Consider the following 72,089-nt stretch of genomic DNA (forward strand, 5'->3'; position numbering starts at 1 on the left):
TTACCTCTGAGACTGTGGACAGATTCTCTGACAGGAGATGGTGAGCTCCTGTGACTGACATTACTGACATTTCTGCTGGCGGTTGGGTGCAAGTTCTGCATGTGAGTGATTCCATACATTAGATTATCCACAAGCATTTGAGTCCCAGCCTTGTTCGGGTTAAGCTGATTAGGTTTAAAAAGCTCAGGACGCCTAAAAGATGTTGAAATTGTCAATGAAGTTTACCTTCTGATGTGCACAGGCTGTAGTGAGCCAGCTGTTTAGAGCCAGTTGCTTACTGAGAGGCTCTAACATTATTAACTGTGAGGAACGTAGAGAGGAAAGACACATGACTGAAAAACATTTAATTAAAGATCCTTTAAAACAGTGAAATACACTGTATGACGATAATCAATAATTGTACAGTTTTGACAAGCCCTGCCTAGAATACAATACCTAAGATTAAGGTTTGAATAGCCAGTATGACTAGATTATTTTGAATTAGTTTAAAACAGTTTACATTTTTGGAATTCAATTTATTTTCTTAAATATTGAACAGTAGTCATTAAGGCCATATTTATAATGATGTAAATAGTTAGCTTACTTAGTCTGTATTTTTCCCAGAAGTTGTTTTTTTGTGTTTTTCTCTGGTTTCAGAATAATTATGTAACACTTTGGAATGAATATACAAAATAACAAACCAAAGCTGGAGGCCAAAATGGCAAAAATCTCCACAGCTACTGTGAATTTTCCAGGAGAGCTGACATAAGCTGGAATAAAGGTGATCCAAACTGCACAGAATATGAGCATGCTGAATGTGATGAATTTGGCTTCATTAAAGTTATCAGGCAGTTTCCGTGCTAGAAATGCTAAAATAAAACACAAAAAAGCCAGGAGTCCTATATAACCCAAAACAGCCCAGAAACCTAAAGCAGAACCTAAACCACATTCTAGAATAACCTTTTCTTTGTAGAGGTTCAGATTTTTAAAGGGAAATGGAGGGGAAATTATCAGCCAAAGCATACATATAAGAACCTGTATGAGAGTGAAAGCAAGAACACTGAGTCTCTGCTGTGGGGGCCCAAACCATTTCATAACATTGCTGCCTGGAAGTGTAGCCCTGAATGCCATTAACACCACTATTGTTTTCCCCAGAACACAGGAGATGCAGAGGACGAAGGTGATCCCAAACGCTGTGTGGCGCAGCATACAGGACCACTCAGAGGGCCGACCAATGAAAGTAAGTGAACAGAGGAAACACAGAGTCAGAGAGATGAGCAGCAGGAAGCTCAGCTCTGAATTGTTGGCTCTGACGATGGGAGTATATTTGTACCTAAAGAATATGACTCCTATTATCACTGTCATTATTGCACCTAGAACAGATAAAGCTGTTAGCAAAGATCCCATTGTTTCCTCACAGGACAGATATTCAGTTTGTTTTCTTACACATTTATCCCTTTGTGGGTTTGACCAGTAGTCTTGATAGCATTGTTCACATTTGATAGAATCTGTCATGAACAAACAGAACAAATATACAGCACAAAAATACATTAGATACACTTAGATATGTAGTTGCGTAGAGAACATTTTTTGGCAGTATAAGTAAAGATTTAGCAGCATGAGAAAAGTACTTCATTGCTTTTACAAATCTCCAAAATGTCTGTACTTTGATAATCACAAGACTACTAGTAGATTTATTTTAGCAGTACTAGAAATATTTTATGTTTGGTTACCCTATTCACAGCATTTATTTTACTGTTTACCTATGTACCTGTTAAATTACTGATCTCTCCTTCAGCACATGGTATACAGTCAAAGCAGCACACAGGCTTTCCTTTCTGCACAGCCTTCCTGGTTCCTGGAGGGCAGCTCTCACTGCACACAGACACTGGCACCTATAATCAAGGGAAATATTGAATTGTCTAAACACTATTTAAAACATTCTCTACTAGCAACAAGTACACATTGTTAAAAGCAACCCCTAATGGGGAAGGCAATCACCTGATTGGTATTTTGTGCCCATAGAACAGAGGCCAAATTTACAGCTAATCGATTACGAGCAGAGAAAGTGGAGTCATAAAGTCCAACAGTGACAAATACATGTTCTTCTTTTCTCGTTTGCCAATTTATTATCTCATATCTTGCTGCAGGGTCACCATTTTCATCAAAATAAATGTCTTCACCCATTTTGGTTCTGAAATGCACCTTTTTGATGTGTTCTAGAAACTAACAGAATGTATACACTTTATAGGTTAATGAAAGAAATATTGAAAATCTGCTTTTATATTAAGGTAAAGTACATCATTTTGTCTCATGTAAATTAGTACTTGAATTGAAGAGTTATTACTAAGAAGTGCCAAAACTAGTGTTCAGTCAGTGCTTTAACAGACTATTAACTTACTGTTAGAGGATCAGGCTGCTTCTTTGTTGGACATGTGTCTTTACAGCCCAGAAGGTCGTGCAGGGTGTGGGCAATAGCATAAACTCCTTTATACACATTATTAAAAATTGGCATTAGGTTCATGTCAGTGAAGGTGTTTTCAATATCAGAAAGTTTCTCCTCTCCAGTGCACACTGGTAAATCATCTGAATAATTCTGCTTTGTATATCCACAATTAAACAAAGCTTCCCAGAATTGAGTAAAAATGGCCTCACCCGCAGTTTTCAGTGAATTTATATTCAGAATGAAGTCCTTCAGACCTGTCACCTTTGTTTTAGGGATAGCCAGTCCTATGGCTCCTTGTAGTATCTTGTGATTATCCATTGTGGCTAGTTGTGTATCAAATATCCAGGCCTCTGTTCCCACCCACTGCAATCCAGTTATATTGTGCTCAAGAAATACGCTTATCAAAATCTGTAAATCAAAGTTGTCAAGAAATCCCACTATTACTCGAGAAGTGGAGCTTTTGATCTGCTCAATGATTCTCAAAACATTTTCCCGAGAGTATGTTTTAAAAAATGGAAGGGAATATTCTAAACATATGCCCAACTGTTGTGCGACTTCCGTAAATGCAGCCATTCCACTGTTTCCATAGTCATCATCAGTTCTTAATGCTCCCACCCAGGTCCAGCCAAAGTGCCTGACCATTTCTGCCAGTGCTCTGCTCTGGTGATAATCACTGGGAATAGTGCGCAGAAATGAGGGATATTTCCTTTTGTCACTGAGACATTCACAGGTTGCATAATGACTGATCTAAAATCATATTCACAGTTATATTCAGTCATGATTCTTTGTGCACCAGTATTCTTAATAGAACATACAATTATAATTCACTTAACAAAATACTGCATTTTACAGCTACATCTATCCTTGGAAATGAAATATTTATAGTCATAATGTTGACTAAGATAATATTGCCTGAGATCTTACTAATGGAATGCTGAAAGGTCCAATTGTCGTCGTAACAGCCATAGACACTGATGAGTATGACTCTCCTATTATGGCTTGTACTTGTGCAGGTTTTGCACAGGGCTCCTCCAAGGCTGAGTTTTCGTTTCCATTCATAAGTGCCATGGCCATTCTGACCCCCAATGCTGTGGTACCACAGGTGTCATAGATCTTGTAGCCCAGAGAGACACCAGGAAGTAAAGAGGAACTGTTGTTGATTTCCTCTATTGCAAAAATCAATGACTGTGAATACTGGAAGGCTCTGAAATTAAGGCTGGTTAGACAACAAAACAAAAATATGAAAATATGATGAAATCTTATAAATTATACCTCTGCTAAGTATGTTTGGCTTGTAGTAATATTTAATCAAAAGTGTTGCTTACCTCTTGCATTGTATTGGAGATGGTTTAACTGAATAGGACAAGTTTGTGTTCTCCCATTTACTGTGGAAGGGGAAAATCCCTCCAACAATGATATCACCATCCTTTGATAGTTGTGGGTATGTAGATTCTCCTTGCAAGGCACAATCTGTTGCATTAGACTTGGAGAATCTGATGATGGTCATTACCAGAGGTAAGACAGCAAGAATAGGTTCCATCCACCTATCCATATACACTTTAGACATAAAGGCTTAAGAGTGTTTTGCAGGTCTGATATTTGAAATGGCTGAACAGGAAGGATATGTGGTATTTATACTGGTTGAAAGGCATATTCTCTATGGTAAACTGTTACTGGTTCTCTGCAGTTAGAGGAGGGAAGATTTTTAAATGCAAGGAATGCCTACCTAACAGAGTGGGTTGTGGGTTTGGGTTTCTCACTGATAGTTTTCCTTGGTTTCATGTTTGTTTTTACAATATTTGTTTAATAAAACAGTGTGTAAATTTGTATTTAAACCAAATTTAAATAGGTTCCCTGCCATGCCAAGAGATAAATAATAATCACCGGATCAGCAAAGCAGTAGTTATCTATTTTATTATAGAGAATATCTCAGCAAAAATAAATGTAATGGGGGGGGGGGGGGGGCAGTAGTGAGCACTCAATGGAGTAGACGTCTCTTCCGTAAGCTCCCCTCCAGTGTTTAAAAGTTTGGTTAAAAATAGAGTTTTTAGGTGCGGTTTGCTATTATACATTTGGGTGGTCACTTTTTAAGGCATTTGTTGACAAAATGACCAAGCCGAAGGTGCCGAAAAAGTTGGAGAAACCAACTAACGAGACTGATGGAGCACGTGGGGTCGAGCAGGAGGCTAAAGATGGCGATGCTTGCTCGCTAACATCAGTGGCTAATCCTGGAATATCAGACATTCTCTCAGCAATCCACGAAATGAGCAGCAAGATGAATGAGCGCTTTAACAACTTGGAGTCTACTTTACAAGCTACACAGACTACTCTCAATGACCATGGCAGTCGGATTGACGAAATGGAATTAGCCAAATTAGACCATGAAAACCGCCTAGTCGGGTTGGAGCAGGCCTTGCTGCGAATGGACGCCGAGAATAAGGAGCTCCGCGGGAAAGTGATTGATCTGGAGGGGCGTTCGAGACATCAAATTATCAAAATCTTAGGGTTACCTGAAAATATTGAAAAAGGCCGACCAGCGGAGTTCCTTTCCAGATTTATCTCCACTCTGCTGGGCGCCGAGAACTTTGACAGGCCTCTGCAGATCGATCGCGCTCACCGGCTGGGCGGACAAGCAACCGCAAACTCGGGCCATCCACGGCTGATGATTGCTAGGATTCATCACTGTCCCATGAGAGAGAAGATCTTGCAGCTCGCGCAGCAAAAGCATCATCTGACATTCAAAGGGAAAAGGATCCTTTTCTTCCCAGATCTCCCGACGGAGGTGGTGAGGCAGCGTCAGCTGTTTGACGGTGTTCAGAGGAGGCTGAGGGATGCTGGTGTGACGTGCGGCTTTCTGTACCCTGCGCGTCTTCGTGTTGCCCACAACAATGCCAAAAAGCTGTGCACCAACCCACAGGAGGCTGAAGAGTTCCTGAGTGATTTGTTACTATAAAAATCTGAGGCAGAACCTTAACCCTAACCCTTGAGTTGATACGGTGACGCAAAGGTGATATTACAAAACGATGGACCGATGCGTGTATGGAACTCTTTTTGTCGGTAGTCCGGACACCGGTGGACACTCCGTACCGCTGTTCATTTAGTTAATTCAGTTCCTGACATTCTATACTTGAATATGGAGGGGAAGTTGAGTTGCTTCAGTTAAGTTACTGCAGATAGGGCTGGCACGACGTAGTTTAGTCAGTGTCTTAGATGTAGTTTCCCCAGTGTTTATGTGGGAGTATCTTTACCTACTTTGTTTGGGAAAGTGGGTCAGTGGGAGGGGTGGGGAGGATTTATCGTTTATATACTCAAGTGTTGTATTGTTTTTTTTTCTTTTCTTTTTTTTGGAATATTTGGGCACTAGGTACGACATCGTGTGTTTTCATTGTTACTCTTGATCATCACTGGCGCAAACAGCTAGGCTACCACAATCCAGCAGCTGTGAGGTTAATTTTTGTGAGTTGGAACGTACGCGGCTTGGGCCACTCAATTAAATGTGCTAAGGTGTTCTCTCATCTTAAATCCCTTTCTGCAGACATTGTGCAGACATTTACAGGAGACTCATATTAGGCCATCTGAATGTAACAGGCTGCGTTGCAGCTGGGTGGGTCATATTTTCCAATCTACATTTTCAAGTAAAGCGTGTGGAGTTGCTGTCATAGTTAAAAATAGTTTGCAGTTTGAACACATCTCCACTATATTGGATCCAAACAGACGCTATATAGTAGTAACTGGACGTATCTGTAAGACCCATGTGACCCTGTTAAATATCTATGGACCTAATTTTGATGATGCAGCGTTTTTTCATAAGGTTTTTGATTCTCTACCGGACCTTACCAACACGCATTTGATTGTAGGGGGAGACTTTAATACTATTTTAGATAAGCATCTGGATAGATCCTCACCAAAAATGTGCAATTTATCGAATTCCTCCAGTGTCTTAAATAACTTGATTACCTCTAACAACCTAGTGGATATTTGGAGAATTCAGCATCCATCTGACAGGGATTACTCATTACTCAACCTATTCTCGTATAGATTTTTTTCCTGTTAGATGCAAGATTATTACCACATGTTATTAATAGCAAATACAATAACTATTTTGATTTCTGATCACTCCCCAGTCTTATTAACGCTAGATTTTGAAATTCCGAAACGGAATAATGCTTGGCGATTCCATCAGAGCCTTCATTCAGACAATGCATTCTGCCAGTTTATATCTAATAAAATATCTGAATTTCTGAAGTTCAATGATACCTCGAATGTCTCAGACACTACTCTGTGGGAATCATTCAATATAGTTCTGCGGGGCCATATTATTTCATATAAGGCATCTTTCAAAAAGCGGCAGCAATGTCGGCTGCAAGAAATTGAATCTGAGATATCAAAATTGAACACTTCGTATAGAGAAACAATGAGTACTCAAACTCTACAAAGAATACTTAATTTAAAATATGAATATAATATGATTACTTCAAGATACGCATGTGACCAGATCCTAAAAGTTAGATAAAGATGCTTTGAATTTGGAGATAAACCTCAGAGGCTGTTAGCTAGACAGTTAAGAGGTTTGCATGCAAGCAGAGCCATTCACCATATAAATTCACCCTGGGTTACAGACCCAAGTTACAGACCTTAGAGCAATAGATGACTGTTTCAGAGAATATTATGAAAAACTATACCAATCAAAAGTAAAAGGAGATATTGAGGCTTGGCTCAGAAATATTGAATTGCTTAAATTAGATGATATAGCACAGGAAGACTTGGACTCTGAACTGACCTCTGAAGAGGTGTTCGAATCAATAAATATTTTGCTAGTGATAAAGCTCCTGGCCCAGATGGTTTCGGAATTGAATTTTATAAGAAATTTGCCAGACAGATTACCCCACTTTTATTGAGAATGTTTTCTCACTCTACCAAAACTGGGATGTTTTTCAGTAAAGTATTAGCAAACAGATTAACCCTGATGAGATCCGGGCGTGGTCTGCCTTCTTGGGGTCCAGCTGGGCGTGGGGGACCCATTGCATTTTTTGTTAAAATAATCAGCAGATTTAGCCCAATTGCAAGTAAAATAAACAATACATATGTTAAATTAGTTTGCTCTCATTTATTTATTAGTTACTTTTTTATTAAAATGTAACACAATAAGGAAATGAATCATAAATCATGCTGGCTGACAGGCTGGTCCTATGGCTAGCTGCTGACGGGCTGGTGCTAACGGAGCTGGCTGCTGCTCATCCTCCTTTTCATTATCACTATCAGACTCTGATATTTCAGAAATGTGATCCTGAAATTTCTTCTTCTGAATCACCATCAAAATCCTCTGTCTCTTCCAATAGCAGCTGTAAGGCAGTCTGAACTGAGAATCGCTTTGCCATCTTTTATAGCATTTTTAGCATTTTTAGCATTTATAGCATCATGTCCCCATGATTGGATGAAACACACACTCACACACACACACACACACACACACACACACACACACACACACACACACAGGTCCAGAGAGGAGGGAGGGATAATGAGGGCTGAGAGAAAAGATGCTTCTTTCAGATCTCACCCCTTTGTCTCTATAGAGATTCTTCGTCTGCTGTCTGACAATATGCAATCAACCCCTGATGTGACAACCATCAAAAGTGTTGATGGTTGCTCACCTTTGCATGCCAAACTCCTCTGTCCTTTGTTTGTATATCCTTTAAAGTCATACAGACGACTATCAACTACCCAACCCAATGTTGATTGCCCACTTTGACTAGCCCAGGGCCCAGTGGACCCTGGACCCTGTATGTAATACAAATGTGAAGGGGGGGGTACGGGGGGGTGGTCATTGAAAATATTTTCTGATTTATGTTGCTCACAGAAAATGAGCCAAGGACCAATGAATCTCAGTTTGAAAAAAAAAAAATTGTAGAATTTTTTTAAGCTGATTTTTTAAAAATGGGTCCCACAGACCCTTGGACCATATAAGGGTTAAAGCAGCATATTACTTCTATTATACACCCCGATCAATCAATCAATCAATCAATCAATCAATCAAACTTGATTTATATAGCGCTTTTTACAACAGTTGTTGTCACAAAGCAGCTTTACAAGTGCCGAGTCCTAGCCCCCAGTGAGCAAGCCAAGGGCGACAGTGGCAAGGAAAAACTCCCTAGTTTTTTTTGCATGAGGAAGAAACCTTGAGAGGAACCAAGACTCAGGGGAGGAACCCATCCTCCTCTGGCAGACACCGGTCACCATGACAAGAACAATTTAGACAGAAAGAAATAAAGAAAAGAAAAAGATGTAGTAATGTCCATCATGGTGTAGGCTTATCCGGTCAGGCAGTAGGTGGCTGGCACTGGATGAATCGCTTGTCCCTCCTCATCTCATTTTTCCTCGAGCAGGCGGGCAGCCATGTGGAAAAAAATATAACAGGGAAAATTAGCTCTGTATGAGGACATATACAGGACAGATGAAATTAAACACATTTCTGGAGTATGGCAGCAACTCCGGCATTAAGTTAAACTATTACAGACTAGCTAAAAAGGCAGAAGCAGAAGGTAACATAGGCTTGGGGGCATTCTGAGACAATGGCATCCATCCACTGCACTGTCAACAAACTTGAGTGACCACGAGCAGTGACAGGATGACAGCACCAGCACCCCAGTCTACCATAAAACCCTTCATCTATGAACCCCTGGATCTGTACCTTTTATCTAAGGGGGGATGTTAATTATCAAACGCTAAACCAAATAGGTGGGTTTTCAACCTAGACTTAAAGATTGTGACTGTGTCAGAGTCCCGTATGCATTTTGGGAGGTTGTTCCAAAGCTGGGGGGCCTTATAAGAAAAGGCTCTTCCCCCTGTTGTTACCTTAATAATTTGTGGAACTAATAAAAGACCAGCACCCTGTGATCTTAGTTGACGTGGGGGTTCATAGTAGGAAATAAGTTCCTGGAGGTATTCAGGACTATTTTTGAACTATTTGAAGTTTATTTAGATTCCTATTTGAACATCCTGACAGTATTGCATTGCAGTAGTCTAATCTAGAGCTAACAAAGACGTGCACCAATTTTTCTGCATCATCCTGTGATAATGCATTTCTTAATTTGGCAATGTTGCGGAGATGTAGAAAAGCTATCCTAGTAGTATTATCTATGTATTTATCAAATGATAGGTCGGAGTCGAGTATGGCGCCTAGGTTTTTGGCTACTGTGCCAGGTGTAATGGGATAGTCTGCAAGATTAAGCATTAGATCTGGAATTTTTTGTCTTGCGGCCTTAGGGCCCACAAGGAGAACTTCTGTTTTGTCCTCATTTAGTTGGAGGAAGTTTAGAGACATCCAGTATTTAATATCTCTTACACAGGCCTCAATTTTTCCTAAACTGAGTTTGTCATCAGGTTTGGCTGATATGTAAAGTTGAGTGTCATCTGCATAGCAGTGAAAATTGACACCATGTTTGTTTATAAGTGTGCCCAATGGTAGCATATATAATGTAAATAATAGTGGTCCTAAGATGGAGCCTTGCAGGACCCCATATTTAACTATTGTACATTTGGATGGAATATTGAGCTCTACAAACTGATGGCGATTTGTCAAGTAAGAGTAAAACCATGAAAGGGCTGTGCCTGAGACTCCAACCCAGCATTCTAACCGCTTTAGCAAGATCCTATGATCAATTGTGTCAAAAGCTGCACTAAGATCGAGAAGCACTAACAGTGATACATAGCCTTGATCTGAAGTAAGGAGGAGATCATTTGTTAACTAATGCTGACTAATGCTGTTTCAGTACTATGATGGGGCCTAAAGCCAGATTGGAACTTTTCAAATATGTGATTCCTATGCAGATATAGGCATAATTGCTGGGCAACAGCTTTTTCTATGATCTTAGATATAAATGATGTGTTTGAAATGGGTCTATAATTAGATAGCACAGTCGGATCAAGATTTGGTTTCTTGATCAGATGTTTAATAACTGCTAATTTACATGATTTGGGCATGTGACCTATTGTAATGGATGAGTTAACTATAGTTAGAAGAGGTTCAGTAACAGCTGGTAATACCTCTTTTAATAACTTTGAGGGAACTGAGTCTAGTGTGCAGGTAGTACAATTTAAGGAAGAAATTATTTTCTCTAATTCTGATTGTGGGAGTGGATGAAAAGCATCAAGTTTTTCTCCTGGTATGTAATTTAAATCAATATCAACCAAACCAGATGACATACTAGTTGTATTGCTAATAAAAGGTTTTATATTTTATCTAATTTCAATTTTATTATCAATGTACATGTAAATGTACACTTGTGATTTACTGCCATGCTCTGCTTTTTCTGATTCAACAGTGTTGTCTGAGAAAATAAACAATATCGAGCATATACATGGAAGTACTGAAGAGCTCCACAGTAGGTGTTAGGTGTCCAAGGCCTCTCCAAAGTGCCACGCCTTTATCCAAACGTGCCACACCCTTATCCAAGACGTTGGCCACTATACTATTGTTTAGTGGTATACTATACTACACTATAAAGGCATGCAACATTTTTTTTACTAAAACAAAATAATTACATTGGACATCTTAATGTTCATTACCTATAGCTTCCTTATTAATTGGCCAAAATGATATTGCTTCCAAGAGGCTAGCTAAGCTAACCATGCCAAGAGGCTAAGTGATGCTGAGGAAAAGTACAGTACTTAAATGTTTTAATACTGCTTGTATTTTAATATTTAGTATGCAGTCTCTTATTCACAACTGTTTATTTATACTCACAAATGCAACTGTGTCCTTTGTAGCCCTTTGTTGCTCTTCTTAGCCAACTTCCGGTTTAGCATTCTACCCAAACAACTTGACAAATTCCAGCTAAACTAAACCTTTTCTTTTTCTATAATGTCCAAAAGTATATACAATCAAAATATTCACTAACAAAATAATCTACGACTGCTTCAGTTTCCCCAAACAGTTTTTTTGCAGTTACTTGATAGCCCCCCCTCCCTTCCCCTTTTACACCTCGCCAGGCAGAGGTGTAAAAAGCTGTCATTCAAAACCATCACCCCCCTCCAGACCAATAAAAACTATGGAATTTAAAAGTAAACAGACGTAGCTTTGCAATTCGAGAACAGATTAGGTAAAACAGGGATGGGCAACTTCCATGACAAAGGGGGCCTAATTTTTTTCAGCACTATTATTGGAGGGCCACATGACCCAGAGGTGGGACCAAGTCAGTGTTTTGCAAGTCTCAAGTAAGTCCAAGTCTTTATCCTCAAGTCCCGAGTCAAGTCTCAAGCAAAGACAGTAAAGTCAAGTCAAGTCTCGAGTCAAGACAGGCAACCGTCAAGTCCCAAGTCTGAAACTTGGAATTTCAAGTCCTTTCGAGTCTTTTTTTTTACAGGCACCAACGCTTTACGAATGCTACGCTGATGCGTTTCTTTACTCGTTTTGTTGGTGTCCACCAGCCAAAAGATGACAGATCATTTACATTTTATCTTCTCTTAATTATATAAATGTACTTAAACAAGAATGTTTCGTTACATCATTTTACACGAAAATAGCGAGCTTCATCGTAAGCAAGATGCTGTCATTACGAATGGTTATTCTAAACATTTGGATAAATGTTTAAATATAGACTAACAAAAGGTTAGGGTTATTTTTTCATTGTTTTCTGTTATTGTGGGGTCACGGTGTACTATTGTTACCTGGAGATTCAGTGGGGTCACATATTCTGATGGCTGCCGTCAGAATTGGTGACCCCAGTTAAAAAGGCTCACCTGTACATCCCATTCATGATTTCTGTGTTGGCTGCAATGGTGAGGGGATAGTAAATCTTGTTTAAGTACATTTATGTAATTAAGAGACGATAAAATGTAAATATAAACATCTGTCATATTTTGGCTCGTGGACACCAACAAAACGAGTAAAGAAAGTGCATCAGCGTAGTTTACGTAGCATTCGTAAAGCGTTTGTGCCTCTGAACAGAAACTGTGAAATAGCGCCCCCTGTGGTCACAAAACTCGACGGTCATAGAATCTGGTGTAACACCGGTCTGCGTCAGAAAGACGGAAATGAAATGAATGGGGCGCACTTTATAAATATTAATATGCGTTTTAAAATTTAGATTTGGGGTAAAAAAAAATCAAGTCTTTGCAAGTAAACAGGTTCAAGTCCAATTCAAGTCCCAAGTTATTGGTGTAAAAGTCCAAGTCAAGTCTAAGTCTCTGAATATTTTTTCAAGTCAAGTCAAAAGTCTTAATATTAATGACTCGAGTCTGACTCGAGTCCAAGTCATGTGACTCGAGTCCCCACCTCTAACATGACCACGCACTTCAAATAATTGGATATGAAAGACACTACAAATTATTCTCAATAAGAACACATTTTAAATGAATTCAGATCTGTATGTTTATTGCACCAACATACATCTATTTTCTGCATATAAATGCATTAACATGTCCTTAATAAGCAACAAAGACAAAACATTTGCTTAATAAAAAAGTGCAAAAAGGAATTTGAACTGAATTTGAACTTCATATCAAAGAAGTGTAACCCGTAGCGCGCTGCGGAGCGATGAGGCGGATACAAACGCTGAGAAGAGCGAGATTTAATTAATAAGGGGAATTCCATAGGCGAAGTCGTTTGTACAGGCACGGGTCAAAACGGGAGAGCCGTCCAAGTGGTCAACATGACAGGCAGGAGTCGTAACAGAAACACAATGGAGACGGAAAATACCAGAACAGCGATGACAGATAATCCACAAAACCGAACAAACCACAAATAACCGACAACGGGCGAAACACAGAGATACAAGTACACAGGACTAAACTAGACACAACTGAACACAATGACGACACGTGCGTGGCAGACAGAGGGAAACCAGGACAACAGACACGCAGGGCGGGATAACCGGGCAAGGAACAACACCGACACGGGAGAGGGGGGCGTAGCCCTACGTGACAAGAAAAAAAAAACGATAAAGCAGGACTTTTTTGCTTTTAATTATTAAATTATTATTGATCTATTTGCGGGAGTGAGGACGAGGAATGCGGGCCGCCCCATCCCTGAGGTAAAACAATGCTGCGATGTCGCTGATAGGTTGAGAATTGTTTATCATGAATTTGACGTCAAATCACATATTAAACATTGAAAACTTTTCAATCAAACCAGATAAACAGAAGACTCCCCATGCCATATACATGCACACCGATTTTTAGCCCTCTGCATGCAGCCGATTGCGAGAAATCCGGCTTTGAATTTGTTGTTGAAAACACGTGGACCACGTGGGTCTCTTTAAATGTCCATTTAAAAGTCAGGTCTACGACATAAGATGATCATGTTTTGTCACCTAAAATTTGACATGACTGGCTCTGCCTGGAAATGGTTCGAGTCATATCCAGAAGACCACTCCTATCAGGTAACATGGAAAGGATATAGAGTGCCCTCCATAATTATTGGCACCCCTGGTTAGGATGAGTTAAAAGCCTTAAAATAAATTCAGTGTTTATTGCGGAAACATACTCTCACACTGAAAATTGTTGAAAAATGTAACCTTCAACTCAAGTGAATTTTTTAAGGCGTTGGGATTCCTGATACCTAACAAATGTATAGGACTTACACATTACCGAAATCGTACCCTAGATCTAATCTTAACGCTGGGTATCAACGTAGATAATATAAATATACTTCCGCAAACTGTAGCAATCTCTGATCACTATTTAGTCCAATTCCGAGATTCATCTTAACATAAATACCCGCTCGTCTCCTCGGCAGTGTATGAAGCGCTCGATAAATTCATCAACAGCAACACTGTTTATTGAAACCCTCCCTGTTTTAACTGCTTTAGCTCATTTGCCATCCAATCCAGGAGAGTTAGATAGTCTAAATGACTGCTTAGAGAATACCTGCAGATCAGCTCTAGATATAGTAGCTCCACTAAAATATAAAAAGGCTAGATCCAAAAAGCTTGCCCTGTGGTACACTGACCAAACTAGAAACTTAAAACAAATAGCACGTAAATTAGAGCGGAAATGGCGATCTACTAAGTGCCTGGAAGGATAGTATTATTGACTAAAAACGGGCACTCACAAAAGCACGCTCAGCATACTTGGCCTCACTGATAGAGAACAATACAAACAATCTTAGATTTCTTTTTAATACTGTTTCTAAACTTACAAAAAATGAAGCAGGTACAGAACCTCAGATTCCAGTAAACCTCACTAGTAATGTATTTATATATTATTTCTTTGATAATAAAATAGAGAATATTAGACAAAATATAAAAACCTTTTATTAGCAATACAACTGGTATGTCATCTGGTTATCTGTCGATGTCATCTGTCATCGACTAGACGTAGACAACATAAACACACGCCCAAAGGGGAGGGGTCAGGGGCTGTAGCGTGACAGGTAAAGCAAAACTTGTGCATATGTTTGTAAAAATGTTAACATAAACATAACATTTTAAACTCCAGGATTATACTATTAATATATAAATTAAAAGTTAAGCATGAGTCAATGACTTGACCTTTATTATGCATTTGGAGCAAGATATAGTACGTACTTTGTGGCAGAAAGATGTAAAAAGTATAATAAAGTACAAGCAGTGGCGGACTTAGAAATTTGGGGGCTCAAGGCGAATTTAGCTAGGGGGCCCATCAACATTAATATGCGAGAAATAAGTCAGCTAATCAGGGGGCCCCTACAGTAGGCTGCAGTGGGAGGGGCCCAAGGCAGTTGCCTAGCCACGCCTCTATGCAAAGACCGCCTCTGAGTACAAGTATAAGTATTAATGTACTTAGTCTTAGACTTCTGTTTATACTTTTCAGTATAAGCCAAGTATACTTCACTATACTATTCTTAAGCATCTAAAATATAGTTTATAAAAAGTCACCTTCAAGTATACTTCCTCAGTTTTAGTAAAAAATTAAGTATACTCATAGTACACTTGAATAAACTTCTTTTTGCTAAGGGTCCTCCTGGGCCCTAAGGCCTCAAGACAGAAAATTCCAGATCTAATGCTTAATCTCGCAGACTACCCCATTACACCTGGCACAGTAGTCAAAAACCTAGGTGTCATACTCGACTCTGACCTATCATTTGATAAATACGTAGATAATACTACTAGGATAGCTTTTCTAGGTCAGAACTCCTAGATGAGATTATGAAAAATGTTCATAATCTCATCTGTCCTGTATATGTCCCCGTACAGAGCTAATTCTCCCTGTTTTATTTTCTCCACATGGCTGCCTGCCTGCTCGAGGAAAAATGAGATGAGGAGAGACAAGCGATCCATCCTGTGCCAGCCACCTACTGCCTGACCGGATAAGCCTACACCATGATGGACATTATTACATATTTTCCTTTTCTTTATTTCTTTGTCTAAATTGTTGTTGTCATGGTGACCGGTGTCGGCCAGAGGAGGATGGGTCTTGGTTCCTAGGGAGTTTATCCTTGCCACTGTCGCCCTTGGCTTGCTCACTGGGGGCTAGGACTCTGCACTTGTAAAGCTGCTTTGTGACAACAACTGTTGTAAAAAGCGCTATATAAATAAAATTTGATTGAATGACTAGCCTACACCTTTCTATATCTGTCAGAGGAATTCAGAAGTTTATCAGGAATGTCATATCACTGACATTACGTTTTATTTCTGCGCTTGCACACAGATTGTGCTCATACTGGATTCGTACCATGCCAGAGTCTAACCGATCTGTGCCCTGGCCCACCTCTTCAAGTGGGCCACCCGTACCATGCTCGAGCATGGTTCAGTGCAATTACACTTGCCAAACGAACCACTTTGGCAACGAACCGGGCCTGGGCATGGTAGTGTGAGTACACCCTTAAAGTGGCAGTGAGGTCTTAATCATTTTTGGAAGGTCTTTAAAAAGTCTTAAAAGGGTGTTGAAATTAACTTCAGTATTTCTGCATATGGGTCATTCCAGGATTTTGGTACATTTCCTGTCCCACCACTTAAATTTCCAAATGTACATATCCAAAATATCTAAATGACAATTTTTTTTAACATTGTACTTGTTATAAGACAAACTGTAAAATTTGGTGGAAAAATAAGCGCCTTAGATATTATTGAAAAGACCGAATACCTTTGAACCACCTCAAAAAATGGCCATTTTCTCTTGTCCCACACATTGGGTGACCAACTCCTTTGCCAAATTTAACAATTAAAATAAGCTCTAAATAAATTACTTCCTCTTGTATATTGTTGAAATGCATCTCCTTTACTTATGAAAACAACTTCTTTGGTCTACATTGTATTGCATGTCACAGTTTTTACACTATTAAGTTGTGTCCCACAATATGCGTGCAGCCCTGTTACCATAAAGAATTTTATCTGGCAGAGAAAGGGTTAAAAATATTTGTGTACTGGCACAAAGGAATTTGCATCACAAGGACATTTCCTGCCCACATGGCAAGAAAAATGGTAAGTGCTCTAACAATTTTCAAGGTTTTTTTCCAAATATGTTTGTCCAAGTTGTGTGTGTCACTCAGTGAACGCAACCCTGTTCCTCATATTGTAAGACTAATATTGAGTAGAGTCAAAATTTACTTTATATACTTATATAACGATATTTGTCCTTGATCTTGTATACATAGCTAAATTTTACAGTGAGCATCTGTTCCTGGGGTAGACCACAACTTAGCCTAAATTTGCAACCCTGTTAGTCGCAACCCTGTTACTGCATACCAATTTACTGCACACCAATCTAATAACGAAAAAACTGCTTCCATATCTGAGATTGACGAATCAAACTTTTTAATATTTATAACCTGTATATTATAAATATATGATTTAAAATGATCAAATTGAAGATCGAATTTTCAGAAGTTACCACCCCTGAAATGTACCAAAATCCTGGAATGACCCATATACTCTGTTGTATCTTATATTTGTAAACAGCCGACTCGCTACAATCCGCCATTTTTATCTCTGCTCCAATTGCCTCTGCTGCTCCAGTAGAATTATGGGATAGGACAGTGTGTTGCAATTGCATGCTTGAAAATGGCACTCGATTCAGTAAGCCATCCGGGTACTGTTCTGTCCCGTCTCTATTACAAGGCTTGTTCTTTGTTTGTGTTAGTCCTGTTGCTTTTGAATTTGTAAGTATGAATGTTTTGTTTCTTGTTCCTTGGTTTGTCTATGTGTCTGTATATTTGATATGTCTTGGTCATTGTTTATTGATGTGTCTGTAGTTATAAGTAGGCCTATCACTTGGTTGTTGTCTTTAGTCTTTTCAGTGTTTGATGGTTTCTTAATTGTAGTTGTGCCTTTTATAATAAATGACAAAAGCTTGCATTTGCTTCCAGCCTCTACCCCACCCCCAAGTCACCCAAGGTACAAAATAGAGAAAGAAAACTAGTTGGCAAATCTTAGCCAATAACTTTACATTGCAAAACCTTTTAATGGTTTCCCACAGAGAAATACAGAACTTGAACAATTTGAAAATATCCCGTTGATCCTCTCCACAATAGAGAGCCATGTGTCGATTTTAAAAACAAAAACAAATTAAATATATTTCAAATGTATTGATTTACTCAAAATTCTTAAACAGTAAAGATTAAAGTTGTACTACACATACTTTATGAAAAGCCCAGTTAATCATTTGCTATTACATAGACTGTTAGCTCATTTAATAGGAACTCTACCCATTAGGTGTTTTTTATTGTTCTTCTCTGGTTTCAGTATGATTACATAACACTTTGGAAGAAATATACAGAACAACAAACCAAAACTGGAGGCCAGAATAGCAAATAGTTCCACAGCTACCGTGAATTTTCCAGGAGAGCTGACATAAGCTGGAATAAAGGTGATCCAAACTGCACAGAATATGAGCATACTGAATGTAATGAATTTGGCTTCATTAAACTTATCAGGCAACTTCCGTGCTAGAAATGCCAAAAGGAAACATAGAATGGCCAGGAGTCCAATATAACCCAGAACAGCCCAGAAACCTATGGTTGAACCCAAATGACATTCAAGAATGATCTTTTCTTTGTAGAGCTTTAGATTTCTGAAGGGAAAAGGAGGTGATAATGTTAGCCAAAGCACACAAATAATGACCTGTATGAGAGTGAAGGCAAGCACACTGAGTCTTTGTTGTGGAGGTCCAAACCATTTCATGACATTACTGCCTGGAAGTGTAGCCCTGAAGGCCATTAACACCACTATTGTTTTCCCCAGAACACAGGAGATGCAGAGGACAAAGGTGATGCCAAACGCTGTGTGGCGCAGCATACAGGACCACTCAGAGGGCCGACCAATGAAAGTAAGTGAACAGAGGAAACACAGAGTCAGAGAGAAGAGCAGCAGGAAGCTCAGCTCTGAGTTGTTGGCTCTTACAATGGGAGTATATTTGTACCTAAAGAATATGACTCCTATTATCACTGTCATTAATGCACCCAGAACAGATAAAGCTGTTAGCAAAGATCCCATTTTTTCCTCATAAGATAGATATTCAATTTCTTTTTTAACACATTCGTTCCTGTGTGGGTTTGACCAGTAGTCTTGATAGCATTGTTCACATCTGATAGAATCTGTCATGAAGGAAGATAAAAATATATATATTGCAAAAATAAAAGATTTTAGATACGGAGAGAGTTTGGAGATTATGGCAGATGTGAAGATGTGGCGGTATAATAAATGTACTATGTTGCTGTGACAAGATTCTATGCACATATCTCTAAAATGTCCTTTGAGCTGTTGAGACTTTGTAATTACAAGACTACTGGTACATTTATTTTAGCAGTTAAAGCAGAAAATACTTTGTTGGGTTACCCTTTTCACAGCACTTATTTACCTGTAATATTGTTGATCTCTCCCTCAGCACATGGTATACAGTCATAGCAGCAGGCAGGCCTTCCCTTCTGTACAGCCTTCCTGGTGCCTGCAGGGCAGCTCTCACTGCACACAGATATTGGTACCTATGATCAAGGGAAATATTTGTCTAAACTCTAAATTGTCCACTAGCAACAAGTACACATTGTGAAAACCGACTCCTAATGGGGAAGGCAATCACCTGATTGTTATTTTGTGCCCATAGAACAGAGGCCATATTTACAGCTAATCTATTACGAGCGGAGAAAGTGGAGTCATAAAGTCCAACAGTGACAAATACATGCTCTTCTTTACTTGTTTGCCAATTTAATATCTCATATCTTGCTGCAGGGTCACCATTTTCATCAAAATAAACGTCTTCACCCATTTTGGTTCTGAAATGCACCTTTTTGATGTGTTCTAGAAACTAACAGAATATATACATTTTATAGGTTAATGAAAGTAACATTTCATTATATGTCTCATTATGTAAATTAGTACTTGAATTAAAGAGTTATTCCTACGTGCCAAAGTGTTCAATCAGTGTTTTAACAGACTATTAACTTACTGTTAGAGGATCAGGCTGCTTCTTTGTTGGACATGTGTCTTTACAGCCCAGAAGGTCGTGCAGGGTGTGGGCAATAGCATAAACTCCTTTATACACATTATTAAAAATTGGCATTAGGTTCATGTCAGGAAATGCGTTTTCAACTTCAGAAAGTTTCTCTTCACCTGTGCACATTGGTCGATCATTGGAGTCGCTCTGCTTTGTATATCCACAATTAAACAAAGCTTCCCAGAATTCAGTAAAAATAGCATTGCCAGCAGTTTTCAATGAATTTATATTCAGAAGGAAGTCCTCCAAACCTGTCACTTTTGTTTTAGGTATAGCCAGTCCTATGGCACCTTGCAGTATCTTGTGCTTATCCATTGTGGCCAGTTGTGTATCAAATATCCAGGCCTCCGTTCCCACCCACTGGTAGCCAGTGATATTGTGCTCAAGAAATACACTTAGCAAAATCTGTAAGTCGACGGTATCAAGAAATCCCACTATCACTCGAGACGTGGAACTTTTGATCTGGTCAATGATTCTCAGAAGTTTTTCTCTGGAGTATGTTTTAAAAAATGGAAGGGAATATTCTAAGCATATGCCCAACTGTTCTGCAACTTCAGTAAAAGCAGCCATTCCACTGTTTCCATAGTCATCATCAGTTCTTAATGCTCCCACCCAGGTCCAGCCAAAGTGTCTGACCATTTCTGCCAGTGCTCTGCTCTGGTGATAATCACTGGGAATAGTGCGCAGAAATGAGGGATATTTCCTTTTGTCACTGAGACACTCACAGGTGGCATGATGACTGATCTAAAATCAGATTCAGATATTTATTTTCAGTCATGATTCAGTCATCAGTATGTGCATCAGTATTCTTTATAGAATATACAATAATTCACTCAATTATATTTATATGCAATATTTGTAGTCATTATCTTGATTAATAAAATATTACATGAGCTGCATGAGCTCCACTTACTAATGGAATGCTGAAAGGTCCAATAGTCTTCGTAACAGCCATGGACACTGATGAGTATGACTCTCCTATTATGGCTTGTACTTGTGCAGGTTTTGTGCAGGGCTCCTCCAAGGCTGAGTTTTCGTTTCCATTCATAAGTGCCATGGCCATTCTGACCCCCAATGCTGTGGTACCACAGGTGTCATAGATCTTGTAGCCCAGAGAGACACCAGGAAGTAAAGTGGAACTGTTGTTGATTTCCTCTATTGCAAAAATCAATGACTGTGAATACTGGAAGGCTCTGAAAATAAGACTGATTAGAAAACATAAAACAATGTAATGTGAAAATATTGAATTGAAATTAAATTTCAGTTAAGTATGTGTAACTTATTTGTTATTTAATACAAAGTAATGTCTGAAATTATTATTTTCTTGTTGTGCTTACCTCTTGCATTGCATTGGAGATGGTTTAACTGAATAGGACAAGTTTGTGATCTCCCATCTGCTGTGGAAGGGAAAAATTCCCCCAACGATGATATCACCATTCTTTGAAAGTTGTGGGTATGTAGATTCTCCTCTTAATGCACAAGCTGTCCCATTACACTTGGAAAATCTGATCATGACCATTACCATGTGCAACAAAGCAATAATAGGCTCCATTCACCTATCTACCAACAGATCAATAATGCGTTAAGGCCGTTTTACAGGTCTGATGTTTCTGGTTGAACAGGAAGGACATTTGGTATTTATACAGGTGAAAATGTATATTCTCTGTGGAAAACTGGTGCTCTGCAGCCAGGGGAGGGTAGATTTTGAAATGCAAGGAATGCCTACCTGGCAGATGCTTCGATAAAAAAAAAATTGTAAGTCTGTAAATTTTGGTTCTTTATATCTTTTTTATTTAAACCAAATTGAAATTATTTCTCAGTCATGCAAATTATTTATTTTATTAGAACATCAAGTAAAAAAATTTAATCGATGGAAAAGATCAAGTGCTACAAATTTTTATCTTGACATGTTTTGACACATCAAGTTAACCGGAGAGAGAATGCAAACAAATATCCTGGACATAAGTCAACCACTCTAATTCCATCTGTTCATTTACTGAATAAGATTTCAAGTATTGAAATTTTCTCAATTTACTGCGCCAAGTTATTATTATTATTATTATTATTAGTTTAACCCATATTTTTCAAAAAATTATCTAGTGGATTAAATGTAATTGTAATCAGCCTGCTCAATATATATATATATATATATATATATATATATATATATATATATATATATATATATATATATATATACACACACACACAGTAGAACCTCCTGACTCAATGTGGTGGGGAGGGGTGTGTCACGAGGTGGATTTCGTGACCAAGAATTAACTGTATTGAATTTAAGGAATTTACAACCGACTACGCCACCCAGGGAGTTCCACCCAGAGAATTATATCAGCACACAGGTTCATTAGCCGGGTTTCCATCCAAACCTTTTGAAAAAATAATGTGCAATTTTAAGTTTCGGCAGAAAAAAATGCGACTTAAGCCTTGTTTCCATTCATTACAGTTATGCGAATAAACTTTAGATCACGTGAGAGGACGCCAAAACAATAGTGGTTTTACGTCCATCTGGCAGTTACGCATTTTTGCACGTTGAGGTTTTGAAACATTTTTTTCTTTTTCTTTTCTATACATTGAGAAGTTAAATTCAATTTTTGCTCTCTCCAGAAGTGTTTTTGCATGCATTTGCCTCTTTACATCGCGATCATGTACAGAACCACATGACTTGAGGCATGATACGTCATCGTTTATGCGAAAAACCCTTTTCCATCCAGTTTTTTCGAATTTTGGCGATGCGATAGTCTAACTTTTCCACCTCCTCCTAGCGTAAAAATCTTTTTGCGATATTTGGGGCTTTTTTCGAATTTTGGTCTTTTTCCATCCAGCTTTTTTCATGCGCATTTTCAAAATGCGCAAAAACTCGGTGGATGGAAAACCCTCTATAGAGACCAAAAAGGCAGAGAGATGAATACACAATAACAAGAAATTTTATTAATACCATTCCAAACCATTCAAACACACATCTATGAGAGAAATGGATATGAATCTTAATTAAAAACAATCACTAATAACTATTTATTACTAGTTCAACCAACCCCAATTACGCTTACCCCAGCACTAAAAATGCATAAAGGCACAGAGTGGAGAGGACCAGTTTACAAAAAAAATCACTACACACAAGTGAAAACTCCAATTAAACAAAGTAAAAAAAGGAAAAACAGTGAACACAGCAAAATCTCTTCGCACTCAGTGTCTGCAGCTCATGAAACAAATTTTTAAAGGAAAACACGACGGTAAATCCAAATATAATAAAACAATAAAAATATTAAGATTACAACCTAAAGTACAAATAATAATAATAATAGTACAACAAATAATCCTAATGTGTAAGGAATGCCGTCTGATATGTCCCTCCCAGCTACACCTGCTACTAATTACCACGCCCCCTTTTCAGTCACATATATACACCTTCCCACCACTTCCTCGTCGCGAAGTATTGCCGTTCCCATGCAGCATACCAAGCGTTTCCATTGCCTGTTCAATCTCCTGTGCTTTGACCCTTGCTTTCTCTCCAGACCTCGCCTCCTGCCTAGCCCTCCTGTACCTCCCGGATTCTGCCCCCCCGTTATGACCCTGGACCGTCCTGACCATCCCACAAAAACGCTGCTGTTATTACTGCGCCTAGCGCTAGTGATACTCGTGCCGTTTCTTGTAAACGTAACTCATTTGAATAAAAGCGGTGTACTTCCGCAGTTGGATCCCTCTCTGTCTGGTCAATACGTTACAGATGGCGTAATACGTTTTTTGCCATGTCTTTCTTGGGACCCATATTTGTTGTCTAAAAGAGTACAAAAAACAACAAAAATACAGCAAAAGCACAGCATCAAAATGGTTTAAAACCCATTAAACAACAACGCCAGCTAATGCCAACTAGCGGCATGTGATTGAAGCACGAACTGTATTTAGTTTACAAAAGTCACATGAATCGAGTCAGATTCCGAAGTTTTGTTCAAGCTCAGAGACAAAATTTTCTCGAGATTTTGTGTCGAACTTTGATTATGTAGAGTACTAAGGTAGTCAAGTTCTGGTGTTCTACTATATATACAGTTGTGATCAAATTTATTCAACCCCCACTGAAATAAATTGTTTTGGCCAGTTTGACATTGATTTTGATCATTTCAGTCATCTTATTTACAATTATATCAAAGAGGCACTTATAAATTAGACAAACATAACATAATATTTATGATGGAATAACCACAAATGTCTTTACTGTGCTCACATCATTATCAGTTTTATTCAACCCCCTAGTGACATTATTTTTTAGTACTTAGTACAACATCCTTTTCCAGTTATGACAGCTTTCAAGCGTGAAGCATAGCTTGACACAAGTGTCTTGCAGCGACCTATGGGTATCTTAGCCCATTCTTCATGGGCAAAAGCCTCCAGTTCAGTCACATTCTTAGGCTTGCGCACTGCAACTGCCTTCTTTAGGTCCCACCAGAGGTTCTCAATTGGATTTAAGTCTGGTGATTGCGATGGCCACTCTAGAATGTTCCAGCCTTTCATGTTCAACCATGCTCTAGTGGACTTGGATGTGTGTTTCGGATCATTGTCCTGTTGGAAGGTCCAACGTCTCCCAAGCCGCAGGTTTGTGACTGACTCCATCACATTTTCCTCCAAGATCTCCTGGTACTGAAGGGAATTCATGGTACCATGCACACGTTGAAGCTTTCCTGTACCATTAGAAGCAAACCAGCCCCAAAGCATAATTGACCCCCCGCCATGCTTCACAGTAGGCAAGGTGTTCTTTTGTTCATAAGCCTGGTTCTTCCTTCTCCAAACATAGCGCTGGTCCATTGTCCCAAACAGTTCTAATTTAGTTTCATCTGACCACAGTACACTGTCCCAAAACCTTTGTGGCTTGTCCACATGACTTTTGGCATACTGCAGTCGACTTTTCTTGTTCTTTGGAGTCAGCAAGGGGGTGCGTCTGGGCGTTCTGGCATGGAGGTCTTCGTTATGCAGTGCGCGCCTTATTGTCTGAGCTGAAACTTCAGTGCCCACATCTGACAGGTCTTTTTTCAGTTCCTTAGCAGTCACGCGGGGATTTTTCTCCACATTACGCTTCAGGTACCGCACAGCAGTCGCGGTCAGGATCTTCTTTCTGCCACGACCAGGTAACGTTTCCACTGTGCCCTTTAACTTGAACTTGCGAATGATACTTCCGATAGTGTCTCTTGGAATATTTAACAACTTCGCAATCTTTTTATATCCATTGCCATTCTTGTGAAGAGCAATAACCTCTTCTCTTGTCTTCTGGGACCATTCTCTTGCCTTCACCATGCTTGGAAACACACCAGTAGATGTCTAGAAAGAGCTGAGTATCACAGTCCTTTTAAATCTGCCTAATTGGTGCTTATCATGCTTGATTGCTGCTCGTTGACATCCACAGATGTTTTCAATACCTGATGGAAAACACTGGAATGAACCTCTGTTCTTAGGAGTGGTAGTCGTAAAGGGGTTGAATAATTGTGTCAATGAAGAAATCACAAAAAGGCCATTTAATACTTTATGACAAAAAAAATTGATGCTATCTTAGTTGCATTTAGTTCTTTAACAAGTCCTTGTAAGATTTCATTATGAACACAATTACAAATGTGCACTGAATTCCATAAAACCCTTCGCAGCATTGGGGGTTGAATAAATTTGATCACAACTGTATATATTTTTATCTGGTATAATCTCAAACATGTTTATTAACAATTTGCATCATTTCCATTAGTTAAAAGGGTAAATCCGATGCAACACATGCAAGATGCCCAATGACAACAGAAAAAAGGTATAATGGCTCTAACTCAAAGGAAGAAACTATAATGGTTGTGCACCTGAAGGCTGAGAAGGATCCATGAGCAGAACTGATCAATAGCGTAACTTTAATAATCATACAAAAATATATATGCAGCAGTCCCAATGGGGACAACCCCCGAAGGGTGGAGGGCAGAAGCACAAAATGGGGCTAGGCAAGGAGAGTCAAAATCCAGGCAGAGTCAAAAACCAGAAATGACTAGGAGTGGCAGGCAGAGGTACAAAAGGGCAAGGCAAACAGGGGAGAATATATAAAAAAGGCAGAGCAAAGATCGTTAACCAGATGACAGACAGAGAATACACTGGAACAAAGGGTTGGTATGCAACACAGGGAGCAGAGGTGTCAATTCCAGGTTCAGAAAGTAAAAGTCCTCATCAGGATTTTGCTCAAGCTTGCTAGATTTTCTAATTAGTGCAATCCAGGTAAAATTAGTGGAATCTAGAGGTGTCTTCAACTAAGGATTTTCATAGTCGAATCTGATTCGTCAGATTTTCCCTTTAGATTTTTTTTTCTAGAGCTCCTTAAACGAGATCTCATTCAGGACTTTTTCCACTTCAAAGGAAAAAACTAAAACACTTAGATAACATGAATAAACATGGTAGGTTGGCTTTATTCAGCTTTTATTTATTTGTTTATTTACTTCATTCATTTTTTTATGAAACATTAGAGAACATTAACAAAAAAAAGTCACCATCAGTGCGCATATCGAACTTTGTCAGACAGGCACAGACAGGAACCACAGTAATGGTTCAAGTAATGGGGTTTAAAAAGCAAACAACAACAAAAAATGTTTATAGGCCTACTTGCTGAGACGCATGGCGACGAGACAACACGACCAAAACAACAAACGGCTGTACTGGGTTTTTTTTCACCTGTTGAAGATGCTGTAAATTCATATTTCCCCAACGTCGGCATGATCAGGCCTACACCTTCTGCTTTTTCAATCTCCCTCTACAGTGTGGTTTCGCAACATCCCCTTTCAGAGTTCACAATTTGGACACATCCTAAAACAGTTGTTACATTTTAGTACTGTATTAAACAGAGATTACATTTTACTTCTATATCAAACAGTGGTTACATTTCACTTCTATATTATGTTAAAAGAATAAACAAAGCATGTGCTATTGCTAAGCAAAAAACCCAAAATCACAACACACCTTACCCGTTTTATATGGTATGCCATGTTGTTTGTTGTCGTGTGAAATGAAAGACAAGATGACATGCACTTTACATTGTTTGATTCATCTTTATCTTTTGCTAAATACTCCCACACTTTTGAAGTTGTTTTAGTAGCCATTATAATCTTGGCAGATGTTGATGATCCTGTAGCATGTTCAACTCCGCTCATTTGGATTGTGCAACTGCAGGGTGTGATTTATTAATGTGTAGTAAGCAGTGTTGCGAATAACGCCGTTAAAAATAACGGCGTTAGGTAACGTCGTCATTTTGTCAGTAACGGGATAATATAATTAGTTACTTTTCCTGTCGTTACAACGCCGTTTACGTTACTGGTCTTTAAAAGCGGTGCGTTACTATATATTGATATACTAATGCGAGCGGACCGCTGCCCAGGCTAGTGAGGAGTAACGGATCCCGATAGGTCACAGTTCTCGGTGTAACACCTGTTTAACTTAACAAGTCAGTAAGCATTTGGCTAAGGCAGCGTTATGATAGCCAATCAGAGCCAGTGTTTTTACACGCGCGCCGAAGCACGCGAGTGACACGATACAAACGGAGAAGAGGCCGAAATGGCGTCAGGTGCAAGCCGAAGAAAACTAGAACTTTCAAGGCGATATAAACATTATTTAAGTAAATACTTGAAGTTCCTGAATGTATACCAGACTGGGTATTTGATTTATTTAATTAAGAATAGAGGTTTTATTGTTAAGTTTACTTCTGTTGTAAACAAACCAGTTGTCTCAGGTTGAGAGAATTTAATTTCATAGATGTAAATGCACTTTATATAGTGTAACTGTTTACTTTTGCTTTTTTTTTCAAAGATTTTGGGATTTTAAAGGATTTTATCCTGCACTGGTCTGTGGATGTGCAATAAATATCAAAAGTTAAACAATTTTCTGATCTACTAATTTCAACTGACTTTGAAAACTGCTTTAAAAAAACAACTTAATTAATTGGCATATAACCTTTTTTTAACTGTAGCGCAAATAGTTACTTTCCCTGGTAACGAGTTACTTTTATTATAGAGTAATTCAGTTACTAACTCAGTTACTTTTTTGAACAAGTAGTGAGTAACTATAACTAATTATTTTTTTAAAGTAACGTTCCCAACACTGGTAGTAAGGAAGAAGCCTATTGTTAATGCGCACACATTATAAAAAAAATTGTTAACAGAAATTAGGATGATTTTATTTGACAAAAGGCTATATAACGAAAACAGACATTTCATGTAACAACTAATGCTTAGCAGTATCCTTGGGCACCCCATGTGTAACCCCTATTAAGGGTGAGGTTCCAGAAACCTCACTTATTGGTTAAGTATACGTACTATGAGATATTTCCCAATTTGGCCGATCAGAGAGATGCTAGTCTCGACTGCAGAGCCAGGGCAACCAAATAAGTAAGAGACCATACTGAATTATGAGAAGTGTGTTTGGAAGAGGAAAATAACACTTCCGTTTAATATAAAATAGGCTTGTCACGATACTAAGAATTACAACTTAAAAAAATATTGAAATTCGATACCATTTTTGATACCAAAGTCAGATACTGTGCTAATTTCCGTTTTAAAGCCTTTTTATTTTTTTTATAAACAAACAAATGAATGTTGCTTTGTGTTTGAAAATGCTTGAAATTGTAACTTCATTTCACAACAAATAGCTGTCTGACTGAACAGTTCTCTTGTATTACGTTTCCAGGACGAAACATGAGAGAACGTGAAGACGTTAAGATTGGGCGTTTTGAAAATAAACAACCATTAAATAATGTGATAAAAAAGTGAATAATTTCAAGTATTTAACTTATCCCAACAAACATGCGCCGTCAGAAAGACGTTAAAATCATGTCTGTATCACATCGGCCAGTCCAGACCCATTTTTGCATGTCTGGTGGATGTTCAAAACTGGTTCAAAATCTGACAGTGTGACTAGGACCTTAACTTAACATGGACGTCTATGACGAGTTTTCTATCTGAACGTCTGACTAGGACCTTTATTGGATGTCAGTGGACGTGCAAAAACTGCAACTGAACGGCAGTAATAGACGTTTAAAAAAGACGTCGCAAAAACTTTCATTCTGGCTTTTCAGTGGACGTCTTTTGAACGTCTGACAAAGTGTCTTTGCTTGTGCTGGGAAATATTGAAATGGACCTTGAAAGTGACATACAAGTGTTTGAATTCCACAAGGTGTATGAACCCGGCAAACATGAATTTGTTCATCGCGCTGAAGTGCCGCGCACACGAGGTCGTGCACCTCTCAAATTTTGAGCGCACCGCGCCTCAGCACAATGAACAAACATACTGTTACGCCCCCCCCCCCCCCCCCCCCCTTTTTTTCTTAACTTCCTTTCTACCACCGGTCTAGGCCACAGGAGGAACAGCAACATGAAACGTGGTGAATGTATATAATTGAGGCCAAACTTCGGACACCACTGATCCAATGCCAATAAATACTTTTATTCAAGGACCAACACGCATGTTCAGTAACATAACTGGGCAAGAGCGGCACTCAAGAAAAGAATTAAACAAAACCAGTAAGAAAACTCTCCTGACATACCTCTAACCCCCTAACAGAACAAACCAAAAATCTCCTACCTAAACTTACCGACAAAATAAGGAAAACAAACATACAAAAGTAGTGCCCGCCCACTTACCTAGTGAAATCTAACAATGTCATTCTGACAGTGTTGTACAATGTACAGGGCGCCCCATCTTACCTGCCCAGTTTACCTACATTGTTCAATGATTTACACTACTACCCAAACAGATGTTACAGGGTTAAGGTCCAAGAGCAGCTCTCTCTCTCGCAGGCCGGCAGGGGTCTCTTAAGGCCGACGCTTGTTGGGAATTTTCTTCTCCGACCCAGACGGGCCCCAACACCGCCCCGATGAACCGACTGGTTTTTGACTGAGTGGTCCAAGCAAAGTCTTGACAACAAAAGTTCTTTTAAAATGATTTATATAGAATATTAATGAATGCAATATAATAGAAGTATTCGTGGTACAAACTCTTCAGTGCACTGGTGCTAGTTGCCTAGGAATCTACCTAACCCAAGTGGATCTCAGCAGTGTCCAAGCGAAAAAGCCTCTCGTGCTGGGCGATGTCCTTTCTTTCATACTCTCTGTCCATAAGTTTCGAATTGTTAAGTTTCGATAACTCCCCAATCCTGGCTGCTCTCCATGGAAAATCACCTGCTCCTCTTCTCCCAGCCTGTGTGCCTGGTTATCTAAAAACTGCTTGCTACACATCCTGCACTGAATAGGCCCCTTCTGTTCTCCTCAAGGCCACTGAGGCCTCCTTACTCCTGCTTTCCCACAGTCTTCCTGAAAAACACTAAATTGACACATCAAGTTATTAGCCTTTAATTTTCTTTTTTCCAACACGCTCCGCCTCCGGTATTCCTCCACCAGCACTCCCATTGGGCAGTTGGTCCGTCTCCAGGTGTTAGAAATCCAGGTTAATAATGAGAAACCTAAAGGCTTCTCAAGGAGCCGTAACAATACACCTTTATAAGGTGGAATTCAAGCGCTTGTACCAATATTTCCCAGCACGTTAAACCTAATTAAGTTAAATATTTATACGTATACTTGAAATGGTTCGAAATATTGCGCTTTTAATCACATTATTTAATGGTTGTTTATTTTCAGAACGCCCAATCTTAACGTCTTCACATTCTCTCATGTTTCCTCCTGGAATTACAAGAGGTTAACGTAATACAAGAGAACTGTTCAGTCAGACAGCTATTTGTTGTGAAACGAAGTAGTTACAATTTCAACATTTTCAAGAACTTTAGCCTAAATTCCAGCACTTTTCAAACCTGAAACACACTAATACCCAAAGCAGCAATAAACTTTGTCAGGTAAGTGTCCATTCCCCTGTTGTTGAGGGGTGTTTCTTTTATACTACCACATATAGTTTCGGACAACACTGCAAAGCGGAAAGTATAAACGCCTCCACCGCTTACGGAGGTTCGCGCGAGGTGGGCGAAGTTGAGCGCTATGGTCACTCAACCAGCCTTTAGCGCCCTTCATTGAAATGTTCCAAAAGCACCACTTGCAAACTGGCTTGTTTGTGTCCTTCGGTTTTCCATCTGTATCTGCTTCAAATCCAACAGCACTGCGTTTGCTTTAGCTGCCATTTTAGCATTACAAACTGTTTTAAAAAAGTAATTATAGTTACTCACTACTTGTTCAAAAAAGTAACTGAGTTAGTAACTGAATTAATCTATAATAAAAGTAACTCGTTACCAGGGAAAGTAACTATTTGCATTACAGTAAAAAAAGTTATATGCCAATGAATAAGGATTTTTTGAAAAAGCAGTTTTCAGTCAGTTGAAATTGATATTTATTGCACATCAACAGACCAGTGCAGGACAAAATCCTTTAAAATCCCAAATCACTGTAAAATGTGTAATTTGTCGATGGGGGGGGGGGTGTAAAATGGAGACAAATTAAGTATTATAACGCGATCGATTCTTAGTGTTGACTTGTAACTCCTGCGGTAGCCCAACTCAAAAGTAGCCCAAAAAACCGCACCCCACGACCCCAGAATTTTTACCCACGGCTGGATTTTCAAACAAGCCCAATTTGGCGTGAAAACCGCGAACCTGGCAACTCTGGTGTCGTGTGTCATTGGAGTGCTTCGGCACACGTGTCAAAACATTGGCTACCATAACGCTGTCTTAGCCAATCGCTTAATTAAATAAATCAAATACCCAGTCTGGTAGACATTTAGGAACTTCAATTATTTTCTTAAATAATGTTTATATTGCCACCTTGAAAATGCTCATTTTTCTTCAGCTTGCTCCTGACTGGCCATTTCTTCCTCTTCTCCGTTTGTGTCACTGACGTGCTTCGGCACGCATGTAAAAACACTGGCTCTGATTGGCTACCATAACGCTGCCTTAGCCAATGGCTTACTGATTTGTTAAGTTAAACAGGTGTTACACCGAGAACTGTGACCTATCGAGATCTGTTACTCCTCACTAGCCTGGGCGGCGGTCCGCTCGCATTACTGTTAGTATATCAATATTTAGTAACGCACCGCTTTTAATGACCAGTAACGTCAACGACGTTGTAACGACAGGAAAAGTTACAAGAAAGAACGAAAGTTGTTGAGCGGGGGGGGGGACGTGCAGCGCTTTGGTGCATGGCGCTATAGTGAGCTATTTTTAAAACAAGCCCGCGGGCGACTCATGACGTGGGTGACCCCTGGTTTATTCAATATTGACGGCAGCCTAACTTTTTGATTGACAGCTAATTGAGCAATAGAACACGAGAGGGAGTGTGTTATCGTGAATATATGTACATGCCGTTACTTGACAACGCGTCCGCGGAGTGATACAGAGAATGAGAATACCGTGCTGTTATCACACATATCTACAGGGTTAGAACACTTCTCAACCAGTCGGATTGTGAACTAACTGTTGTATAATTGGCGGATAATCATTTAGTGTTAGAAGGGGAGGGACAACTGTGAATTTTGATTGGACATAAATTTAAGTAGATTTCTTGATGGGACCAATTAGGTTTACAAATTTATATGTAATTCATTGGCCCTTTGGTGAGCTACTCGGAAAGGGGTGGCAAGCTACTGGTAGCTCGCAAGCGACGTGTTGGAGACCCCTGGTGTAAGCTGTAATGAAATAAAAAACTTACTATAGATTGCATCCACTTTTCTCTTCTCAAGTGCTTGACGCTGATCACCAGAATCTCTTGACTTGCCACGAAGGTTGCTAACAAGAAGCACATTCATGGGGAACACTGCTGTTAAGAGTGTCCGAACGAAAGATGAGGCAGAGTTTGCATTCTGCGCCACAGCCCAGGCAAGCCGATCAATGAATATGTTGGATCCAGGATAAATTTCCACCTATTTTAGATGTGAACAATAACAGGGAATTACTACAGGCACACAGTGTTTCAACTGTGTTTCTCTCTCTCTCTCTCTGCATATACTACTTCTAACAGAATTAACTGCTACTTGTAATATATTAGAGAGAAACACTTTTAAGAAAGAACATATTACCTGTTCTGCTCTCAGCACAGAAGGCTGGCAGACATTAGAAGATTCCTCTGACACTGACTCTAAGTCAGAGTTTGATTACGAGGTTTTTGTCTTCAGGATAGTCTTCATTTCCTTAATAATCTCTGGCAGTTCTAGAAAAAAATGTATATTAGTAATAGAATTCCAGCCAGAATCTGTTTACACCTATTGCAGAATTTCACCTGTTGCTCCACTTTCACAAATGAGATGTGAAAGTGTTACATCATGTTTTGTGAAATTTTCTTTTATGAAATTTTATTTTCATTTCAATTTGTAGGACAAGTTTAAGTTGCTTGCATCATGCATGTTAAGAGTTCTAATAAAACATTTCAAAATGCATGTGTAACTCAGTTAAATAAAAGTATGTTGTCCAGTCATATCATTTGTCATTTTAGTTTTCTTAAAATCTCATCACGTCTCGTTCTCGTGAACCCAATATCGTCATACCCCAGGTAGCAGCAATCCTCAGTATGGAGGAGATGATAAACACTCTGACCAGTGCATGAGCTATGGTGGCATACTGCTTCAAGCAGAATAAATATAACATTTCTCCATAGTAGCCTACTGCTGGCTAGCATGCTATCAGCGGTGATTAGCTTGATTCGGAGCTGCGGTGTTTGTGTAAATTTACTCATGTTCAAAGGGCTTCCATATGGGAAGATACAACTCTCAGAGTCCTCCTCAAACCGAACCAGTGTGCAGGTCAGCGCAGCGCGGACGGTTACTTGTGCAATTCGACTGGGCCTACAGAACAGACATTCATACAGTGCCATTCATTCAGTAGTATTGTAATAGTGCATATATATCTGTTTGAATGGCTGAAACACAGTCACTGATGTAAACTATGGGCCCGCTCTGCGCGGCCCACTGATCAGCTGATGTGCGGCGTGTTGTCAGTCAGTATGGATGTCCAGACAGTGTACAGCGCAGGTAACCAGTCCGTGCTGCGCGGATCTGCACACTGTTCAGTTTGAGGAGGACTAAGAGGTTTATCTTCCCGTATGGAAGCCCTTTGTGCCGCATCACGCGACGCGGTTATCGCTTCTGGTGTAATGTTGTGACGATTTCAGTGTGAATCTGAACATGAAGTATGATTACACAAACAAACTGCACCTCCGAATCAGGCCAGTCACAGCTGATAGCACGCTAGCCAACAGTACTATGGAGAAATTTTCCCTGAATTACGAGATGCCTCACTCATAACGAGCAGCCTGCCGCCATACCCAGTTCACAAACTGAAAGCACAAAATGGCGCGAGTGCGTCGATGACATCAGATTTCATTCCATATATTCAGACTTTGACCACATGAAAGTCTGAATATATGGAATGAAAGTCTGAATATATTGAATGAAAACCTGAATATATGGAATGAAATTCTAAATATATGGAATCAAAGTTTGAATATATGGAATGAAAGTTTGAATATATGGAATGAAAACCTGAATATATGGAATGAAAGTCTGAATATATGGAATGAAAACCTGAATATATGGAATGAAAACCTGAATATATGGAATGAAAGTTTGAATATATGGAATGAAAGTTTGAATATATGGAATGAAAACCTGAATATATGGAATGAAAACCTGAATATATGGAATGAAAGTATGAATATATGGAATGAAAGTCTGAATATATGGAATGAAAGTCTGAATATATGGAATGAAAACCTGAATAAATGGAATGAAAGTCTGAATATATGGAATGAAAGTTTGAATATATGGAATGAAAACCTGAATATATGGAATGAAAAACTGAATATATGGAACGAAAGTCTGAATATATGGAATGAAAGTCTGAATATATGGAATGAAAACCTGAATATATGGAATGAAACCTGACGTCTTCGACGCACTCGCACCATTTCGTGCTTTCAGTTTGTGGCAGGTATTGTTAACAGAAATTGAAACTTCGTTTCACAACAAATATCTGTCTGACTGAACAGTTCTCTTGTATTACATGAACAAATATGAGCCTCTTGTAATTCCAGGACGAAACATGAGAGAACGTGAAGACGTTAAGATTGGGCCTTTTGAAAATAAACAACCATTAAATAATGTGATAAAAGCGAATTATTTCGAATTATTTTGAGTATATGTATAAATATTTAACTTAATTCAGTTTAACGTGCTGGGAAATATTGAAATGGATCTTTAAAGTGACGTACAAGTGCTTGAATTCCACCTTATAAAGGTGTATGAACCCTGCAAACATGACTTTGTTCATTGCGCTGAGGCGCGGCGCGCGCGAAGTTACAAAATTCGAGAGGTGCACGACCTCGCGAATCGACAGCGCACAAGGCTCTCGCGCACGGACGGAGTGTTGCGCTTAACCTTCTTACCTTAGCGCAGCGTGTTCGTTGATTGCAAAAGAAAACATTACCAGTCTTGTCTTTAGCCCTTTATTAAAAAATATACATAGGCCTATTAATTAATACAGAGATCTCTGGAGAGCTCACATTACCTAATCATGTCACCCCATGTGCAGCTCTGAAGCTGTCTGCTCTCTTCACCATTATATATGCTTTCCTTCCTAAACATAGGAACTGCACATTCCATTGTTCAACCTACAGCTGTCTCTATTCTGGAAGCGAGGTCTTACTACCTGGCCTTACCACATAAGGTCACAGTGAGCCTCCTCTCACACATCCCATTTTTAGCCTACTGCAAACGCATAGAGTATTGGAAGGCACACAAGCGCTTATACCGACATTCTTACTAATAAACAACTTGATCAATAATATAATGTAAGCAAAACATATAGTGATTAATATTAGAGATTTGATTAATACTTTGACTTGTCAAAATATATAAATTATGATAAGCTGTTGATTCTATACTGTAATGTAAACAAACTATGAAGGGATTAAGATGAAAATCACAACAATTCCCCCTTTTTGATCTCTAAATAGATCAAACTTTAAGTTAATCCAAAACTACCTTTTCATCTTCTGACTCCAACTATGACATCATACCCAAACATCTTTGTGGTTCCTGCTTCTCAATCTTACTGCTGATTAAGCTTCCCACTAAGCTTCTTCTACATTGGACAACAACATTCACCTGTAATCATAAGTCAAAAGTATTCCCACAGAAGTTAACACAGACATAATAAGACAGTCAATTCAATTATCTGCTGTCGTGTCCATTTAGTATAATCTGATCCATGAATGCCTTATATCTTAATTTCTGACGTATTTTCCAGTGATGGTCCCAGTGTTGGGGCAGGTCTAAACCATACTATGTTTATCCTATTTAGGCCTAAGGGGTCTTAACCCAATTGGCCCACTCCTATTACTAGATATACAGTACACGACCTACACTAGAGATGTGCCAGTACTCCAGATGAAAACATCCCAATTCTATTGATAGAATAACTAGGTTCTTGGTACGATGTGCGTCTCTCTGAACAATAATGCTTACCTTTGAACTTTATTATTGCTAAATGGCCGTCCCAGCCGGCCAGTAGTATGATTATCAACTCCTAAAGCTTTATGTGAAACTCTCCAAGGGATCTCAGTTATGCAGCTACTATTACAACAATATTGGCCTTGACCCACCATGGATCCATATGCACAGGGGGCAGTCCCCTGTAAGGTCCTTTAACATGTTGTTAAATACTAACAATCACATTGCTACTACTTTCAATGATAATACAAAAACATATAGACAAATAAACAATGTTACACAAGGCCTGTAAAACAACATTAGACAATATTACTAAACATCCAAATACATCACAAAACTTTTACTGCAGCATCATCTATTCTTCTGCCCTGTTGGAGGCAAGATTATCTTCTTATCCCGCGTAGGAGGTCAGGTAGACTACCTGGATGTACCTCCGCTCTCAGGTGTTATTTTGACCTGTCGTTTGAGAGCTCCGTATCTCTGCGCGCTGGTTCTGATGCTCAGTACCGGCTGAGGTGGTACCACGTTTCTCCTTTGCCCTTCAATCGGACAGCGTGTGATGTTCTCTTTAGTGGCCTTGCATGAACTGGTCCACCTGGGCTCTGACCACTTTCTTTTGATGACCTTAAGCAGGACCCATTTGGTGACAGGTCCGTTGGTTCTAACTCCTCTCCTGGTACCTGGACAGAATAAGCTTCACAAATTACTTTTTAGTTCACTGTAACCTTCCTTGTACGACCCTGAGTGTACCTGTCAGGTTTCGCAAGCGCATTGGGGGACCCCCGAAAACTTCTCACTGTCATGAGCTCAAACGAAGTGAATCCTGCAACAAAATTCACTGAAGATCTTCTGGCCAACCATATAAATACCTTTGTGCACATATCTTTACCTTTACCATTATACTTACCATTTATAATCTCCATTTTAGCCTGAGATTGAGAATGATAAACCAACCCACATTTGTGTCTTAAACCCGAATTTTATTCCACAAATTTTAGCTCCTAGCTGGTAAAGTGCATCCCATTATCTGAGCATACTTAATTTAGTAAACAATGGTGCAGTATCCAGTAATTTTTATCAACATTCTGCAGACTGACCTCGAGTCATCTGCCCTGGTGGAAATGCTTCTACCCAACCTGAGAATTTATCCTCAGTCACTAACAAATAGCTTAATCCCCGTATTGGTATTTCCATACCCATGTAGTCAATCTGAACTTCATCTCCTATTTTCATTGCATTTTGTACAGAACCTCACATATGTGTATTTCCTTACACAATTCTCTGCTGCTGTAACAATGCAAATTTCCCCACTGAGTGATTAACAAAGAATGATCATATCCTATCTTAGCTCCTTTGGTCCAGGGAGCCTACTTAGACCTTTCCTTAAAGCATGACAGCTGTTATGCATGTTTCAAATATCACATTACTCTGTCCAGACTGCTATTACGTCAGTATAGGTGCCATCAGTTAACCAAAATTTTGCTTCATTTATTTCTACCCACATGCTACTCTGTGTGCCTCAGTTAACACTGGTTTGATCAATAGATTCTATAAAATTGGTTTCCCTTTTGGTCCTTTCCAGACTTCCTTATTTCTTACCATATTTACTCAGCAATGCTATTTTATTTTAATAATAAAAATTTTATTTAAGTACTCTATTTCTTAAATTTTTTCTCTGGGGTCAATTTTCCTGTACTTTACATAGCTCTAAGTCCTGTGGTCTGCCCTGCAAACCATCTAATGTGCTCCTATTTGCCTCTGTCTCTCAGCTTACCCCCTTTTGTTATCTTGTCACTCTGTACGTACAACCTCTGATTTATGCTGTGTGCATGGTGTTGTCTAACAGGTGTATCTCCCCCTTTACTGAAATATCATTCAGGAATATATTTCAGAAACTTCTAAAAAGAGTAATAAGTTTTAATCAGTAATTTGCTAAGTCCACAGCCTATGCCAATGTCTGTTTTTGTTTAATAAATTAAATTAAACTTTCATAAATTAAATTTAAAATAAAATAAGTCTTTCTTTGTGATAGAAAATACTAGTCAAATGAAGTTATTTTAATACACTAGTTATTACAAGATTTAAATTAGCTCACATTCAGAAAGTTAGTTGTTACCCGATGCCTTGTTGTACTGGTTTCCTTATCATGCTTACCTACTCCTTACCCATGTGACCAGGGTGTGAAGATAATTAGATTTGTGGAGTGGCTGAATCTCCCATTATCTACCAGCACTGTTGCGCATGTCTCAGCTTCGCAGGGTTGCCGCCCCTCAGGCCCCAGTAACCTAGTTTACCTGATCCTGTAGCTGTTCTTCAAATTCCTCCCATGAATTGGATCCCCTCCTATGTCATAAGACAAAATAACATAAACTGGGTCGGGTGGCAGGACAAAGGTTCAATCAAAGTGATCTGGCTTCCAGGAAATGAACTGGGAGTGGACGCCCCTCGCGGCTCATGAGTGAGACTTCAGGAAACCCCTGTAGATAGCAACCGTGGAGGCCAGTCTGTGGACTTCAGGTGCATCAGGTGTCTGCTGTCTGTGAACAGTGCATTTGTAATGTCTCTTCCACAGGTTAACAGGTGCAGTCTTTGATCTCAGGAACCTGTGTTTAGTGGCCTGCTTGCCGCATTGTACAGTCATTAGAACAGTTCTGTGCAGACTTTGATATTCTCCAGCCAGAAATGATAGTCTTTGAGTACCGCCAGTGAGGGACAACATAGGATTTGCCGTAGCTTTGCTGTCCGAGTTCTCATCAGGGCCCCGCCATTGCCCTGGTACTGCAGAAGGGTTTGGTGCTGGACCTCTGACCTCTGGCCCTCCTTCATCCTACGGTTCTGTGGGGACTCTCTTTCACCCAATGACTCTCCTGAACACAAAGAGAAAGCATCCACCCCACCTGCCACAACGAAGTTGCCAGGATCACTGTGACCTTCCTTGCCCCTTCCCAAAACCCCTTCCTCTAAAATTTAGGTTAAACCCATACTGTTGATACTACTGCATAAAATAATACACTTAGGGGACATATTGAGGTCTCTGGGGCAGATCCCCTGTGCTCTGAGATCTTTTAGAGTGCAACAGCTTGCTCAGAGACATTTTATCTCTGCCCAGCTTCAAGAAGAGTCTCAACACCTTCCTGTTTAGATCTGCTTTTAATTAAGAAACTCCAACTTTATTCTAATTGCCATCTTACTTTCTTTATTGCAATATTATTTTATAATTTGTCACTCTATTACATTCTTTTATTATGTTTGATTTCTTTTTATTTTTAATTTCTTTTAACATTTTTCTTTTTTGTCTATTCTATAAAACACTTTGAGTTGCATGTATGTTTGAAAGGTGCTATCCTAGTCACTTTAACTGGCATCAGGTTTCTCATATTAAACTGACAACATACAGACCTATTCCAAAATTAGAAAAACATAGAAACATTGATTATAATTCAAAAAGCTACTTTCCTAGATTATCTTTTTAAGGCCCTCAGTGTAAACGATTTCAAGTATTTATTTTTATTATTATTATAATTACCACCACTCCTCTAAGTGTCCCAGAGCCAAGCTCTCTAGCTGCTGTCAGCTTGTCCAGTTTTAGCTATCCAAATACCTCACCGTTTCACTGACATGTCTACCTCACTCAGTCACTTCGCTGTGTGTGTGTGCTATTTATAACTACTCCATCCAAGTCTCTTTTAAAACGCAGTTTACACTTCACCCCACGGCATGCGTTCCCTTTTTTAGCCTTAAATACTAATATCCAGTGTCAAGGGTAACTCGCGCGTTTTAAACTCCACGTCGTCGGTTTTATCTATTCGTACGATTCCGGTTTTTACATTGATTCATGGATAACTTAGTTAGTGGGCATTACCGAGTTTAACTCATACGGTGGCTGTGGTGTATCTTCCTGAATATCTGTTGTGCAGACCCCGCTCATTCTAGTTGGTTATGAACAACCCCCAGCAAACAGTATTTGTACATGTGTCACAGAGCTAAATCTTCTCAGCGTTTGATAATTTTGCGAGTTAAACGTGTGCACTTTAGCCAGTTGGTCTATTTTGCGATGATGTAACAATTCTCGGTTAAGAGGCGGAGGCAAATACACAAATGAAATTTTACTTTTTGCTCGCTTGTCTGCTTGTCTAGGCACACTGTCCCTACACAACAGGTGCACGCACTGAGGCATTCCTCAAGACGTTCAACTAAGATTGATTACTTAGTTACTAAATACAGAGGAGGGCCAAAACCCATACTGTGTACAAACAATCCTGATTTCAATACTAAATGACATAACCTAGCGTTAAGATAAAAGAAATTATGAGGAAATTAAATATACCCACTTACAATCAAAACTAGAACACCTCAGACAAAGCACATACTATGCTATTTGTTAAACAACGAAGGAAGAAATTTATCTGATGACTTATAGCCAATATATATATGGGATACAGAGAAACAACTGTCATTTACAGGACAAACCCAGCAACCATTTAAAGTATAACAAAGACCGTCAGCATAGCGAACCCAACTTATTCAACACAATAAACGACACACGAACTTATTAACAACCGGACTTGTTTTATGATCCCTAAAGTATAGTTTTAGACTATGGGTTTGCCTGAAACATATTCAACACTCAAACAATGACAATATATGAACCCACAAAGTATAGTCTGAGACTATGGGAGGGTGCGAAATTTAACTCAGAAGTAAAACACAAGTAATCTCAGGACGAGAAAATAACCACGCACGATCACTAAGCTTTACCGACCAAGGAGAACTTATATACAATATGCAAACAATGCATGGAACAGAAACAGATGCAATAGACTTAATTATACAAAATGACCCACAGCACACCTTACTTACTATGCAAATGAATACTCAACGTAATCGCCAAAGACACAAGGTACAGCTGATACTTAATATATGCAGGACCAAACCAAAGGGGAAACCTGAATAAATTAAATACGAATGAGGGAGGAGTCACATATTACATACGAGACTCTAATGTTTTATAATTAATTACATCTGAGGACACACGATTCTGTGTTGGTCACCCATACTGTCACATAACAGCCAGCCCTTCAAATATCACACTGCTTATGATATTCTTCAATGGTATAAATCACTTTACTAGTCACACTCATCTGTTCCACTAAGGTACTCCATACCCTTAAAACTAACATTATATTCTACTTAAAACCATTTATAAAACTTGCATTTTCCTCACCAGTTACATACGTTGATAAAAACAGATACTCACCCGGAAGTTCTAAATAGCCTATAGAACGAGAGTTCCGTTCTGACACCGTGAGGTTTTACCATCCTCAATCAATTCAGGTGCATTATCCGGCTTTTTGCTTTATCGAAATAATATTAATTTATGGACTCCTCAAGATCCAAAGGTTAATATCAATACCTAGCTAGCAAGACTCGAACTTGCGTAGGTCTCGTTCCTCTCGTCAAAGGAACGGATCGGCTGCCACACCACGGAATAAACCTTAAATAAAAACTTGTTAGTTTTCATTATTACACAAAAACTTGTTAGCTTTTATTTTGCCGGTAGGGACTTAAAACCCTTTTCCAATGGGACTCTTACCCATTTCCATAGTTACATATACTTTTACCTTTTTAGACAAGACTGGATTTAATTTAGAATCATCCAAGTACTGTCAGTTCACCACAATTTAGTTGCAATTCAAATTTTGCAGATTTGTTTTAACAGGTTCTGCTTTACCACTATTGTTGTGCCGGCACGGTCAAACTGTCAGTCATTAGATGAAAAGAAAAAAGTTTCAAATTATTTTGCAATCACGTCGGGGTCACCAAAATGTTGCGCTTAACCTTCTTACCTTAGCGCAGCGTGTTCGTTGATTGCAAAAGAAAACATTACCAGTCTTGTCTTTAGCCCTTTATTAAAAAATATACATAGGCCTATTAATTAATACAGAGATCTCTGGAGAGCTCACATTACCTAATCATGTCACCCCATGTGCAGCTCTGAAGCTGTCTGCTCTCTTCACCATTATATATGCTTTCCTTCCTAAACATAGGAACTGCACATTCCATTGTTCAACCTACAGCTGTCTCTATTCTGGAAGCGAGGTCTTACTACCTGGCCTTACCACATAAGGTCACAGTGAGCCTCCTCTCACACATCCCATTTTTAGCCTACTGCAAACGCATAGAGTATTGGAAGGCACACAAGCGCTTATACCGACATTCTTACTAATAAACAACTTGATCAATAATATAATGTAAGCAAAACATATAGTGATTAATATTAGAGATTTGATTAATACTTTGACTTGTCAAAATATATAAATTATGATAAGCTGTTGATTCTATACTGTAATGTAAACAAACTATGAAGGGATTAAGATGAAAATCACAACAGGAGCCACTGCGATTACGTCATTTTCGCCGCGGACCCTCGCAACGGTCGCTAAGCGTCAAGTATAAACCAGGCTTAAATCAATCGATCGCCAGTGGTTGGCGCCAGAGCGAACTAGTAACTCATTGAATCATAGATGTAGATCAGAGATAAATAAACTAGATTTTTTCAGCGTGAGAAATCGGATGTATGGCGTGTGTGGCAACCCTGCAAACCGCAGCTCCGAATTAAGCTAATCACCGCTGATAGCATGCTAGCCAGCAGTACTATGGAGAAATGTTCTATTTATTCTGCTTGTAAGCAGTATGCCACCATAGCTCTTGCACTGGTCAGGGTGTTTATCATCTCCTCCGTACTGAGGATTGCTGCTACCTGGGGTGTGACGATACACTCAGCTCACGTGACGAGACACGATATTGGGTTCACGAGAACGAGACATGACGAGATTTTAAGAAAACTAAAAATGACAAATTATATGACTGGACAACATACTTTTATTTAACTGAGTTACACATGCATTTTGAAATGTTTTATTAGAACTCTTAACATGCATGATTCAAGCAACTTAATAAACTTGTCCTACAAATTGAAATTAAAATAAAATTTCATAAAAGTTAAAATAAAATAAATAAAAATATTTCTCCTTTTTCAAGCGCAAACAATACAGCGAGTCCCCGCTTAACGACGGTGTTAAGACTGAAAAGTCTGTCGTTAAGCGCGACCCCAGATTTAGATACGCTTTGATCGTAAATACAGTAGGCCCTATAGAAAAAAACGAACAATGTTCTCGTGCACAACACTCCACTGTGTTGCCACTGCTCCTCTGCTCACCGCACAAAATAAAATAAAAAAAAGTCGGTCGTAACTCCGGTCCGTCGTTAACCAGACCCGTCGTTAAGCGGGGACTCACTTTATTATGTGCAAAACAAAGTTTTCTCTGTCAATACAGAGTGCAAATAGTGCAAACAGAGCCTGACTAAATATGTCACTGAATTTGCTGCAACTACACTGCCATGTTCATTTTAAATAATATTAACATCGCCACATTGCTCCTGATATCCTTTGCTGTCTCAACTTGCCAAAGCGCCTTTCTGTCCCTGCTACCAAGTGAGATATGTTGATTTGAGTACTGAGCGGTGGTGCTGATGAAAATGTCTCTGTATCGTGCTCGTATTAGTCGCGGTGTACGGCATTATTTTCATACAATGTTTGTATATGGTCAGTGTCTTATCAATCACTCTCTTGCCATTTATAATTTCCGCTGGGTACCCAAAATGCTGCCAAACAAACGAGCCTGCCGCCATACTTGGTACCACAAACTGAAAGCACAAAATGGCGCAAGTGACGTCAGGTTTCATTCCATATATTCAGACTTTCATTCCATATAGTCAGACTTTCATTCCATATATTCAGTCTTTCGTTCCATATTCTCAGGTTTCATTCCATATATTCAGGTTTTCATTCCATATATTCAGACTTTCATTCCATATATTCAGACTTTCATTCCATATTCTCAGGTTTCATTCCATATATTCAGGTTTTCATTCCATATATTCAGACTTTCATTCCATATATTCAGGTTTTCATTCCATATATTCAGACTTTCATTCCATATATTCAGACTTTCGTTCCATATTCTCAGGTTTCATTCCATATATTCAGACTTTCATTCAATATTCTCAGGTTTCATTCCATATATTCAGACTTCATTCCATATTCTCAGGTTTCATTCCATATATTCAGACTTTCATTCCATATTCTCAGGTTTCATTCCATATATTCAGGTTTTCATTCCATATATTCAGACTTTCATTCCATATATTCAGACTTTCGTTCCATATTCTCAGGTTTCATTCCATATATTCAGACTTTCATTCAATATTCTCAGGTTTCATTCCATATATTCAGACTTCATTCCATATTCTCAGGTTTCATTCCATATTCTCAGGTTTCATTCCATATATTCAGACTTAGCAGTCATTCTATATATATATAGTTTTTTCCTGAACGGCTTGCCATAACATATATATATATATAAAAATTTTTTTAAGTTCGATATACAAGTTCAAATTCAATATTAAATTCAACAGAAGTTACTTACTGCTCACAAAGTTGATGGAGCCGCTGTATATTGGCCAGCCATGTACATTTGGTTTCTTCCCTTTCTGCCACTCTATAGCTGCCCTGTAGTCTGTAATGGGGTAGCCATCCTCATCCATCTTGGCGTCGTCATACTTCCTAATTGCTTCAGTTTTTACTTCACTGTAGCTACCAGCATCTTCCCCACTACTCCACTGCAAACCTTCTCATCTTGCTTGAAAGACTGAAAGAAATGCCATCACAGCTACTATTCAGTCATGGCTGTCTTTAAAGTGCATGTCTCAACAGTGTGATGTTGTCACACTCATTTCAAGTGCAAGTGAGGGAGAAGGTTTCCCTCAAGGAGGGTGTCAGAGCTAAATAGACAGTTTAACGTGCTGGGAAATATTGAAATGGATCTTTAAAGTGACGTACAAGTGCTTGAATTCCACCTTATAAAGGTGTATGAACCCTGCAAACATGACTTTGTTCATTGCGCTGAGGCGCGGCGCGCGCGAAGTTACAAAATTCGAGAGGTGCACGACCTCGCGAATCGACAGCGCACAAGGCTCTCGCGCACGGACGGAGCCACTGCGATTACGTCATTTTCGCCGCGGACCCTCGCAACGGTCGCTAAGCGTCAAGTATAAACCAGGCTTAAATCAATCGATCGCCAGTGGTTGGCGCCAGAGCGAACTAGTAACTCATTGAATCATAGATGTAGATCAGAGATAAATAAACTAGATTTTTTCAGCGTGAGAAATCGGATGTATGGCGTGTGTGGCAACCCTGCAAACCGCAGCTCCGAATTAAGCTAATCACCGCTGATAGCATGCTAGCCAGCAGTACTATGGAGAAATGTTCTATTTATTCTGCTTGTAAGCAGTATGCCACCATAGCTCTTGCACTGGTCAGGGTGTTTATCATCTCCTCCGTACTGAGGATTGCTGCTACCTGGGGTGTGACGATACTGTAATGGGGTAGCCATCCTCATCCATCTTGGTGTCGTCATACTTCCTAATTGCTTCAGTTTTTACTTCACTGTAGCTACCAGCATCTTCCCCACTACTCCACTGCAAACCTTCTCATCTTGCTTGAAAGACTGAAAGAAATGCCATCACAGCTACTATTCAGTCATGGCTGTCTTTAACACTAGAAGCGCCAAAGCTCCGGTCATTTGACCGCTGTGACGTCTACTAGAAGCGCCGCCTCTGGTCGACCTAATTATACCTAGAAGCGCCGAGCACCGGTCACTTGACCGCAGCAGCACAAAAAATAATAATATCTTTGCACTGGATCCAATTTCAGAACCCTCCTTTCATGACTTTTCCCAGAATTGTCCTTTTAATAAACTAGTATTTTTACATTGTTAAAAGAAACCCTGCACATGCTAGTTTCAATCGATTTCGCTCGTATCTCTGTAATATTGTCGTCGTCGCCTACGCTTCAAGACTGTGATTCTCTTTTCTGCCAGCGGGTGTCGCAAAGATTCGTATGTCATTTAATATTTAGTATAACTAAATAAAGATCAATAGTTTTCAAAACTAAATTATTCAAAGTTCAAACTGATTATTGTGTAAAGACAAAACGGAATTCGTCCGTTGAACGAAAGTGAAAGTGTTTCACTTTCCAAAGTCTTAAAATATATACTTTATTTATTAATATTATTTAATATATACTATATATAAGTTTACATCAATGGTTTTCAAACCGTGAGAGCGTCTTGCTTTGCCTAATAAATGCTTTAGTAGTTTGCAGGAATTCTGCGAATGGTAATTAGCCTACTTATCAAGTCAATATCTCAAAGAAATGATCTCTCGGGTATAATCCCTCTTCGCCAGGGCTAGCTGTTAGATACATACATTATGTATGGCTGCTTTTGACACACTGGCATTACAAAAAAATTAAGCAGAATGCAAGTTACGTATGTAAATGCATACCTTTGCGAGCGAAACTGAGATGATGGCATGGGCGGTGCTGTTATGAACACTTTATTCACAATAGCATTCATGAGGCAACGTGAGCTATAAATTCGTCGGGACGCGGCTACACAGTTTGAGTGAAAACTCTGCTTGGGCGATCGAACAACAACACAGTTTGCTTGAAAGCTCGGTTTTGGCGTTTGAACAGCAACATAGTTTGCGTGACTCCTCGGTTTGGGCGTTTGAACAGCAACACAGTTTGCTTGAAAGCTCGGTTTGGGCGATCGAACAGCAACACAGTTTGCTTGAAAGCTCGGTTTTGGCGTTTGAACAGCAACATAGTTTGCGTGACTCCTCGGTTTGGGCGTTTGAACAGCAACACAGTTTGCTTGAAAGCTCGGTTTGGGTGATCGAACAGCAACACAGTTTGCTTGAAAGCTCGGTTTGGGTGATCGAATTTTACCTGAAGCTCCTTGCCCGCCCTCAAAAAGAAAACAATGCCAAGTCGGCAGATGTTCAGGGAACAAAACGTATGACATCTGCCAGACATGTAAGCGACTGGTCTGTGGCAAATGTGCAAAGACTGCACCTAAGCTGTGTTTTGAATGTTGAGTTGTGTGAAGCTGACACACAAATCAAAACAAAGGGAACTTAATTTGAGGTGGGGAACGAAACTTATTCAATATACGCTAAAGAGAGATGGGATGCACCCGTTGTTGGCCTGTAGCTGTGTTCTACAACCTCCAAAACCTGGCTGTAATTAATAAATATTGTTCAAACAGTGCATGAACATTAACCACAGCGGTGGAGGTTTATTCTCAAGTTCACAATTCACTACATAAATGTAACTTAATTTGAGGTGGGGAACGAAACTTATTCAATATACGCTAAAGAGAGACGGGATGCACCCGTTGTTGGCCTGTAGCTGTGTTCTACAACCTCCAAAACCTGGCTGTAATTAATAAATATTGTTCAAACAGTGCATGAACATTAACCACAGCGGCGGAGGTTTATTCTCAAGTTCACAATTCACTACATAAATGGAACTTAATTTGAGGTGGGGAACGAAACTTATGCAATATACGATACATGTAAATCACCGAATGGTGATAACGCTCGGTGATAACACGGTCGTTAGGACGTGGGATCACACATCGGCTATTCACCGATCAAACACCTCATTTGAAACGGCAACACAATACGGCAAGATAAAAAAGTGAACATTAGAGAGGACAGAGGCAACTATATTCGTGAAGCCATCCGTATCATTTTAATAATTTTGCGTTTTGTTACGCAAAGGTACATAGCCTACCTTTTATAATGATATTTTTGTAATTATTTTGCCTATTTATGCTTTTTGTTCTTTGTCTAACACAAAACATTATAGACATTTATTTGTAGATTTGTTATGTTCACCATAGCCTACAATTCACTAACATACACAACTTTTAGACATTAAAACTTGAAATGGCGTAACATTGAGTATACAAACAAACTTGCTTTAGCTCGGTCTACGGGCTTCACTTTGCTACTCTGAGTATCGAACAAGCTTTTTGTGGATGTGGGGGTGGAAGGCTGCAGCGCAGTCTGTTTCATTAGCAAGACAAAAGACGTGAACGCTTCACAGTGGGGGTGCGGGCCAGTGGGTTAGTGGTGTGGCGAACGTACATGATAATATAGTGACATATATGCCAACAGAATAACACACAGACAAATAAGCAAACTATTACACTAACCAAGCAAACTATTACACTAACCAAGAAACAAAACTGAAACTATTTTTTGCATTTACGTTTTCGCACAAACCAGGAAATGCAATATGAAACTAAACAAAACTGACAGTGGGAAAGCTACTGAGAACAAGGTCACAAGGCACTGATTCTAAAAGGTTTAGTCACATTAATTTGTTAACATATTGACGTTACGTGCAAATGCCACCATTACGAATATTTTGTTTGGGCGGCTCATTCTTCCTTTTGTGCAAAACGCCATCTAGCGTTAATTATGTGTCAGTACCAGCTCCCCTGTGTAAAGACTCAGCGGTCTTTTGACCGCCCGAGGCGCGCTTTAAGTAGGTGAAAACAACACGGCGCTAGTAGGAGGTGGTGAAATCGGTCAGATGACCGGCCCTCCGCGCTTCTAGGTATAAGTATGTAAATGAGGCGCGGCGCTTCTAGTGTTAAAGTGCATGTCTCAACAGTGTGATGTTGTCACACTCATTTCAAGTGCAAGTGAGGGAGAAGGTTTCCCTCAAGGAGGGTGTCAGAGCTAAATAGAACACTGGGGCGGCAAAACGCGTGTTCTAGTTTATTAGCTAGTTTAGCTTATACAAAGTAGAAATAAGGTGGTGTCTAACTATATGCTGAGTTTGTCATATATCGGTTAATTTATGCTGCAACTGAAATGAGACAATTATTTTTAACTAAATTCTCTAAGCATCAAGAGTGTATGACAAGCCATCATGATACAACACTTCACTGGTATAATCAGAGCATAACTAACAGCTAGCTGATGATGTCCAAGAGCAAACTAGGCCTACATACGCTTAACAATGCTCCAATCAGCTCTCGCGGTAGCCAATGCTAGCTCGTGTTAGCTAATGTTAAAACAACAAAGTTGACAAGACATTTTCAATGTGTTAACAACAGTCAAGATGACAGAAATACATTATGTCAAACCAATGTAAAAAGTGTCCGTAAATACACCGAGAGCTTATGCTACATACCGTTTTGGTGAAGGGGGGGTCGTCGACTAACGTTTGGTAAAAGCGCCACTACATGTACATCCTCTAAACTCCCCAGGTAATGCATATACTAGCTGTTGTGCTCTGAACAAAGTAATTGTACCTCGCTATATTTGAAGTAACACATGTAAATACAAAATATCTTCTTACCTGAATTTAGTAGTGGGGAAATTGTGGCCGCGGCACAGATCATTTAAAATGTGGGAATGTTCAGGCATCTAGACCCGCGCAGCTCTACTAACAGCCAATCAGCGCAGCAGCTCTACTAACAGCCAATCAGCGCGTTACATCTTACTGGGCTTTTTGTTTTTCATTTTAAAAAGCCCGCTCTCGTTTAGGACAGAGAACCGCGGTAGTGTGTCCTATATAGAGTCCATTTAGAGAGCAGAAAGTAAATGAAATGCAGAAACTAAAACGTTATTGCCATTTTAATGCACAAGAAAAAGAAAAAAAGATTCTGAATTGCACATTAACAAGGTGGAAAAAAAGGTGAATATAAAGTTGGATAAATCCTAACTGAAGTCATACTGCATGTATACTGTTAAGAATAATAGCTAGTTACGATATCGCATTAGCACCTAATGTAAGGCAATGTATGTTCAGCCATAGGCTACACAACTCCTGTTTATAAGTTAATTCAGTATTTTAATTCAGTATTTTGTTGCAGAAGCATTACTTTCATGAGTTTTATTAGCGACTGTTTTTACTGTCGCAGTCCTCTGGTTTAAGTGCAGCATGTAATGGTTCACTGCATTCACCCTGAAGTGGAAGGGGAACTTCATGCTCAATTTCAACATTGTTCACACAATGGAAATAAAATTAAACACAAATTATCTTATTAAATTATATGAAATTATGCATGATATAACCATTTTAAATCTTCTTTAGGGTCAAATTTGTGTTTAAAAGAAAAATGTGATTAATTGTGATCTACACAAATTATGATTTACCATGATTAAATGGTTTGTTTCACTGCTGTATCATAAAGCTGCAGGTAAAGTTGTATTGATTTTATTTTGTGGAATACATTAGCACAATCTCTAGATAACACAGTTCTGTACATTTTAATATAGAATCAATGTTTATTTGCTGAATTTAACCAAACATGAACATATATAATTTGGTTTTACAGGGATTATGACATATTTTATGCTTTTTATGTTAAACTCAGAAAATAAATATAAATTGTGCTCAGATATTTGCAGATAATGCTTATGCTTATAACAAACTTTTTATGTTATGTATTTTTACATAAAAAACAACAAAGTATGTCGTACATACAAGTATAGAGAATATAGCAGTATGGTCCTGGTTATATCTGTCACGGTGAGGCGGCCCCCTACCGGCCGCCTCCGTCCACAGCGGCTGTTGTTGTTGTTGTTTGGTGACGTCATGTGCGTCCCTCAGGTGGGCGGAGCCCGTGATCCGTCTCACCTGAGGGTCGTTTGTTTGCCTATATATGTCTTGTCTTTGTACCAGTTGACCGCTGGTCATTATATCCTTAATTTGGAGATATTGCACAGGTTTTTGGTTTGCACACTTTCTATTAAACCATCCTTTTTCCCTGAGACTTGGCGTGATCGCTTCCTTTTAGTTGCTCACCCCTGCCCGTCACAGAATGACCAGCCACCCTTCGGAAGCCGCCGAGTCTCTTTTACTTTCTCCTTCGTTCGTGGTCATGTCTCGTGGTAAGTGTTTGTCTGCGTGGTGTTTTGTGAAGAGTTCCGCCGTGCCTATGTGTTGTGTTTGTGGCACGGCGAGGACCAGGGCTGTCTGCCCTGGGAAAACTCTTCGTGTTTGTTGGAAGAGCTCCGCCGTGCTCGTGTTGTGTTTGTGGCACGGCGAGGTCCAGGGCAGTCTCCCTGGTAAGCTCTTCGTCTTGTGTGGTGTTAGTGTGTCCAGGAACTCCGCCAAGGACGGTCTCAAGCCCGGCTGAAAAAGGAGGAGGGTTGTAGCTGCGAACTACGTAAAAAATTAGCAACGAAAACGATGGAAAACGAAGGAAACTTATCGACGATTTCTACTACCACATCCGGGGCAGCCGATGCGCCAGCTTTATGGTCCCAGGGCGCTGGTGAAAAGTTACCTATGGGCCAAAATATGACTAAATTCACCACGCCAAAAATCGGCGCCAAAATGGCCACTTGGAACGTTCGAACAGGCCACAAAGTCGGTCAAAAAGAAATTATTGCCAAAGAAATTTACAACTCTGGGATATCAATTGCAGCCTTATCTGAACTACGACTCACTGGCTCTGGACAAATGACCATTCATCCTCCAGCGACCGATGCGGGAATGATTTTACATTATTCCGGTGATGCCAAACACCAGGCTGGCGTCAAATTTATGCTAGATTCTCGAGCCAACCGAAGCGTCATCGCATTCCAGCCTATTTCCAGCCGGCTGGCTATCATTACATTAAATGGGACAGTCAAAACACACATTTTTTCTGTCTATGCACCAACAGAAGTCAGCCCCGATTCAGTTAAAGAGGACTATTATTGCCAACTCCAAGAAGCATTAGATCAGATTCCCAAAACAGACATGACCATCATAGCTGGTGACTTCAACGCCCATGTTGGCAAGGAAAGAGCCGGCTGGGAATCAACGATAGGGGCCTTTGGGCACGGAACCACAAATGACAATGGCCTCCGCCTCCTCTCGTTCGCCTCAGCCAATAACCTGGTCATTGGTAACACCTTGTTCCAGCACCCACTCAGGCACCAACTGACCTGGCGGAACCCATCAGGCAAGGACTCTGCAGTCTTAGACTACATCCTCATTAGCTCCAGATTTCGATCATCACTACGGGACGTCAGAGCTATGAGAGGACCAGACTGTGGATCCGATCACCATCTTGTCCGTGCCAAGATCCATCTAAAATTGCAACGTGCTAAACCACGGCACAGACCAACATCAAAACTGAACTGGAAGAAGCTAATGGACCCAGTGGTCAAGGAGAAATTCCAAATCAGCCTCGCAAACAGCTTTGAGACTCTGATCGTTTCAGACGACGTGAATGACGAGGAGCAATGCATCTCCACCGCCATTATGGCGTGTGCCAAGCCTCTCTGCCCACCAATTCCTCGCCGCACTCAGCCTTGGATATCTGACGACTGCTTAGACCTGGTGGCAAAACGGAAACGAGCAAAGCAGCTTGACCACAACCAGTATCGGCGACTCAACCGTGAGGTCCGACAAAAGATGAAAGAAGAACAGGACGTTTATTGGAACCAGGTGGCAAAAGAGCTAGAAGAAGCAGCAGCAAAACACAAATACAGAACCATCTATCAAACCCTGAAACGACTCAGCGGAAGAACTACATCCACCAACGACAATATCAAGAAGGCAGATGGAGGATTTGTGAAGTCACCTGGTGAACGGCTAGAACATTGGAGACAATTCTTCGAAGGACTGTATAATCACAATCCGCCAACTGGACCATCCATGGAACCACCAGATATAGGCCCGCCTATGATGCTTATGGCTGATACAGAACCAACAGAGCTAGAAGTCAAGACGGCCATCCATGCATTGAAGAATGGAAAGGCGCCAGGAGTTGACCAAGTTACTGCAGAAGCCATCAAGGCTGGCGGAGAAGTCTTATCACATCGTCTTCACCTCCTCATCATAAAGATCTGGCGCTCAGAGGACATACCATCTCAATGGAAGAAGGCAATCATCATCTCAATCCATAAGAAGGGTGACAGCCAGGAATGTAAGAACTACCGCGGCATCAGTCTATTATCAATCTTAGGCAAAGTGTTCGTGAAAATCATCCAGTCACGGCTCCAGAAACACCGGGAACAAACAAGCCGAGAAGAACAAGCCGGGTTCAGGCCTGGACGAGGATGCATTGACCAAATCTTCTCCCTTCGCCAACTGATGGAAGAACGAATACGATGTGGCAGACGGACAGTCCTCTGCTTCATTGACTTCAAATCTGCATTTGACTGCATACATTGGCCAGCGCTATGGAAAACTTTGGAGGTTGAGCACATCCCACCAAAAGTCATCTCTCTCCTCCAAAAAGCATATGATGGCTTAACCAGCCAGGTACAGATCCGAAATGAGCTGTCAGAACAGTTTACTGTCAGAACTGGCGTCCGTCAAGGAGACGCATCTTCACCACTTCTATTCAATGCTGTGGTTGATGCCATCATGAGGAAAGTCTTCCAAGGACGAGACGGTGTTCAGTTCAGTGTTGATCACCATCTAAATGACCTGATGTTTGCTGACGACAGGGCAGTGGCCTCTGAGGATGATGCAGAAGCCACTGACATTCTCTATGACATCGTCCACACTGCATCATGCGGCCTCAAGATCAATGCGGCCAAGACAAAAGTGCTGACAATAGATGGATCCCTTGCTCATGTACACCTTGAGGGAGAACAGATTGAGCAAGTAGAAGTCTTCAAATATCTCGGATCCCTTGTTCAAGCGAAGAAAGTGACCTCCTCACCTGACATCCAGGCTAGAATTGGACAGGCGACTGCAGCATTCGCCTCACTTAGGTGGTGTCTCTGGAAGAAAGACAACATTGCAACAGCAACAAAGATCCGCATTTTCCGGACACTCGTTCTACCAATTCTCCTCTATGGAGCAGAAGCGTGGACCCTACTCAAGATGGATACAAACAAGCTTGAGGCCTTCCAAATGCGATGCCTCAGACAAATTCTTAAAGTCTCCCTCCGGGACCGTCTCACCAATGACACAATTCGAGCAAGGTGTCTTAAGCAACTGACCATCGAAGAGATGATCCAACAACGACGCCTTCGGTGGTTTGGACATGTGTGTAGGATGAGCGAGTCCCAGATACCACACCAACTGCTTTGGAAAGTCTGGCCCAACCACTGGAAAATTCAGAGCTCTGCGCCTAAGAAAACCTGGATAAAGCAGATAGAAAAGGATCTGCAGAACCAACGCCTGAATCTAACCCAAGCAAGGACAGCAGCAATGAACCGGAAGGAATGGAAAAACGTTGTGAGCCAAGTTCGAGAACCATCAGCACCTACAGCAGCGTACTGGCTACGGAAACGTCCGCAGCAGATCGCCAGCTAAGGATCAGAGAGAGAGAGAGAGTGTGTGTCCAGGTGAACGGACGTGAGGATCTGTGTGCGTGCGCGTTTGTTATATGTTAAGTGTTTTGTGTGTGTGACGCGGTCGCCGCTCATCACTGTTGCCTCACTCCCGTGTGTCGTGTGTTTTATGTGGGGAGCGACTGTGACTCTGAGCGGCGCGTCACCATCGTTTATGTGTAGTGCACGCAAGTATCGGTCCCGTTCGTTCAGTGTCTGCACACTAAGTTCTGTTTATCTAGTCTTTGTGTGCATGTTTTGTCCTAGCGTGTTGTCAACTGTTAAATGTGTAATTCCACGCATGCTCCTCCCCTTAAATGTGTGTTTGGGGGGGGACCGGCTGTGGTCAAACACACAGGGCGTCGCTCCCGAGGGAGGCCCTGAATAGGGTAGGGCGAGTTTGTGTTTTGTGTGTGTGTGTGTGTGTGTGTGCTGTTCTCTGTGCAGGTGCTTCTCCTTGGCGGTGTTCCTGGACCTTGTGGGGATCTCCACCTGGCAGGAGCCTCCTTGTGTTGTGGGGTGACCGGAGCCCGGTCATGAAGAGCCCCTCCCTAGAGGGCTGGGGCCCCCGGATGTTTGGGGACCATGGGGCTCCGGTCTGAAAAGCTCCTGCTGAGGAAGGAGATCCTCCCTCCTGCCCGGGGTGACCAGGAGGCCCTTGGGGCTGCTCCCTAGCCCGCGTCGGGGGTGCTCTGGGCCTCGGCCTCGGTCTCTGGCGCTCCTGGATTGGGTGGAGGAGTCCACCTTGCGATGAGGGGCCCTGGGAGGGGTTGGCTCCCCAGGAAGCTGGGGTGACCCCTAGCAGAAGGCAGGGGTCATCTCTGGGAGGAGGTAGGTCCAGGAGGTGAAGTAGCCACGCCTTGGAGAGGTAGCCTGCACGCACACACATACACGAGGGACGAGAAAGGAGCTGTAGCTCCTCGTCCTCACACCTGTGGGGCTCACCGGCTGAAGGCCGGTTAGTGCGTGAGGGCCCTGCGACCGACTGGGGCGCGGTTTTGTGTTATTAACGGCCCAGTCGGTCCAGGGTCCCACCTGGGGAGGTGAGCTGTTTAATGTTGTGTGTTTTTATGTTCCAGCTCCTGGACTGCAGGCGGTGTGTTCCTGCCTGTCCCTGCCTTCCTGCCCCTTCGTGTTTTGTGTGCAGCCGCTGTGTGCCACACACCCAGTGGAGGGGAGTGCGGCTTGGTGGGGGGGTCTGTCACGGTGAGGCGGCCCCCTACCGGCCGCCTCTGTCCACAGCGGCTGCTGTTGTTGTTTGGTGACGTCATGTGCGTCCCTCAGGTGGGCGGAGCCCGTGATCCGTCTCACCTGAGGGTCGTTTGTTTGCCTATATATGTCTTGTCTTTGTACCAGTTATCCTTAATTTGGAGATATTGCACGGGTTTTTGGTTTGCACACTTTCTATTAAACCATCCTTTTTCCCCCGAGACTTGGCGTGATCGCTTCCTTTTAGTTGCTCACCCCTGCCCGTCACAATATCTGTTTATAATTTGTTCTTAAATTGTACAGGAAAATAGAATCTGCATAGCATGGAAAGGGAGATTTTGCAGAACACAGCAATTTCAGCTATTGCGCAGGTAGGCTACTGCAGATTAAAAGTCAGATTTTATCTAACATTATTGAGTCTGTGAGGCAAGTTTAGGTTGAAGTCATTGTCAATTTTATCTTTAAATGTGAACTATAAATTTTAGTATTAAACGTGTTACTTAGCTACATTTGAACAAACATTTATCTTGCCCTGCATGTTTTTTTGGTCTTTCACCTCTTTCAGGAACATGTGTCACACTCACTGGTGGAAGAATGGTATTCTGTCTCCACAGATACACAGGTAGTCTTTAGTTTCTGTTGATGTAATCTTTGTTTGTTATTTCTTAAAGTGTATATAATAGCCTTTAAAACAATTGAGCCTTCTTTCTTCTAGGATTATTTGTTAGACCACCCAGATAGTACAAGACAGACTCTTTCCACAGAAGCACAGGTAGACGTTTTCGTCCCAGATACAGCTGGCTATATTTGAACATGTATTTCTTCCAGTTATTAAATGTTGTTCTCACCGCTTCTAGGATGAGGGGATTACTCCAAAACTTAAAGCAGTTTAATGGAGAGTATGGTTGTGGGCATTGTCTTCAGCCTGGTATGCAGTTACGAAAAGGCAATGGGACTGCACGAGTCTACCCTTGCTTGGAACAGCTGCCAGATAGCAGAGATCATAATACAACTGTAGAGATAGCAGAGATAGCTGAAATCAAAGAACAAAGCATATTAGGCATTAAAGGTCCATCAGCAATTGCAGATTTACCTCATAATAACATTATGACCAGCTTCTTCAAGCCTTTTGTTGAGTCGCTGCTGCCCTTCATTACTCCCTCTCCCACCTGGAAAACAGACTCCTACATCAGGATGCTCTTTGTGGACTACAGCTCGGCCTTCAATACAGTCATCCCGCACAGGCTCACCCACAAACTCTCCACACTCGGCCTGCACCCCACCCTCTGTGACTGGCTTTTGGACTTCCTAACAGGCAGGCCCCAGTCTGTCAGGATTAGCAACAGGACTTCAGCCAGCATCACCACCTACACCGGCACTCCACAGGGCTGCGTCCTCAGCCCTATTCTTTACACCCTGTTCACCCATGACATCAACATCATCCTGAAATTTGCTGATGACACCGCAGTGATAGGACGTATCACTGGGGGAGATGAAGCAGCTTACAGGAGGGAGGTGACCGGACTGGTGGCATGGTGTGATGAAAACAACCTTACCCTCAACACGGACAAGACGAAGGAGCTGATAGTGGACATGAGGAAGGAGAGGAGACCTCATCTGCCACTTTTCATCCGGGAGCTCGAGGTGGAGAGGGTGGGCAGCTTTAAGTACCTGGGGGTCCACATCAGTGAGGACCTCACATGGTCACTGAACACCAGGCAGCTAGTCAGGAAGGCTCAACAGCGGCTGTACTTCCTGAGGAGGCTGAAGAAGTTTGGGATGTCTCCTGTGATCCTCACCAACTCCTACAGTTGCATCATTGAGAGCCTCCTAACCAGCTGCATCACCGTGTGGTACGGCAGCCTGACTGCGATGGACCGTAAATGCTTGCAGAGAGTGGTGAAAACTGCAGAGAAGATCACCAATTCTCCACTGCACTCTCTGCAGAGCATATACAACCACAGAGTCCGAAGAAAAGCTGCCGCCATCATTAAGGACCCCACCCACCCCCAGCACGGACTGTTCAAACCTCTGCCCTCAGGCCGGAGGTACAGGAACACGAGGTGCAAGACCTCCAGGTTAAAGAACTCCTTCTTCCCCACCGCAATCAGAGCTCTGAACCAGAAATGACTCCTCACACTTTAGATTACAATCGCACTGTTGCACTTTACAACACATCACTGTAATTTATACACTGTACATTTTGCTCCGCTGTAATTTATTCCATGGTGTAAATTTAAGATTCTATATTGTAGTAGCGTAGGTTTATTATTATATTATTATTTTATTTAGTGTATATTTCCTGTGGCATTCTTAGCGAGGAGCAAAGTAAGATTTTCATTGTATCTTAGGAAACCTGTTCCCTCTGTGCATATGACAATAAACACTTTGAATCCTTGAATCCTATGACATAATAATGACATAATAAATGGAGTGGTTCCTGATTACATGCATTGTGTGTTGCTTGGAGTGTGTGGACAGATCTCTGCTACTATTACAGATTGTCCGCGGTTGCTAGCTGCTAGCGGTCCCCTCCACCCCCACCGAAGCTCAACAACTTTCGTTCAACACCCCCCTACCCCCGCGCAACAACTTTTTCGTTCGATTGATGCGTATTAATCTGGTAGCACTCCGCAATATTTGGTATCCAAGAAGTAGCTCCCAGTTTCAAAAAGGTTGGTGACCCCTGGTTTAAACACTGCAAGAATAGATGCAAATCTTATGTCAATTAAGCCTCCAAGCACTATTTCTGCCACGATCAGTTCTGGAACGAAAATTTTGGAAGGCTCACGAATGGCAAAACTGGCTTTTGTATTACAGTGTGCCATTCTTGAAGGGGATACTACCAAACAAATATCTCAGTCATTGGGCTTTACTGGTGGAGGGCATTAGCATTTTGCTTGGCTCAGAGATTACACAAGAACAAATTGACCATGCTTATGTGTCACGTTGAGGACCCCGGCCCCTCCCTTTTGGGCGTGTGTTTACGTTGTCCACATGTACTTGTCTGCGTCTGTGGATATCTGTGGGTGCGGTTATGTTTTGTGATAATCCGTCTCACCTGTGCATCGTCTCGTAATCACGCGGGGCTTATGTGGTTTGTCTATTTAATGTGCGCTCGCGCAGTGTCCTGTGCTCGTCGTTGTCTAAGTCTGCACGTTGTGTTGAAAGTCTGTATGTTTATTGTGCGCTATTGCGCAATATACGTGTTTATTAAAAGTGATGTCAGTTGCAAAAGAGGGATTCCGTGTCTCATCCTTTGCCCAGCCCGCGTGTCACATCATGAAGCTCTCATGCTCTTTGTTGGATCCATTCAGAGTTTGTATGGCATAGATCAGATGTCATTCAATATACATTCACTCCTGCATTTGAGCCAGAGTGTAGAGAATTTGAGTCCACTGTGGGGCCATTCTGCATTCATGTTTGAAAACTTTAATGGCTATTTGTTCAAACAAGTAAAACATTCAAATGCAGTGCCTCAGCAGATCTGCAAAAGAGTAACATGGTCTCGTAAATTACCATGCATAGCTAAACGTTATTTATCAGATGACTCCCCTGAAGGGAAAGCTTTCTACACAGAAATGACTTCCATTAGACACAATGTAAGAAACTGTGCTAGATTTGATAGGGTGACTGCTCTTGGAGTGCCAAAGATGAGGTTGGTGTCTGAAAATGACCTTTGTGCGCTACATGCAGTACATGAGGTACCAGCAAACTCTGTTGGGAGTTACTATAACAGAATATCTGTCAATGGAGAAATTATTCACAGCTTAACCTACACAAAGAGCAAGAACAGAAACAATTCCATTGTAATCTTGAAATATGGTAGTATTTTCAAGATTTCACATTTCCTCTGTCAATGACAACCAACAGCACCTCTATGCAATTGGCAAATTTGGTAATAGTACAGTACAGAATTTGGTCAAAGGACACAGAGTCAGGATATCATTGTCCTTTACGAAGTCTGTACATTTTCCTACTGGATTTGAAAGAGCCATTGACACCAATTATATTGTGAGACCATGTGTTTACATTAACTCTGAAAAGTCAGGGCCTATTGTGTGTAGCCAGATCAAGACCTATTATAGTAAGTGAACAAAGCTGAACAAAGCTTCTCCATTTGGTTAAATCTTTAATGACATAGGTCTTGTCATTATAAAATGATGTGATGATGTTCTACAATTTTACAGCTTGAGGCAGACGTACTTTCAGAACCAGTAACAGCGACCAATTTTTATATACAGTATATATATGAACTTTTCACACATATTTTTGTTTCTTTGTTTTATCTACATGTCTGTAAATATCAGTAAAAAACTTTGGATTTTAAGAACTAATGTGTCAAAATACACATAAATAATAATAATAATATCCTGTGAATGTCATATTGTTCAAATACACAGTAATAAATAGTTTGTTCATTGACTCATTGTATTGTTTTTTTCATGAATTTCTGTAAAATATTGGTTAAAGTTGAAAATATTAGAATGAATTATTATGTGACTTTGGGGTGGAGGACGGGGTGGAGTGTGGATGGGGTCATAAATGCCTTGGCACCTTCATATACTTTTATTACATGAAGCTGAATCAGACAACTTTTGTGTAAACTGTTGGGGCTTTAAACTTCTATCAACCATTTTAGCCCAGCACGTTCGTTTGATGGAAAAGAGATAGCAGGAACAACATACCAAAATTATAGCAATACCAAAAAGGCCTTTATTAAAACAGAGATATCTCTGAGGATCTCACACATTCTAACATTTACATTAGAGAGGTCCAACCCGTGTTGGTAACATGCAGTCTTTATATACTATTTTCTCCACCCCTAAAACCCTCAGATCTTCTTTTATAACTTACATGGTGTTGTTCAAGCAAACATGATTTTGTTATTCAAGCAGAAATGACTTATCCATTTGTTTCAACATATTAGAATATGTGTTCGAAGAAATGTTATCATGCCCCAGGATGTCGTAAATTCCCCCTCTTATCAGTCTACACATCTTTTTCAGTCTCACACTGCGGTCCTCCACTTCCCGTTGATCGGGTCATCTTCTCTTTGAACTCATTACACAGCATGATTTGCAAGGCCCTTCTTAGGGTTCACAGCTCAAACACATCTAATGCAGTAGTTATATTTAATTACTATATTATGTTTAATGGTAAGCAAAATATATTGTTGCTAATGCTATTGCTAAGCAAAAACCCATTATCTCAACAAAACTCAGGGTACACTGATAGAGATCATTACAATGTAGCTTATGAAGACATGCTACATTCATATCTCATCACGCTAGTTTTGTTGTTTTCCATTCATGTTCATTCTATATGCAACTTTCTAAAATCTTGCATTGTCAAGGACATATGTTGGGCAATAGATTGATTTAATACAGATTGTACATGTATGTATGACATATGTCTCATAGTATGTTAAATTAATATGCATTGTATATGGATTTTTAGTGACATACACTGAACTTATATGATTGAGGCAAAAAACATAAGAATCATATGCTGTAACGCAGCATATGCTGCGGAGTGCGAGATTTAATAAAGGGAATACCAAACTCAGGGTCGAAAAGGAATGCGTGGGTCAAATCCGAGAGGGAGTCAGAACATGAAACACTGAGTGACATACTGAACACAAGAAAATGAAACACGGGTAGAATACGGAAACAAATGAACAACCAGGTACATGAAACACAGGGCGACTGGGCAGCAAAACGAGAAGTACTCACGACAGGAAAACGGGCAGGATACAGAGACAAAGCGTATAGCACAAAGCACAAAACCATGGATAACAAGACTGGGGAAATACCGGGACTTATATACATGAAAACTAAACTATGAGCAGGTGAAGACAATGACACAGGGGCGTGGCAATTAACAAGGGAATCACGAGATAAACGAGTGGGGCGGGATCAACAGGCATGGAACACAGACACAAGGGAACCCGGAGTGACATCTAAGGGAGGGGGCGAAGCCATACGTGACATATGCGTTTTTTGAAAAACATATGGGAAACATATGCGTTTTTTTCATTTTCCATATGGGTGAAGCCATCCTCGTGGCTTCAGTAGGCCCCAGATGTGTTTGTGTGCTCTCTGGACGGCCTCGGCTCAGTCCTAATCTGATGTTCCTCTGGTGTTCCTAAACTGACCTCACTGGAGGCCAGTCCCCCCTAATCATCTTTTGGAAGGGACCACGGCGACACTCAGTCCACCATGCCATCACGAGGATGCTGAGCGTGGAGAGGGCATGTGAGGGGAGAGGCTAATTTGCATCTGTCAAATCAGTTTTAATTACTTCATGTATTGTCCAGTCACATTTAGTTAATCACCTTATGTTCACCTCGTGGACACCGTGTGTATTGATGATTAAAGGTATAAAAGATGAGAGTTCGGAGTGGGGAATTAGCTCTCTTTTGCAGCCGCCTTGTGTGTATGTAACTGAGATCTCTGGATTAATCCATACTTTGGTAAATAAATCATTGTATTTTATTATCTTACCCAACTGCTTCTGACTTTTATTGTGCTTACCATTTATGGGTTTCAGAATTTCTAACACGAGTTACGCTTGTTTGATTTTTTTACAGCATTACCAAATGTACACAAAATATTTTATATTACCCTTTCTGGGTATTTTTTATACCTGTCTTGTTACTGATCTCTCCCTCTGCACATGGTATACAGTCATAGCAGCAGGTGCCTGGAGGACAGATCTCACTGCACACAAACACTGGCATCTATAAGCATTGAAATTGAACAAAAAAAAGAAAGTGTCACAGCCTCCAACCCTGGGAACTCCACTTCCCAGCATGCCCCACCACAAAGGCGGAGATCCGCCTCCCCAGAGTATTAGACACCTGCAGCATATTAGCTGGTTCTATATAAGACCTATCTTGCTAATGCATCATTGCGAAGTATTGCCGACATTCTCTTGAAAGCATACCAAGCCTTATATGTATCTGATTCTCTTGTTTGACCTGTTTAGTGTTTCCCATTTTCTCCCTTTTGGATTTGCCCTCTGGTACCTCTGCTCGGTTGGATTGCTATTGTGTACGAACCTGGACTGCCCTCGATATCTCTCTGGATCTCCCTTTCACTCATTAAACCTTTATTTATTTGAAGTCTGCAAGCGTCTGTGTTGCGTTATGTTTCCAGCGTCACAGAAAGTATCAAGTGTTAACACTGGTACCTATGATCAAGGAATATTTTATATCTACACAATGTTCAGTCAAAGTATTTTGATTGTCATATATATGTAATCATGGTACTTAATAACCCTCATTACTAACTTTAAATAACCTATGAATTGATTGTCCTATGAATTGACTGTAAAAACCACAGTTTTTTTTTCATTACCTCATTAGTATTTTGTGTCCACACTATTGAGGCCATGTTTACTGCTAATCGATCATGAGCAGGTAAAGATGAGTCATAAAGTCCCACAGTGACAAACTCATATTGATCGTCTTTACTTGTTTGCCAGTTTATTATCTCATATCTTGCTGCAGGGTCACCATTTTTATCAAAATAAACTTCTTCACCCATTTTGGTTTTGAAATGTTCAATTTTGAGGTGTTCTACAAACTAACAAAACAGAGTGAGGTTTATTTGTTAAATGAAGTAATAAAAAATGACTGGACATAATTGTATTCTCATTCCAAGTTTGATATGTTGCTTGGTTATTAGAATTAGTGCTGTCAAAAAAGTAAAATTTGCTAAATTTTAAAAACAATTTCACTGGGAGAGGATCAGTCTGTTTTTTTTTTATTTGTGGAGCATGTTTGTTTGCAGCCCACATTGAAAATGTGCTTTTACATTAAGGTAAAGTACATAATTGTGTCTCATTACGTAAATTAGTACTTGAATTGAAGAGTTATTACTAAGAAGTGCCAAAACTAAAATATAAAATGTTCAATCAGTGCTTTAAAAGACTATTAACTTACTGTTAGAGGATCGGGCTGATTCTTTGTTGGACATGTGTCTTTACAGCCCAGAAGGTCGTGCAGGGTGTTGGCAATAGCATAAACCCCTTTATACACATTATTAAAAATTGACATGAGGGACATGTCAGTAAAAGTATTTTCCTTGTCAGAAAGTTTCTCTTCACCGGTGCACACTGCTAAATCATTGGAGTCATTCTGCTTTGTATATCTACAATTAAACAAAGCTTCCCAGAGTTTAGTAAAAATGGCTTCGCCCGCAGTTTTCAGTGGATTTATATTCAGAATGAATTCCTTCAGACCTGTCAGCTTTGTTTTAGGGATAGCGAGTCCTATGGCTCCTTGCAGTATCTTGTGCTTATCGACTGTGTACAGTACTGAGTCAAAGATCCAGCCTTCAGAGCCTACCCACTGGTATACTGTTATATTGTGCTCAAGAAATAAAACAAGTAATATTTCTAGATCCCAGAGAGCCAGAAATCCCAATATCACTCGGGAAGTGGAGCTTTTGATCTGCTCAATGATGCTCAATGATGATTTCCCGAGAGTAAGTTTTAAAAAACAGGAGAGAATATTCTAAGCATATGCCCAGCTGTTCTGCAGCTTCAGTAAATGCAGCCATTCCACTGTTTCCATAGTCATCATCTCTTCTTATTGCTCCCACCCAGGTCCAGCCAAAGTGCCTGACCATTTCTGCCAGTGCTCTGCTCTGGTGGTAATCACTGGGAATAGTGCGCAGAAATGAGGGATATTTGCTTTTGTCACTGAGACACTCACAAGTGGAATAGTAACTGATCTAAAAACAAGCAAAAATAAGATTCACATTGGTATCTCAGACCTTACGATTAAATGTAAAATGTAAATGTGCCATCTTTTGTCAATTGTGATTTTTACACCGCAGTCGAAATTTGTCCTCCGCTTTTAACCCATCTGTGCAGTTAGAACACGAACACACACACACACACACACACACACACACACACACACTAGTGATTACTAGGGGGCTGTGGATCACACGTGCCCAGGGCGGTGGGCAGCCCTAGCCCGGCGCCCGGGGAGCAGTTGGGGTTAGGTGCCTTGCTCAAGGGCACCTCAGTCATGGCCTCAGGTCTGGGAATCGAACCCACGACCCTCCAGTCACAAGACCAGTTCCCTACCACCAGGCCATGACTGCCCCATATTAATTATGACATTTTGTTTACTAGCACTCAACCTTTATAACATTGCATAATATTTTGGTTGTATAAAATATGTAAAAAGTATGTTCAGTCATGAACATGTTCAACATATATCAACTGCCTTAACAGTATGTATTTCAGTTATTTCTTATACTGTATTTGGTTCTCATAACCTTTTAAATTGTGTTGCTACATTAATACTGATTTATAATAGTTGCCTGAGTTCTTACTAATGGAATGCTCAAAGGTCCAATAGTCTTCGTAACAGCCATGGACACTGATGAGTATGACTCTCCTATTATGGCTTGTACTTGTGCAGGTTTTGTGCAGGGCTCCTCCAAGGCTGAGTTTTCGTTTCCATTTATAAGTGCCATGGCCATTCTGACCCCCACAGCTGCTCGCAGGGTACAAGCAGTCCCGTTACCTCTGGAGAAATTGATGATGGCAATTACTATATGCAGGAGAACAAAGACAGACTCCATCCACCTATCTACATACAGACCAGAGTTAGTGATTGAGACCTTGTGCACTAGGGATGATGTTTCAACTGGTTGAAACAGAAGGTCATGTGGTATTTATACAGACGGAAAGGTAAATCCTCTATGGTAAAGTTACACTGGTGGGTTGTAGTTTAAAGAGGTGCAATTTTGAAATGTGAGCAGAATGAGTCTGATAGAGGTATACTTATTGTCTTATTTATCCTGTAGATCTTGAAGACTGACTGGAACTTTGGGGTGGTGGTTCTGTTTATTTTTTTGCCTTTGTTTGTTTGTTAAAAACAGTATGTCTGTAACGACGGTGGTAGGGACGCACACACCATGTTAGAGAGAGCGAGAGAGAGGTGGAACCAAGTGCCACAATAAATAACAGAACTAAAAGGAGCGCCTGAATAAACGCGGACTGCTCAACGCGTAAAAAGAAATAAGGCAAAAACAAGGACGTCAGGGGAAGGAGCTGACTAATAGCAAAAAGGCTATTCAAACAAAAAACCCTTCCCATACGAACAGCAACGGGATAGGAAGGTAAACAGGTTGAGGAAAACTTGAGGGAGGTCAGTAAGGGACGCAGGAGAGGACTTGAAAAAAGACAGAGAAGAGAGATAGGAGAGATAGGTGGTGAGACACCTAAAGAGGCAAACGCTGCAAAACAGAGTAAGAGAGAGGCTGAGAGCGTAACGGCATAACCACAACGAATCAGCAATGATCCGTCTCCACTGGCTTCCTTAAGAAGCCATGGCAACAGGTGAGACAGATCATTGCTGATTGCGCTGCTGGAGTCTAGGACTGGCTCGGGTGCCCCTTGTGGATGTAGATGGCACGGCATCCGAGCCAGCCCTGACAATGTCAGCTTTGACAATTCTAATGCTTATATCCTATCTATCTCATATTATTTATCTTCTCTCAGATGTGGCCCACATTTTCTCATTGTCATTAAGTCGCGACCCATTTTTATACAATATAAACCAAACAAATTTACTTTTGAAAAATAGCCTTCAGAAACACAACCTACATATGCAAAAAGTGGGTTGTGGACACATTCTGGGCTTGTTTAAAAAATGCTCTTCTGATTTGGTACTAATCTTTTATCTTGGAAAAAAATACACTTTACATGCATATACAGTACAGGCCAAATGTTTGGACACACCTTCTCATTCATTGCACTTTCTTTATTTCCATGAGTATTTACATTGTAGATTCTCACTGAAGGCTTCAAAACTATGAATGAATACATGTGGAGTTATGTACAGTGAAATAACTGAAAACATGTTTTATATTCTGGTTTCTTCAAAATAGCCACCTTTTGCTCTGATTATTGCTTAGTATACTCTTGGCATTCTCTCAATAACCTCCCATAATTAACCCTGATAAGTCAAACCTGAAAACCATTTCAGGTGACAACCTCTTGAAGCTCACTGAGAGAGTTCCAAGAGTGTGCAATGCAGTAATCAGAGCAAAAGGTGGCTATTTTGAAGAAACTAAAATAAAACATGTTTTTAGTTATTTCACCTTTTTTGTTAAGTACATAACTCTACATTTATTCTTTCATAGTTTTGATGCCTTCTGTGAATCTACAATGTACATAGTCATGGAAATAAAGAAAGCGCATTGAATGAGAAGGTGTGTACAAACCTTTGGCCTGTAGTGTATATGTGCTGTCTCGTCAGATACTGTTATATTTATGAAATACAGTGTTGAAAGACACGTATTAGCCATAATATATGTCAACAACAACCTGCTCTGATGAGAAGATGCACATAATATGAACATGCCAAATGTGAAAATATGTGACAATAATTATGTATAATAAAGACATAAGCTGTGTGAAGCCTGTAATTAGCAGAATGAAGTCTGTAATGTCAGTAATGAGTCATGCTGTCATTGTATGGCTCATCTTTCACTCTTGATAACACTAATTGTGAGTGCTTATTCTGGGTTTTTACTTGTGTGACCCCACTCAGTATTTAAAATGAAATATCCACTGTTCTGTTTGGAAAGAATTTGTACATTTCTATTTTATTTAATTCCTTATTGAGATTTAGATGCCATTTTTCCCATCACATGTTTCTTTGTGTTTAATTCAGGCTTTAGCAGAATTATATAACATTTAGGTGTAAAAATGCAAAACAGTAACCCAAAGCTTGAGGCCAGAATAGCAAATATCTCCACAGCTACAGTGAATTTTCCTGGAGAGCTGACATAAGCTGGAATAAAGGTGATCCAAACTGCACAGAATATGAGCATGCTGAATGTGATGAATTTGGCTTCATTAAAGTTATCAGGCAACTTCCGTGCTAGAAAAGCCAAAATAAAACACAAAAGAGCCAGAAGTCCAATATAACCCAGAACAGCCCAGAAACCTACAGCAGAACCTAAACCACATTCCAAGATGATCTTTTCTTTGTAATAGTTCATGTTCTTATAGGGGAAAGGAGGGGAAATTGTTAACCAAAGCACACAAATGATGACCTGTATGAGAGTAAAGGCAAGAACACTGAGTCTCTGCTGTGGAGGCCCAAACCATTTCATGACATTACTGCCTGGAAGTGTAGCCCTGAAGGCCATTAACACCACTATTGTTTTCCCCAGAACACAGGAGATGCAGAGCACGAAGGTGATCCCAAACGCTGTGTGGCGCAGCATACAGGACCACTCAGAGGGTGGTCCAATGAAAGTAAGTGAACAGAGGAAACACAGAGTCAGAGAGAAGAGCAGCAGGAAGCTCAGCTCTGAGTTGTTGGCTCTGACGATGGGGGTGTCTTTGTTTAACAGAAATAGAATGGCCACTAAAATAGTTGATCCTGCTCCAAATAGAGAAAAAAACACAAGTACTATCCCCATAACCTCTGTCATTAAAAGAAATTCTACAACCTTTAACACACATTTGTCTCTCTCAGCATTAGACCAGTATTCTCCTGGACACTGCTCACATTTATTTGAATCTGCAAAACAGTTAAGATTGTTATATAATTAGCAATGAATATGACTATGGTCTTATGTTATTTATTGAAGCCATTCTTCAGAAACTGTATCCTGAAAAGCAAGAGCAGAATGCAAAATGTACAACTAACAATTTCTTTTTGGAACTTCATAAGCCTAAAATTACCTGTTATATTACTGATCTCTCCCTCTGCACATGGTATACAGTCATAGCAGCAGACAGGCCTTCCCTTCTGTACAGCCTTCCTGGTGCCTGGAGGACAGCTCTCACTGCACACAGACCTTGGCTTCTAGTGTGAGCAATGTTATGACTGTAGTCAGTACTATTCATGTCAAATGAGGAAATAACAACAGAACAAATCCTCTACAATAATTTCTGTATGTCTATATTATTTCAGAATTGTAATTGTAAAATATAATTTGCCAACAGTATCTGTACCTCAGCTTTTCCTCCGCCCCACACTATGTTGTTGGTAGTTATGACAATCTGCTGTCCTGGAGGCATTGAGGCATCGTAGTAGCCCACTTGTTTAAATTGCACTTCTCCATTGTCCCTCTGCTGCCAATTCACCACATCGTACTTCGCAGCTGTTGCTCCAGTGTTGTCAAACCACACCTGCTCTCCTGATTTAGTGGTAAAATTGACCTTTTTCAGGGCCTCATCAACCTTGGGAGGTAAAGAAGATAACAGTGGTATCTATATGACCACAGAGTCAGTTACAGACTGGGCTGTTTTAGCTTTCTGTTTCTTTATTTTATTAATTCATGCTTTATTTATTTATTTGTGTGTGTGTGTGTGTGTTACCTGCCGTGATTGTATTATCTGGTCCTTCTTACAGCCCTGGCTGTCTGTGCATCTGAACAGGCTGCGTAGAGAATGAGCTACAGCATAAATACCACTGTAGATACCATTAGCGTATCGGAGTTCTGGGATGTCTTCGTTGTAGTTTTGAAATGAAAGAAGGTCCTTATATCTACTGCAGGTGTTTTCCAATTGAGAAATGTTTCCCTCTGTCAGTACGCATGGTATAGCTGTTTCCCAGAATTCTTTAAGTATGTAGTCAGCAAAACCATCTATGTTGGCCTTTCCTACATCCAATCCTAGACTTCCACCCAGCACATCATAACTTGTTGGAGTTATTAGATTAACGGCAGTAATCCATACCTCAACTCCGATAAATTGTAAACCTTTGACATTCTTTAGAATAAGCTGTTCTATTAGAATGTTCATCTCAATGTGGGCAACAAATAAAATGACCACTTTAGCTGTGCCTTTCCTAATAGTGTCAACCACCTTCATGAGTTTGGTAGTCTCAGACCGGTCAAACTTCTCAGAATACTCCACACATATCCCTTCTTCTTTCGCTGCTTCAAGGAAAATGGCCATCCCACTGTTACCATAGTCACTGTCACTATTCACAGCTCCTACCCAGGACCAGCCAAAGTGCTTGACCATTTGTGCCAGTGCTCTGCTCTGGTAGTAGTCACTAGCAATGGTCCTGAAGAAGGAGGGGAACTCTTTCCTGCTACTCAAACACTCACATGTGGCAGCGTGACTTATCTGAGCAGAGGAGGCAGAACATTTAACACAGCTTTAATAGAGTTTCAGTGTACTCTCATTCAAAAGACAATTAATTAAAATACCTTAAATATTTTTTACATATGGTTATAGTTATATTTACAATACCGTGATTACCAAATTCCCAGTTTTTAAGTATCAAAGAGAATCATAGACACAGTACGAACATGTCTAGTTTCACAGCTAAGTTGTTTAAAGTCATCAAGATTATGGCAAGACTGCTCAGTGTCCTCACTGAGTCAGTAGTTGGGATAGTTGATGGATTACAGGTGAGCAAATGGCAGTGCCCTGTTAACTGCTCCAAGTGTTTTGTGTAAATGTGTCAGCTCATCACACTAGCTGAGTCTTACCATTGGGATCTTGAAAGGCCCTGTAGTCCTGGCGAGTACTATACTAGGAGTAGACTCAGACTCCCCTATAATGGCCTGGACTGCTGCTTTTCCAGAGCAAGATCCATCTGCTCTTAGGTCCTGACCATTCATCAGAGCCATCGCTGCCCTCATAGATAAGAATCTTGAGCCACAGTTGTCATAAATTCTATAACCAATAGAGACGTTTGGGAGCAAGAGGCCGCTCCTGTTGATTTCCTCAATGACAAAAATCATGGTCTGAGCGAAGCGTAATTCTCTGAGGTTTAGCCTGCGGACATACATGAAAGAATTACACAACAGTAAAACAGTTGTTTTTTTTTTCCTGAAAACAGTACTGGAGTGTGAATCTTTCCTTTACAACAAACCTATAGCATATTAGAGATTCAGGTTTTTCAGTGAACGACAGTGATGGTGGAATAACAGCGCTGTGTATTGAAAAAGCTCCTCCAATGATCACATCTCCATCCTTGGAAAGCAGAGCATACTCTGGAGTTTCTAGAATTTGGCAAATGAGCTTTTCTCCCTTTGCTATAAGAACAATGGAAACCAAGAGCACATGAAACAGCATCCTGAGATCTCTCTGCTGCTGGCGCTACATGGACCTCCTGCCACTGTACTGCTGATTCTTTATGTAGACATGCAGAGACCTATTCCAGACATCACTGTTCACACGTAGCGAATCAGAGATGGCCTTCATGGACTTCATGACCTCATTAAGGGACAGGATGCTAGCTGTGTAGCATTGTATCAATGATTGTCATCTGGTTTATTTGATATATTATTACTTCATTCTGAGAGATTCCAGCAATGCTGAAATAACTTAATTTCCTTATTACTGCTCTGACAACATACTTCAACAAACTCCCATGGAGTAGATTTGAATATCATAAACAAACTTAAGACACCCAGAAGACATGTTTCAGAACTAGCAAACATACCCACTAGGGGACATTGAGGTATTTAAAACCTTGTTTTATCAGCATGGGTATTTTTTCTGTCTGTTGAAAGCATCAACATGACAGTGCTCTTTAGTCTGAAATGAATCCTTTTTTAATTTTTTTTTTAATCCTTTCTGATTGTGCCACTTTGACAATAATTTTAATATGTTTATAATTAGAGGTTTTCATCCCCACAGGTCACTGAGTTGTTTAGTGTGACTACACTGCACTAGAGTGTCAAGGTGACTTTTTAGGGATTGTTTTAATTTTTTTATTTATAGATTTGTTTTTTTTTATTTTATTTATAGGGCAAAAAAATTAATCATATTGACTTGATAATGACCAGGATCGCTATAATATTCATCGATGAATCCTAGAATTAGAATACCATGAAATTGTTGCAGGAGTATGTGAACAAGGCCACACTAGCATATTACAGGAACCACATGTAATTCAGTGTTGGCTACTGAAAGAATATCCTCTGCTTCCGCCTTGAAAAATTATTTATCAAAAATTTGTGTGGAATGTGTAGAAACGACAGACCTATGAATGAGTGAGACCCTTTCACTTCATCACTGATGCATGGACGTTTGACATTAAAATTATATACTGCTATCTTCAGAAGAATGATCAAGTTCAGAGGAAAGCTCTGTTAGTGTGCACAGCTTCGCCTACTTGTTTAGGAACAAGGTTAAAGAAACAAGTGTGTTCAATGTATTACTACACAAGGGGAAAACACAAGTAGTACAGTCACATTTGACATACTACTACACGGTCATCATTAACACATTTCCATGTTGTGGTGACTGTCACTTGACTGCCATTCCACATGCATACTTGTGTTAGGAACTGGACTAACCCAGTAAAGGTGTTTGTGAGTTGGCCTCAAGACTCTGTTTGAATTAAGTGCTTTTATTTGAAGAAGAAATGGTATTGTAC

The 72,089-nt window shown here is 40.3% G+C and overlaps 3 protein-coding genes across 3 annotated transcripts; all 3 read right to left on the bottom strand.

Moving 5' to 3' along the window:
• Window positions 1–579: 579 nt before the first annotated feature.
• LOC143508887 (extracellular calcium-sensing receptor-like) lies at window positions 580–3,965 on the bottom strand. Its single transcript, XM_076997487.1, has 6 exons — window positions 3,751–3,965; window positions 3,350–3,641; window positions 2,381–3,172; window positions 1,981–2,205; window positions 1,751–1,874; window positions 580–1,487 (listed from the first exon to the last, which is right to left on the bottom strand). Exons 1-6 carry the CDS (start codon window positions 3,963–3,965, stop codon window positions 580–582), a joined length of 2,556 nt encoding a protein of 851 aa, XP_076853602.1.
• Window positions 3,966–18,030: 14,065 nt separating this feature from the next.
• On the bottom strand, window positions 18,031–21,386 carry LOC143508888 (extracellular calcium-sensing receptor-like). The gene is made up of 6 exons (XM_076997488.1): window positions 21,172–21,386; window positions 20,748–21,039; window positions 19,787–20,578; window positions 19,421–19,645; window positions 19,202–19,325; window positions 18,031–18,938 (listed from the first exon to the last, which is right to left on the bottom strand). Exons 1-6 carry the CDS (start codon window positions 21,384–21,386, stop codon window positions 18,031–18,033), a joined length of 2,556 nt encoding a protein of 851 aa, XP_076853603.1.
• A 45,964-nt stretch (window positions 21,387–67,350) lies between these two features.
• On the bottom strand, window positions 67,351–70,735 carry LOC143508890 (extracellular calcium-sensing receptor-like). The gene is made up of 6 exons (XM_076997489.1): window positions 70,578–70,735; window positions 70,192–70,480; window positions 69,068–69,823; window positions 68,702–68,929; window positions 68,429–68,552; window positions 67,351–68,264 (listed from the first exon to the last, which is right to left on the bottom strand). Exons 2-6 carry the CDS (start codon window positions 70,444–70,446, stop codon window positions 67,351–67,353), a joined length of 2,277 nt encoding a protein of 758 aa, XP_076853604.1. The 5' UTR covers window positions 70,447–70,480; window positions 70,578–70,735.
• Window positions 70,736–72,089: the final 1,354 nt, after the last annotated feature.

The sequence above is a fragment of the Brachyhypopomus gauderio genome, chromosome 2 (assembly GCF_052324685.1).
Source record: "Brachyhypopomus gauderio isolate BG-103 chromosome 2, BGAUD_0.2, whole genome shotgun sequence".
NCBI lineage: Eukaryota > Metazoa > Chordata > Actinopteri > Gymnotiformes > Hypopomidae > Brachyhypopomus > Brachyhypopomus gauderio.

Excerpts from the sequence above, each read along its gene's own strand:
- LOC143508888 (XM_076997488.1), bottom strand. The coding sequence starts at position 21,386 with ATGGAGCCTATTATTGCTTTGTTGCACATGGTAATGGTCATGATCAGA. Across the intron at positions 19,646-19,786 it reads AGCAGCCTGATCCTCTAACA|TTTCTAGAACACATCAAAAA; the intron begins GTAAGTTAATAG and ends ATATTCTGTTAG. Across the intron at positions 18,939-19,201 it reads AGAGATCAACAATATTACAG|ATTCTATCAGATGTGAACAA; the intron begins GTAAATAAGTGC and ends CCTTCATGACAG.
- LOC143508890 (XM_076997489.1), bottom strand. The coding sequence starts at position 70,446 with ATGATTTTTGTCATTGAGGAAATCAACAGGAGCGGCCTCTTGCTCCCA. Across the intron at positions 68,930-69,067 it reads AGATAATACAATCACGGCAG|GTTGATGAGGCCCTGAAAAA; the intron begins GTAACACACACA and ends TTACCTCCCAAG. Across the intron at positions 68,553-68,701 it reads GGGGCGGAGGAAAAGCTGAG|AAGCCAAGGTCTGTGTGCAG; the intron begins GTACAGATACTG and ends TGCTCACACTAG.
- LOC143508887 (XM_076997487.1), bottom strand. The coding sequence starts at position 3,965 with ATGGAACCTATTCTTGCTGTCTTACCTCTGGTAATGACCATCATCAGA. Across the intron at positions 2,206-2,380 it reads AGCAGCCTGATCCTCTAACA|TTTCTAGAACACATCAAAAA; the intron begins GTAAGTTAATAG and ends ACATTCTGTTAG. Across the intron at positions 1,875-1,980 it reads GGGCACAAAATACCAATCAG|GTGCCAGTGTCTGTGTGCAG; the intron begins GTGATTGCCTTC and ends CCTTGATTATAG.